The sequence below is a fragment of the Salvelinus alpinus genome, chromosome 6 (assembly GCF_045679555.1).
Source record: "Salvelinus alpinus chromosome 6, SLU_Salpinus.1, whole genome shotgun sequence".
NCBI classification, from domain to species: Eukaryota; Metazoa; Chordata; class Actinopteri; order Salmoniformes; family Salmonidae; genus Salvelinus; species Salvelinus alpinus.
The window spans coordinates 28,491,170-28,563,258 of record NC_092091.1 but is presented as its reverse complement, the minus strand read 5'-3'; the positions used below and the strand labels follow the sequence as shown (position 1 = coordinate 28,563,258).

Below are 72,089 nucleotides of genomic sequence, written 5' to 3'. Positions count from 1 at the left end.
TTGTTGTTTTTGTCGCACTGCTTTGCTTTATCTTGGCCAGGTCGCAGTTGTAAATGAGAAGTTGTTTCAACTGGCCTAACTGGTTAAATAAAGGTGAAATAAAACAATTAAAAAATAATAATAATATTGTGTGATTAATGCAGTAAAATTCAATTCTATCTCCAAACACACTTCTTTGGACCTCAGGAAGAGTAGCTGATGACTTGGCAGCAGCTAATGGGGATCCGTAATAAAAATACAAAATGTCAATATGAACCGGTCTGGTTTTCTTTGGTACTGTAGGTCTGAAAGCACAAGAATGACTTATTTTCCCATCTGATTTGCTGTTGGTTTAGAGGTGGCTAATGCCTTCATGCATCTCGTTTGACATAACTGAAAGGTATGACCAATTCACCATCATAACCCCTGTGTCTGCGTGTGCATGAGCGGTTGGATGTGGGTGTGTCCAGATACTTGTATGCGTGTTTGTGTGTTGTTGGCACAGTTTTTTTTTCTTCTTTCAGTTGGGGTTGTTTTCCACCCCTCATGTTACCCTGAGTGTTCACACTTGAGAAGGCTGCTTAATAAGGATATGCCCCCTTTTTTCCATTTTCATCTAAAATGACATACCCAAATCTAACTGCCTGTAGCTCAGGCCCTGAAGCAAGGATATGCATATTCTTGGTACCATTTGAAAGGAAACAGTTTGACCTTTGTGGAAATGTGAAAGGAATGTAGGAGAATATAACACAATAGATCTGGTAAAAGATTATACAAAGATAATACCATCATCTTTGAAATGCAAAAGAAAGGCCATAATGTATTATTCCAGCCCAGATGCAATTTAGATTTTGTCCACTAGATGGTAGCAGTGTATGTGCCAAGTTTATACTGATCCAATGAATCATTGCATTTCTGTTCAAAATGTTGTATCAAGACTGCCCAAATGTGCCTAATATGTTTATTAATAACTTTTCATGTTAAAAATGATGCACTCTCCTCAAACAATAGCATGGTATTCTTTCACTGTAATAGCTACTGTAAATTGGACGGTGCAGTTAGATTAACAAGAATTTAAGCTTTCTTCCAATATCAGATATATCTATGTCCTGGGAAATGTTCTTGTTACTTACAACCTCATGTAAATCGCATTGGCCTACGTTAGCTCAACCATCCCGTGGAAGGGACTCCAATCCCGAAGAAGTTTTAACCCTTTAGACTCATGGGAAATGGCCTGTATGGTGGATAGAGTTAGGGTTATGGTTAGGACAAAGACAAGAAGAAAGAGCACAAGAAGAACCTCAAGCGGATCCACAACCAGCTCATGAATGAAGAACACAACTTTTTTTTAACCAGGCAAGTCAGTTAAGAACAAATTATTATTTACAATGACGGCCTACACTGGCAAAACCCTAACCAGGACGACGCTCTGCCAATTTGTTCACCGCCCTATGGGACTCCTGATCACGGCCGGTTGTGATACAGCCCGGAATCTAACCTGGGTCTGTGGTGACACCTCTAGCACTGTGATGCAGTGCCTTAGACCGCTGTGCCACTTGGGAGCCGTTACTACTAGACTCCATGACTTTATCTTGACTTTGGGTCTTAGTCAAAGAAGGGGGAAGGTAGGACCTGACTGACTACATAGTGGAGTAATAGGACTACAATTTCCAATGTTCATTAACGGAAGTAACGTTAACAGGACTGAGACAGATAGGCTAGCTAAGAGATAGCTTAGCCTTAGCTGACAGCTGTGAGACCTAACCATGTACTATAACGTTCTATACTTACTTACGTTTGTGATCATTAGCCTGTGACACACTCCTACACCAGGGTGTGAAATAGGGTTGACAGCAGCTTGAAAAAATTACAAAATGTAGGAGAACAGGCTCATAGTGAGATTGTGGATGAAAGCAAAGCAAATGTTTATCCTCTTTTGACAAGATAGAAGTCTTCATTTGTAGGTTTAGGATTGTTTTGTTTATGTGTGTGGTTGCACATGGACTAGATTGACTGGTCCTCTATGTAAAAGATTCAGATTTTCAATCCTGCACTGCCATTTCATATATTTGACTATGTGTGGATGGAAGATTTATAAAACTGATATTTCTATATCTATATAATAAAATAGCAAACAAATGCAAAGATTGACACTTCTGAAGCTCTGCATGATTGCTGACAAAGAGAGAAAGAGGGAAAGAGAGAGAAGCTCACAATCCTTTGTTAGACTCTCTCTTCTCCCTTTCCCCTCACGCCTACTAAGCAGTGTGTTTACTTTGGCAGTGCAGTCATTTCACCAGAGGCTCCGTGGGGACCAAGCTCTGCTGAAGGAAGACTCCCATCAAACATGGTCTTTGATGATATCAAGATAGCTAGAGCTGTATTTGAATCAGCTATTCCATATGAAATTAAACACTACAAATGGCTTTTATTAAAGCAGATCTGCAGTCATTTTCACCAAAACAAAAAACACACAAATTCTAATGTATTGGCACGATTGGAAAGATGACACAAACTTTTCCGTTTGTAAGATGTTGTTTGTATGGAACATGTCTATGGGTGTTTGGGGCTCCATGATGTATAAGTCATGTTGTTGTTTTCAGTATTTTGGGCAGCGAAAATTGCTTTTTCTCAGAATACAATTTTTCCTCTGTGACCTCCCTTAATAAGGTAAAGATTATTTTGGAAAACAACACACCGTCATGTTCAAAGGGATTGAGCAGCTTTGTGAGGTGCATTTGATGGAGGCTGTCCATTAGCTTCTACCCATATAGTACCATGTTCACCCGCAGCGAGTTGAAGGGAAAAAAGGCGTCCTGCTCATCTGAAATCTAAATGGAAAGTCAAATGGATTTGTTCATTAGGCTTGAGCGAGAGCCCCAGATGAAGGCACAGATAATTGAGAGGGAAGATCAAAGGGTTCATGGCAGCTTGAGAAGCTCAAAGCCTCTCACTGGATTTATCTCAGAAATGGCATGGCGTTAAAGCACACTCAAGCGTGTGGATCTGGGCTATAAATGGCAGTGCCAAGGATAGTTACCAGGGGGTGAATCTCTTGTTTGAAGCTTTGGGAAGTAAAAGTACTTCATTAATTTAAGTTTAAGTCAATGTTTATTTTATTTTAGACCTGGCCATATTTGATATTCTAATAGCAAGATAAAACGTAACTATTTTGTACATTAGTACATCCAAGTCCAAGTGCTTATATGAAGTGTACCGTTGGTTTGCAATGTACAGTGTCCAAGTAGAGTGCTGTAGATGTGAGCACAGATACAAATATGTTTTTCAAAACCCTGTCTACATTCAAACAAATCAAAATCACTACACGAACTAAACTCAGCCACAAAAGAAACATCCCTTTTTCAGGACCCGTTCTTTCAAAGATAATTCGTAAACATCAAAATAACTCCACAGATCTTCATTGTAAAGGGTTCAAACACTGTTTCCCATGCTTGTTCAATGAACCATAAACAATTAATGAACATGCACCTGTGGAATGGTCGTTAAGACACTAACAGCTGACAGACGGTAGGCAATTAAGGTCACAGTTATGACAACTTAAGACACTAAAGAGGCCTTTCTACTGACTGAAAAACACCAAAAGAAAGATGCCCAGGGTCCCTGCTCATCTGTGTGAACGTACCTTAGGCATGCTGCAAGGAGGCATGAGGACTGCAGGTGTGGTCAGGGCAGTAAATTGCAATTCCCGTACTGTGAGACGCCTAAGACAGCGCTACAGGGGGACAGGACGGACAGCTGATCATCCTCGCACGTGTAACAACACCTGCACAGGGTCGGTACATCCGAACATCACACCTGCGGGACAGGTACAGGATGGCAACAACAACTGCCCGAGTTACACCAGGAACACACAATCTCTCCATCAGTGCTCAGACTGTTCACAATAGGCTGAGAAAGGCTGGACTGAGGGCTTGCAGGCCTGTTGTAAGGCAGATCCTCACCAGACATCACCGGGAACAACGTCGCCTATGGGCACAAACCCACCATCGCTGGACCAGACAGGACTGGCAAGAAGTGCTCTTCACTGACGAGTCGCGGTTTTGTCTCACCAGGGGTGATGGTCGGATTTGCGTTTTGTTCAGGGATACATTGTTCAATTTCTGTTAGTCACATGTCTGTGGAACTTGTTCAGTTTATGTCTCAGTTGTTGAATCTTGTTATGTTCATACAAATATGTTTGCTGAAAAAAAAACGCAGTTGACATTGAGAGGACGTTTCTTTTTTTTCTGAGTTTATGACTATGGTATGTATATTAAAACAGGGTTGGTTGGATGACCTGATACCCTTGACCCTTCACTTTTAAAATGTAATTTATTTATCGAAAGGTTCAGAAAAGGAACAAGGCTTACTAATTCTAGACTAATCCCCATATACAGTATATCACAAAAGTGAGTACACCCCTCACATTTTTGTAAATATTTGAGTATATCTTTTCATGTGACAACACTGAAGAAATGACACTTTGCTACAATGTAAAGTAGTGAGTGTACAGCTTGTATAACAGTGTAAATTTGCTGTCCCCTCAAAATAACTCAACACACAGCCATTAATGTCTAAACCGCTGGCAACAAAAGTGAGTACACCCCTAAGTGAAAATGTCCAAATTGGGCCCAATTAGCCATTTTCCCTCCCCGGTGTCATGTGACTCGTTAGTGTTACAAGGTCTCAGGTGTGAATGGGGAGCAGGTGTGATGAATTTGGTGTCATTGCTCTCACACTCCCTCATACTGACTGGTCACTGGAAGTTCAACATGGCACCTCATGGCAAAGAACTCTCTGAGGATCTGAAAAAAAGAATTGTTGCTCTACATAAAGATGGCCTGGGCTATAAGAAGATTGCCAAGACCCTGAAACTGAGCTGCAGCACGGTGGCCAAGACCATACAGCGGTTTAACTGGACAGGTTCCACTCAGAACAGGCCTCGCCATGGTCGACCAAAGAAGTTGAGTGCACGTGCTCAGCGTCATATCCAGAGGTTGTCTTTGGGAAATAGACGTATGAGTGCTGCCAGCATTGCTGCAGAGGTTGAAGGGGTCAGCCTGTCAGTGCTCAGACCATATGCCGTACACTGCATCAAATTGGTCTGCATGGCTGTCGTCCCAGAAGGAGCCTCTTCTAAAGATGATGCACAAGAAAGCCCGCAAACAGTTTGCAGAAAACAAGCAGACTAAGGACATGGATTACTGGAACCATGTCCTGTGGTCTGATGAGACCAAGATAAACGTATTTGGTTCAGATGGTGTCAAGCGTGTGTGGCGGCAACCAGGTGAGGAGTACAAAGACAAGTGTGTCTTGCCTACAGTCAAGCATGGTGGTGGGAGTGTCATGGTCTGGGGCTGCATGAGTGCTGCCGGCACTGGGGAGCTACAGTTCATTGAGGGAACCATGAATGCCAACATGTACTGTGACATACTGAAGCAGAGCATGATCCCCTCCCTTCGGAGACTGGGCCGCAGGGCAGTATTCCAACATGATAACGATCCCAAACACACCTCCAAGACGACCACTGCCTTGCTAAAGAAGCTGAGGGTAAAGGTGATGGACTGGCCAAGCATGTCTCCAGACCTAAACCCTATTGAGCATCTGTGGGGCATCCTCAAACGGAAGGTGGAGGAGTGCAAGGTCTCTAACATCCACCAGCTCCGTGATGTCGTCATGGAGCAGTGGAAGAGGACTCCAGTGGCAACCTGTGAAGCTCTGGTGAACTCCATGCCCAAGAGGGTTAAGGCAGTGCTGGAAAATGATGGTGGCCACACAAAATATTGACACTTTTGTTGCCAGCGGTTTAGACATTAATGGCTGTGTGTTGAGTTATTTTGAGGGGACAGCAAATTTACACTGTTATACAAGCTGTACACTCACTACTTTACATTGTAGCAAAGTGTCATTTCTTCAGTGTTGTCACATGAAAAGATATACTCAAATATTTACAAAAATGTGAGGGGTGTACTCACTTTTGTGATATACTGTATATGATGGCAAATATTTCCCATCAAATAGGCTACTTGTGCAATATTGTTACTTAATAAAGTATTGTAACAGGTACCTACAATATGTTGATCTATGGCAGCAACTATACTGAACACAAATTTAAACGCAACATGCAATAATTTCAAAGATTTTACTTACCAGTCAGTCTCTGGTGTGACCACCATTTGCGTGACACATCTCCTTCGCATAGAGTTGATCATTCTGCTGATTGTGGCCTGTGAAATGTTATCTCACTCCTCTTCAATGGCAGTGCGAAGTTGCTGGATATTGGCAGGAACTGGAACACGCTGTCATACACATCAATCCAGAGCATCCTTAACATGCTCAATAGGTGACATGTCTGGTGAGTATGTAGGCCATGGAAGAACTGGGTCATTTTCAGCTTCCAGGAAATGTGTACAGATCCCTGTGACATGGAGCTGTGCATTATCATGCTGAAACATGAGGCGAACGCGGAGGATGAATGGACGACAATGGGCCTCAGGATCTCGTCACGGTACTCTGTGCATTCAAATTGCCATCGATAAAATGCAATTGTGTTTGTTGTCCATAGCTTATGTCTGCCCATACCATAACGCCACCGCCACCATGAGGCATTCTGTTTACAACGTTGCCATCAGAAGAACGCTCACCCATTCCGACGCAATACATGTGGTCTGCTGTTGTTAGGCCGGTTGAACACACTACCAAATTCTCTAAATCAATGTTGGAGGTGGCTTATGGTAGAGAAATTAACATTATTTTATCTGGCAACAGTTCTGGTGGACATTCCTGCAGTCAGCATGCCAATTGCACGCTCCCTCAACTTCTGTGGCATTGTGTTGTGTGACAAAACTGCACATTTTGGATTGGCCTTTTATTGTCCCCAGCAAAAGGTGCACCTGTGTAATGATCATGCTGTTTAATCAGCTTCTTGATATGCCACACCTGTCAGGTGGACGGATTATCTTGGCAAAGGAGAAATTCTCACTAACAGGGATGTCAACAAATTTGTGCACAACATTTTTGAGAAATAAGCTTTTTGTGCAAATTGAATTTTTCTGGGATCTTTTATTTCAGCTCATGAAACATGGGTCCAACACTACATGTTGTGTTTATATTTTTGTTCAGTGTTTTATGTAAATTCCTAGCTGTGACCTACATTTGCTTTTGGCTGTGTGGGCTAATGGACAGCAAATGAGAACAAAACTAGGATTTACATAACAAGCAACAAAACACTCTCTAAAGACCTGCATTGGTTATTCAAGAGAAAGCATTGGCACATTTCAAGAAAATCATAATTCCTTGATCATTATCAATAACACACGGTGTCCTAAAGATAGTTCGTTTTTTATTCTAGGACATATGTGGTTAATTGAACTAGATCTATTTGAGACGGCCATTTAGTATTCTCAACCTTTTTCAAATCAGTTCTCTGCAGACACTAATGTTTAATTTTAAAAGCCTGACAAAGCTGATGTCATTTGGGAATATGCGCTTAATGATTGTCCCTGTTAAACCTACACTATTCTCTCTCTCTCCTCTCTCTCTCTCTCTCTCTCTCTCTCTCTCTCTCTCCTCTCTCCTCTCTCCTCTCTCCTCTCTCTCTCCCTGCTTCTAAGGTCTTTGTCTCAGGCAGACGCACACAGCTACTCAGCTATTCCGCTATTCCTCTTACTCCCCATTACTTTAGCGGTTTATGATGTCAAACATGTCAAACAGTATTAAGGGGGAGCTGGCCTCAGGAATTGCAAAGGTCTATGGTCCATTTCATTAGCAATAAACCATCATCATCACCATGACCTCAAGTTCTCTTAGAAGAAGGCAGACAGAAAGAACAAAAGCAGTTTAGTATAATGCCAGGATTATCTATTTTCTGACGTAAAAAACAAATGTCACAATAGAAACTGATCCAGAAATTATCCCACAGGACCCTGTACAAGGCAGAGAGGCAGGTGACTGTTATGTGAGTGGCAGAATCAGATATATGGAAATTGTTATAAGCCTTTTGGAATTAACCAGCCAATGTGAATTTGTTTGCTTTCATACAGAGCCACAAACAGGATGCAAACTGGTTTGAGCAGGTGTAAGTCACCATGGCCCTGACATGGTGACAGGAGGTAGGGTCAGCTAAGGCGAATGTGTGGTGTAGTCTTGCCAGTGGCTGCTATTATACTATATCAGGGCCCTCATTTGACGAGGGTCTTACAAAAGTGTGTTGACCACACATTATATAAAACGTATAATACTGTAATATAAGACTTGCCATTTACAGTGATATTATCGGCACAACAATGTAGAGCCATAGTGCCATTCACCAAGCAGGAAGAGACATGACTGTAACATTGATTTGACTGATATAACCACTGTGCCGTCTGCGCAAAAATGAAACTTAAAGTGAGTTGGTGTAACAATGTGTAAGATACAGTGTCTAAAAACCATAATAAATCATTTTTCATTTCGGATAACAGCAAGAACAAAACACATTACTCCACATATTGTGATTGTAGTAAATTCTCTCTCTCTCTCTCTCTCTCTCTCTCTCTCTCTCTCTCTCTCTCTCTCTCTCTCTCTCTCTCTCTCTCTCTCTCTCTCTCTCTCTCTCTCTCTCTCTCTCTCTCTCTCTCTCTCTCTCTCTCTCTCTCTCTCTCTCTCTCTCTCTCTCTCTCTCTCTCTCTCTCTCTCTCTCTCTCTCTCTCTCTCTCTCTGCCCATACTGCAGTAATTTAATAAGGTGTTGTAAACCAATTTCTGGCACTCACTGTACTGTACAGTGTGACTGTGAGAAAGCTTTGAAACTGGATGAGGGAGTGAGGCAATAAGGACCCATTCTGTGAGGTACACCACAGGAGACAAACTCTGCAATATGCAGTGGGATTATGAAACCTTTGTCAAGACAGACTTGCTGATTTAGAGGACTGAACGACGACAATAAACTCACAGATGACCTATTCTCTTTGATTCTGTGTCTTTACCTAGATCTACATGGACGCTACTACGCCGGTTTACATCCTGTGGTAAACTCAAGGGAAGATTGATGTGATTGTGATGTCCTTGTTTACACACAGACAGAATCCCATCCAAGACTCATCTTGTCAGGAGTCATGTACAGTATATCAATATTCAAGACAGAACTGGAAGACAATTTAAGGATACGGATAAGAGCATACTTTAGAAAGATATTATTATTGAGAATAATAATAGGTAAGGGTGTTAGTAGCAGGGTGTCTTGTGTATAACAGTAGAATCAACCCAAACCTAAACAAATGTCAATACTATAAAAAGGGTGCTGTAGTGTTCTGTCAAATGTGTATGGATTATCAGTCCCACATTAAACAAACCACACATTTCTGAAGGCTTTATCTCTTAGATTGGCTCGAGTGCTCTCTGGGAAAATGTGGCCTGAAGAAATATGTTTTCTTGTTACATTTTGCGTCAGTGTCACGCCCTGACTTTAGTTATATTTGTTTTCTGTTTTGTGTCTGCACCAGACAGGACTGTTTCGTTTTGTTCACTCCCTTTGTTGTTTTTTGTTGTTTCAGTGTTCAGTTTATTTATTAAATTAAAATGAACACTTACCACGCTGCGTTTTGGTCTCCTCCCTTAGACGATCGTGACAGAACTACCCACCACCAAAGGACCAAGCAGCGTAGTGTAATGGACTCCTGGACATGGGAGGAAATCCTGGACGGCAAGGGACCCTGGGCACAGACGGGAGAGTACCGCCGTCCAAAAGAGGAGCTGGAGGCAGTTGGGGGGTGGCACACGGGGAGATTGGCGGAGTCAGGTCATAGACCTGAGCCAACTCCTCGTGTTTGCCGTGGGGAGAGATTGACCGGGCAGGCACCGTGTTATGCGGTGACACGCAAGGTGTCCCCAGTGCGCACTCATAGCCCGGTGCGCTACATCGCAGCTCCTCGCATCGGCCGGGCTAGAGTGGGCATCGAGCCAGGAGGGATGGTGCCGGCTCAGCGCATCTGGCCTCCAGTGTGTCTCCTCGGCCCGGGTTATCCTGGACCAGCCCTACGCACGGTGTCCCCAGTTCGCCAGCACAGCCCAGTGCGGCCGTTTCCAGCTCCCCGCACTTGCCGGGCTACAGGGGGTATTCAGCCACGACGAGTTGAGCTCGCTCTGCGCTGGCGACCGCCGGTGCGCCTCCACGGCCCAGTGTATCCGGTGCCTCGGCCAAGGAAGAGGCCTCCTGCATGTCTCCCCAGCCTGATGAGTCCTGACCCTCCTGCATGTCTCCCCAGCCTGGTGAGTCCTGTGTCTTCTCCCAGAGCCAGGCCTCCTGTGTGTCTCTCTACTCCAGTGATGATCCATGGCACGAAGCCTCCAGTGATGATCCATGGCAAGAAGCCTCCAGTGATGATCCATGGCACGAAGCCTCCAGTGATGATCCATGGCACGAAGCCTCCAGTGATGATCCATGGCAAGAAGCCTCCAGTGATGATCCATGGCACGAAGCCTCCAGTGATGATCCATGGCACGAAGCCTCCAGTGATGATCCATGGCACGAAGCCTCCAGTGATGATCCATGGCAAGAAGCCTCCAGTGATGATCCATGGCACGAAGCCTCCAGTGAGGAGTGATGGCACGAGGCCTCCAACGAAGGCCGTCAGTCCGGAGCCTCCAGCGACGCCCTCCAGTCCGGAGCCTCCAGCGACGCCCTTCAGTCCGGAGCCTCCAGCGACGCCCTTCAGTCCGGAGCCTCCAGCGACGCCCTTCAGTCCGGAGCCGCCAGAGTCTCCCTCCTGTCCGGAACCGCCAGAGTCTCCCTCCTGTCCGGAACCGCCAGAGTCTCCCTCCTGTCCGGAACCGCCAGAGTCTCCCTCCTGTCCGGAACCGCCAGAGTCTCCCTCCTGTCCGGAGCTGCCAGAGTCTCCCTCCTGTCCGGAGCTGCCAGAGTCTCCCTCCTGTCCGGAGCTGCCAGAGTCTCCCTCCTGTCCGGAGCTGCCAGAGTCTCCCTCCTGTCCGGAGCTGCCAGAGTCTCCCTCCTGTCCGGAGCTGCCAGAGTCTCCCTCCTGTCCGGAGCTGCCAGAGTCTCCCTCCTGTCCGGAGCTGCCAGAGACGCCCCCCTGTCCGGAGTCGCCAGAGTCTCCCTCCTGTCCGGAACCGCCAGAGTCTCCCTCCTGTCCGGAACTGCCAGAGTCTCCCTCCTGTCCGGAGCTGCCAGAGTCTCCCTCTTGTCCGGAGCTGCCAGAGTCTCCCTCCTGTCCGGAGCTGCCAGAGTCTCCCTCCTGTCCGGAGCTGCCAGAGACGCCCCCCTGTCCGGAGCCGCCAGAGTCTCCCTCCTGTCCGGAACCGCCAGAGTCTCCCTCCTGTCCGGAACTGCCAGAGTCTCCCTCCTGTCCGGAGCTGCCAGAGTCTCCCTCTTGTCCGGAGCTGCCAGAGTCGCCCTCCTGTCCGGAGCTGCCAGAGACGCCCTCCTGTCCGGAGCTGCCAGAGACGCCCTCCTGTCCGGAGCTGCCAGAGTCGCCCTCCTGTTCGGGGCCAGCTGCAAGGGTCCCCAGTCCGGGGTCGGCGGCGAGGGTCCCCGCTACAGAGGCGCCACCTAAGTAGGCCAAGACTAAGGTGGAGCGGGGTCCACGTCCCGCGCCAGAGCCGCCACCGCGGATAGATGCCCACCCAGACCCTCCCCTATATCTTTAGGTTTTGCGGCCGGAGTCCGCACCTTTGGGGGGGGGGGGGGGGTACTGTCACGCCCTGACTTTAGTTATATTTGATTTCTGTTTTGTGTCTGCACCAGACAGGACTGTTTCGTTTCGTTCACTCTCTTTGTTGTTTTTTTGTTGTTTCAGTGTTCAGTTTATTTATTAAATTAAAATGAACACTTACCACGCTGCGTTTTGGTCTCCTCCCTTAGACGATCTTGACAGTCAGGCCACAGGAAGCTTGGTACATCTCAATCAATTACACCCATTCCCCATAATGAACACAAATAGTGAGCTGATGTAAAAAAAATATATATATAAAAATAACATTACTGGACTTTCTCACAGAAGAGATCTCCAGTTGTGCTGTACAATGACTAACATAAACCTTTGCATTGTGTGAATACTACACGACCCAGACACGTAACACAAAATTCAATTCCATCTGGAAAAACAAAGGCAGGAGAACCAAGTTAGTGTACTCAGTGGTTGAAAATAACACAGCTTCAGGTGTTTCTCTTGCACATTTCACTTTGTGGTTTCATATACAAAATACCTGTCCACTTTACGAGGAATAGTGCAGCTTTTTCACACTGTTCACTCTTTGGTGTTGGGAAAAGGTGGACATTGTAATAATGTGCACAGCTTCATGTGGCAATGGGGTATAATTATAATTTTCAGTGGTGGAAAAAGTACCTAATTGTCATACTTGTGTAAAAGTACAGATATGCTAATAGAAAATTAATCAAGTAAAAGTGAAAGTCACCCAGTAAAATACTACTTGAGTAAATGTCTAAAAGTATTTGGTTTTAAATATACTTAAGTATCAAAAGTAAATGTAATTGATAAAATGTACTTAAGTAACAAAAGTAAAAGTAAAAGTATAAATCATTTTTTATTCCTTTTATTAAGCAAACCAGACGTCACCATTTTCTTGTTTTTAAAATTTACGGATAGCCAGGGGCACACTCCAACACATAACTTACAAATGAAGCATTAGTGTTTAGTGAGTCCGCCAGATCAGAGGCAGAGGAGGACCAGGGATGTTCTCTTGATAAGTGTGTGAATTGGACCATTTCCTGTCCTACTAAGCGTTTAAAATGTAACGCGTACTTTTAGGTGTCAGGAAAATGTACGGAGTAAAAAATACATAATGTTCTTTAGGAATGTAGTGAAGTAAAAACAAAAGTATTCAAAAATAAAAATAGTAAAGTAAAGTATTTTACACCACTGATCATTTTACATTTTAGTCATTTAGCAGACTCTCTTATCCAGAGTGACTTACAGGAGCAATTAGGGTTAAGTGCTTTGCTCAAGGGCACCGATAGATTTTTCATCTAGTTGGCTCTGGAATTCGAATCAGCAACCTTTCGGTTACTGGTTACCTTTTGGTACTGTATATCAATATTCAATACTCTCTCTCTCCCTCTCCTTCTAGCTCTGTGGAAGTGCATCGATCCAAAGAAATGGAGAGATAACGCAATTCACAGGCCCATATTGAAGCCCCTGCTGAATATTTCTCTCTCCTTTGCTTATGATTTTATGTCTGCAGCTATAGCATTTGTCTCTCTCCCTAGCTCATGAAATCGTTGTCTCTCCATAGCTCTTCAAATCCAACATTGAGTGTTGCAGTTGGGGAGAGCTGGCTTAAAACACTGTCGGCTTAGTTGTATGACAAATTGAGAAGCAGACATTCCTATGAGTATTGCCATAAGCTTTAGTCCTCTCATGAAACACGACACATAGTCTATTTTTAGCTCATTGTGTCTTACCTTGGATGCAGCCATACTAATACCACATCCATAATTGATGCAATGGTGGAATAAAAGACAATGCCATGTCATAAATTACCTAATGTACCTTTGTTTAAAATAAGCATGCACTATTATACAGAGCAGAGGTATTCCCTCCCATACCCAATAATACCATATATGTTGTTACAAATGTGTCCTTACCATTGTTTCCCCAGTCAGCCTTCAACATTTTTTATTTCATGTTTGCTGCATGAATTGTTTGTCTGTGTCTACTGCTCTGTTGCCTTGTGCCTGTGTTGCAGCCTGGAAGAGACTGTTGACATGTGAGATACTGTCACTTCCTGTTTGATGCTCCAGTCTTACATCTCTGCAAGGGATTTTTCTATCGTAACACTTTCATCTCTACCGCACCATGAAGATAAGCAACGCCCAGTTTCTTTTCAGACCAGAATATCAACAGAAGGCAATCCTCTGAGGGAGCTTGCTGTGGCAGGCACTTTGCTTAGATCAGGAGGGGGGAGGGGACTGGGGGGGGGACTATGTTGACATGTTGGTGGAATATTTATCCACCTTGAATACAGAGTGAAAAGCCAAGGTGTCCTGTTTCTGCCAACAGAGGATCCAAGATGGTGTCGTGTCTTTGGCATCATTAAATTGAAGACTGTTATTTTATCAAATCAATTCTCTGTAAATATTATTATTACGCGATTAAACTAATCATGTAAATGTAATTAACTAGGAAGTTGGGGCACCAAGGAAAATCTTCAGATTACAAAGTTATAATTTTCCTAATATAACTCTTCAGATATTTTAATATCTGATCAATTCGTCTTTGTCACGATCGTCGTCTGGAGAAGGAGAGGAGAACCAAGGTGCAGCGTGGTAAGTGTTCATTATTCTAATTAAAATATGAAACACTTGACAAAACAACAAAAACGATAAACGAACAGTCCTGTAAGGTGAACCCACAAAACAGAAAACAACCACCTACAAACACAGGTGGGAACAGGCTACCTAAGTATGATTCTCAATCAGAGACAATGATAGACAGCTGCCTCTGATTGAGAACCATACCAGGCCAAACACATAGAAGTACAAAACAAGGACAACATAGAACACCAGACATAGAATTTCCACCCAAACTCACGCCCTGACCAACCAAAATAGAGACATAAAAAGGATCTCTACAGTCAGGGCGTGACAGTCTTCTAATTAATTAATTATTCTTAACCTCACATTAGTCTCATTCCAAATGTCATCAATTGTTGGTTATCTGCACTAACCCAGCCTTTACTATGAATCATCCATACATCAATTGTTTTAATCATTTATTTACTAACTAACTAAATAATCACAGAAATGCATAAACAAACAAACAGTAGATATGGTTACAAGGAAATGATATGGGAGATTCCCTAGTTGGCTAAGCCGATATGCCGGCTTGGTGGACAAAGGGAAGTGGGTGTAGACTGAGAAGGGCGGGAAAGACAAAATGAGTCACTACACAGTTGATAATTATATTAACTGAAATGCTAATCCTTTGCAAATGAACGCTCACTCATTTGGGAATAATTGCAATCAATATATATTTCAGCCCAGTGTGTCGTCGTGATATCTTTTGGAATCGTCAGTCCTTCTGTTGGAAAGTTCATCCGAGTGTCTCTCTGCTTCCCTGAATTCTTTCGTGGTTAGAATGGATACTTCAGAGTACCATTCAGAAATGTTCTTATCGGATAGATGTTTCGGTGGTTGTCGGTCTTCGCATCTCAGGTTGACATAATTTCTAGCTGCAGACTAGTAATTAATATCTAAGATTTGCTCTTATTCTCTAGGGATCGATAGTCTCAGAGTTTAACCATTTCCAGGTGTGTAGCCAATGCTCCACGTGGTACGGTTAGGAATTCAACAACCATTACAACCTTAGCTTATACTGAGGTTTTTGGGGTCTAAACTCAACCTGTGCCCCCTCAGCTGACTGAGGTACGCGGGATCTGAAGAGGATTTCTTCAGGTGGGTTTTTTATTTGTAACAGTAGAAAAGGGCTGTCCCATGAGCCAGATCATGTCTGTGCTCATCGGGGCAGGCCAATGACTTAGTTAAACTTTAAAGGGAATACAATTCTCTCACGTTAACGGTTTAACATAGCATTAAATCATTTCACAAATAGTTTCATCTTTACTCATTCATTTTATACAATAATTAGACGCAAACCTCATAATGGAGGCACCTGTATAAACAGAGTTATGGTAGTGTCGCTGTATTGTTTTTCATGAGGTCACAAACATGAAACAAAACGGACCGGGTCGTAGCTGGATTCTCCAACGACCGTTTACACATTCTCCAAAACATGGATATTGTTCAGTTCTCAAGTTCTGTGATATAGAAGAAGTTCCTTTGTTCTACTGTGAAACTCTCTCTCTCTAAACTGCATGGCCAGGAGGAGAGTGTCTCCTCCAGGAATTTACGACTTGAGATAACAGAACTTGGGTGTAGGAGAGAGAGCGAGAGGGATGCCACGATCTATACCCAGAAAGGGCCATGTCATGACAATGGTGATCATTGCAGTGGGTGATGTGTCACAGTGGGACACGTGCAGTGGAAGAGACATGTAAATGCCACAGCCCAAATGATGGTGTCTGCCTCCTCAACACAGACCATCCTGCCAGTTTTATCTCTGCTTGATATAAAGCAGAAAGTCCATGCTTCTTTGTTTCAACATACAGTAATGCTTACTAATGAAAGAACATCAGTAAATAAAGAATTTAAGAGTCGGATGTTGCCTTCCTTGAAGATGTTTATGAAGTGTTGCTCTCTGACAAATGTTCCAAGTGGTTTAGAGCTACAGTTCTTCCTCAGCCTGTATGCATGTTTGTCTTCTGGAATTGTTTTCAGCTATCCCTTATGCTCTGAGACAGTGTTATTGATGGGAATCCCAGTCCTTAGACCACGAATGCATGTTTATGTAACGATGTGTGCTGAGAGTCGGGAAGCAAGTGCAGGGAGGGAGTGTTTTAATAAATAAATGAAACCAACACGTGACACAAACAACACACAGACATGACCTAGGAACAGAAACAATAACGCCTAGGGAAGGATCCAAAGGGAGTGACATATATAGGGAAGGTAGGTGATGGAGTCCAGGTGAGTCTGATGATGCGCAGGTGCGCGTAACGATGGTGACAGATGTGCGCCATAACGAGCAGCCTGGTGACCTAGAGGCCGGAGAGGGAGCACACGTGACAGTTTAAAGGTCCAATACAGCTGTTTTTATCTCAATATAAAATAATTTCTGGGTAACAATGAATTACCTTACTGTGATTGTTTTAAATTAAAATGGTCAACAAGAAAAATATATAGCTTAGCAAAAAGCAATTTCTCAAGCAAAAATGTTGCTATGGCTGTTTCAGAGTGGGGAGTGGAAAATGGAAAACGATCTGTTATTGGCAGAAACGTTTGGAACTCTCTTTCTTTTTGGTCCATTAATTTACCACCTGGTGATGCCAAAACTGCAACACACCAAAACAGACAGAAATTTCAGACAGAAATTTCAGGCACTCCATTCAAACAGCTCTTAAATTAAAAGGGCATTATCATAATTTTCTCAATTTCTCAGTATTATTCCAACCTCATAGTGTGGAAATAATTTCTATATAACACTGGAAAATCACTTTGACTGAACTGGGCCTTTCATAAGTCATTTGTGAGTAATAAGTCTTTCTCTCTCTTCCACCCTCTCTCTCTAGCCCTTCTCCTCTAGTTGCCATGTTTCTTAGTCACAGGCACATGACAGTCATCTCTTTATTCTAGGAATAAAAACATCCACATCACAATATTAAATTGTGACGCCAAATGGGAGCTTAAATGCTTTCAGCAATGTTAAACTAGGCCAATGCAAATATACCATCTGGGTAGACTTAGTTTGATAAACTGAGCCACCGCTGATTGCACTCAAGGACTGATGTCTAGAACAATCTTCATGTAACTGAGCTATCATCGGTCTCACAGGGTATTTGCTGTAACGTGTTGATGCGAAAGTGTGTTGACCGGATCCTTTTAGTTGGTGTTTTTCTCAGTCGCCAAAGTTTTTGCTCTACAGTGTGAATATCATTTCTACTCTCTCTGCTTAATTTTTCTCTTAAACACATAGTAGCTTCTATTTATCGAAGGGTGTTTCTCCTGCCACCACACTAAAGAATGCAAACAGCAATTTGTCTCGATTGGCCAACCATGAAATGACCTTAATATTGCTCACTCAGCACGCTCAACACCATATAAATGGCTGTCAAATAAAGAACTCAGGGCTGAATTTGTAATTTTCTAAATTCTGTGTTTGTGTTACGTGTGTGTTTCTATGAGTTTGGCAGTGTTTTTTTTCTGTAAGGTTTATTACTCTGCTGCTGTGTATTAGATAATCGTGTTTATCCCACTTGTGTATTGTTTGAGTGTTTACTTGTGTTTGTGTGTAAGTTTTTCTCCAGTCTAGAGGCTGGTTCACCTCATTACTCACTTGTCTGGCAGAATGTTGAGCCAACCACTCTCTTCCTCTGAATTCTCATTATCTATCCCCAGCCAACCACACACTCTTTCAGTCATCATTATCCAATCCCAATCCAGAGCCACGGCGGGGAAATGACCCTCTGACCTACATGGCACTGATGTTATGCATGGAAAAACAAAGGTGATGTGAGAAATCCCTGACCTGTACCATCCCAGTCAATACTCTCACACTCACATACATACATACATACATACATACATACATACATACATACATACATACACACACACACACACACACACACACACACACACACACACACACACACACACACACACACACACACACACACACACACACACACACACACACACACACACACACACACACACACATGCATGCATACATACATACATACATACATACCAGGGTTTCCGATAGGAAATTTGGCGCTGGACATTTGACCTGCAGCATTTTAATTCACTGGACATTTCAGAAATTTACCGGACCCATATGCATTGGGTGCATGACCTGATTAGGGCGTCCACCGATTGTGCTGAGAATGACAGAAATAACTTTTAGATTATGGCAATTCATCTTAACAGAACATGCAAGTCCTGGATGCAATGACTTGCGTCCTTCTTAACAAATTCTGATGCGCACTTTGAAGATGTTAGAATAACTGTCCACATTTACTTTTCTTCAGCCAACAAGATGAGTAATGAACAGCAAAATCACTAGCTTATGTCAATCTACTATCCCCCAGAGTAGAAAAGTTGACCTATTCTATTGGTCAGCTTGTCAAGAAAGAAATAGCTTATTCCAAACAGGCTCGGGGACAGTTGTGGCATCATAGATGCCAAATTCATACAAACACTACGCTACATTAAAAAAAATAAAGCCATGAGGCTGATGCAATAGATCAAAACGTTTAGCTCAATATATTGATCAATTACTATTTCCTCACATTATAATTGCAGCAATGAGCACAAGTCAGTAGGCTACATGTAATTAGCGGGAAAACACTATTGTCAAAAGCGCACCACACATTCAAGCGGTTTCATGTGACAGAGATGAAAATATCTGTTAGAAACTTTAAGAGAGGAAACATATAAAGATGCAACAACTAGCATGGGTTGCTAATATGCCTATGATTGTGCCTTTGGCTACTTTACAATGATATTAAGTTGATTTGAAAACAAATAGAACATGAGAGAAATAGGCTCCTGGTTTCAATGGCGTTGCCTATGCAATTGAATTGCAAACGGGAATGGTGCTTCAATGAGAAATAAAAATAGTTTATTTTGTACTTAATTGTGACCGTCAAAACTGTTTTTAACACGCGATTGCATTTAAAATTGTTGCACAATGATTGGGCTTATAAAAGCCCGTTTCACTCAAGCAGCAACGAAAGAGCTGTTCAAAGAGCTGATTTTCCGCTCAAAGGCTTTGTATCTGTATGCTGTGGCGTGTGATAAATAAGATACATAACGAATATACACGTGCCAATTTAATTCCAATAAATTATGGGAAATTAACCTACAGACCGATAAGCATGACCGGTCAAATAAATTTAAATCAACTGGTACTTCCATCAATGAATAGGCTAAAAATCATTATTTCGCAATGGAATGTATTTTCTTCTCCCGGACAATTGGCAATTTTATTTATCGGCTTTAAAAAAAAAAATATCGGCCAAAAGACAGCTATTACCGGCTTATGGAAAGCCTTATACTGAATGTCCTTGATGCTTGTTTTGTTGTTTATCTTCCCCTTGTCTTATTACAAGACACCCCCTTAAATGACTTACTTGGCACACAATGACAGTTCCTGTTTATGCATTATAGTAGTGAAGCGATCCCAAAGGGGCGCACATTTTGGTTTTTGCCCTAACACTACACAGCTGATTCAAATGATCAAAGCTCAATGATGACTTGATTATTTGAATCAGCTGTGTAGTGCTAGGGCAAAAAACTAAATGTGCACCCCTTGGAGTCCCGAGGACCGAGTTTAGGAAACCCTTTAGTAATGTCAGTTTTAGACACAGCCTGAGATGGTCATGATACAGGCTGTGATGCATAATCTGGGGTAACATATTTATATATGGTTCATTCTAATAGTGGCACTGATTAGGCTACTGTCACAAAACTAAATTCTTTGCCTTCACAGCAACAAACTATACACGGAATGCTTATTATTTGATTGTCATATATGGCATGATTTACTGTACCTACCCGAAGACTGCATCTTACGTCTTTGTCAAGGCAATTATGATGTTACTGAAGCCGGTGGTACAAAAGTGTAAACATAGGCACTACATTGATCCCAGGAGAAGTAGCATTTCTATACACACTCACATGTGTATTGTTTTCCTGGAATCAGCCTTCCATGAGCACAATCTTAGTGTTTTGCTTTTTACTGTATGAATCAAGATGTATTCAGTAGGATAATTTTCCACCATACAGTTCCCCTCGTTACGAGGGACAATGCCCTCATGTGTAAGAACCGATGCTGGAGTCGAGAAGCAGGTACGGGGAGTCAAACATTTAATGAGGAACAGACAAGGAACAAGACAGAAACAGCATCAGCACACGGGAACAAAAGAACATACAAATGTTAAAGCGGAAGCGGGGAACAGAGCTGAGGGACAGACAGATATAGGGAAGGAAATAACAGGTGATTGAGTCCAGGTGAGTACAAATTATCACTGATGCGCATGACGAGGGAAGCAGGTGTGCGTAATGATGGTGGCAGGAGCGCGTAATGCTAGGGAGCCTGACATCCTCGAGCCCCAGGGGGGAAGAGCGGGAGCAGGCGGGACATGATGTTTGGTCAAGAAAATTGAAATTTATTGTTAAGAACAAAATAATAGCCATCTGAAATTAATCTGCTCACTGTTGCAGATTAATACAATAATGCTCGATGTAGGGAGCCTGGCAGTGCTGTGAAAAAGCCATGGCACACAGTTTCAGATTATATCAAGACAAGGTTATACGATAATGCTCAGGTGGAGGCAGTTTAATAATGCTGTCCAAATTTCCAGGAGCACTGTTATTTTCTAAGCAGACTACCTGATTACATTACTCCTGGACAAAAACCTGTAAAAAACCTCCCTCTTCCCAGTCATGGCCATTATCAACCTCTCACCCTTATCACACATACACAGTTGAAGTCGGAAGTTTACATACACTTAGGTTGGAAAAACTTGTTTTTCCACCGCTCCACACATTTCTAGTTAACAAACAATAGTTTTGGCAAGTCGGTTAGGACATCTACTTTCTGCATGACACAAGTAATTTTTCCAACAATTGTTTACAGACAGATTATTTGTATCACTGTATTCACTGTATCACAATTCCAGTGGGTCAGAAGTTTACATACACAAAGTCGACTGTGCCTTTAAACAGCTTGGGAAATTCCAGAAAATGATGCCATGGCTTTAGAAGTTCTGATAGGCTAATTTACATCATTTGAGTCAATTAGAGGTGTACCTGTGGATGTATTTCAAGGCCTACCTTCAAATTCAGTGCCTCTTTGCTTAACATCATGGGAAAATCAAAAGAAATCAGCCAAGACCTCAGAAAAAGAATTGTAGACCTCCACAAGTCTGGTTCATCCTTGGGAGCAATTTCCAAATGCCTGAAGGCACCACGTTCATCTGTACAAACAATAGTACGCAAGTATAAACACCATGGGACCATGCAGCCGTCATACTGCTCAGGAAGGAGACACATTCTGTCTCCTAGAGATGAACGTACTTTGGTGCGAAAAGTGCAAATCAATCCCAGAACAACAGCAAAGGACCTTGTGAAGATGCTGGAGGAAACAGGTACAATAGTATCTATATCCACAATAAAACGAGTCCTATATCGACATAACCTGAAAGGCCACTCAGCAAGGAAGAAGCCACTGCTCCAAAACCATCATAAAAAGCCAGACTACGGTTTGCAACTGCATATGGGGACAAAGATTGTACTTTTAGAGAAATGTCCTCTGGTCTGATGAAACAAAAACTGTTTGGCCATAATGACCATCGTTATGTTTGGAGGAAAAAGGGGGGGGCTTGCAAGCCGAAGATCACCATCCCAACCGTGAAGCACGGGGGTGGCAGCATCATGTTGTGGGGGTGCTTTGCTGCAGGAGGGACTGGTGCACTTCACAAAATAGATAGCATGATGAGGGAGGAAAATGATGTGGAGATATTGAAGCAACATCTCAAGACATCAGTCAGGAAGTTAAAGCTTGGTCGCAAATGGGTCTTCCAAATGGACAATGACCCCAAGCATACTTCCAAAGTTGTGGCAAAATAGCTTAAAGTCAAGGTATTGGAGTGGCCATCACAAACCTGACCTCAATCCTATAGAAAATGAGTGGGCAGAACTGAAAAAGCGTGTGCGAGCAAGGAGGCATACAAACCAGACTCAGTTACACCAGATCTGTCAGGAGGAATGGGCCAAAATTCACCCAACTTATTGTGGGAAGCTTGTGGAAGGCTACCCAAAACGTTTGACCCAAGTTAAACAATTTAATGGCCATGCTACCAAATACTAATTGAGTATATGTAAACTTCTGACTCACTGGGAATGTGATGAAAGAAATAAAAGCTGAAATTAATAATTCACTCTACTATTATTCTGACATTTCACATTCTTAAAATAAAGTGGTGATCCAAACTGGCCTAAGGCAGGGAATTTTTACTACGATTAAATGTCAGGAATTGTGAAAAACTGAGTTTAAATATATTTGGCTAAGGTGTATGTAAACTTCCGACTTCAACTGTATTTATGCACAATACTTGCCAAAGAGCATTTATAAAGAGAGATCAAAGAGATGTGGAAGACCACAGTATCTCCAATTTAATGGTGCCATTTTGAGAGAATAATAATCCCTCTACTGCCTCCAATAGACAGGGATTAAGCATACCCTTAAACAGGTTTTCTGGAGAGTCTTTGCTGGGGCCACTTTATATAGCTTTTCCCAGCTCCACTAGAGTCGAAGGGATGAAATTCCTCCGTGTGCAGTTGGATAAAAAAAAAAACAATGGGGAGGGATGGAATGTAGAGCCCCACTGTGGCTAATTGATTTGAATTCTGTTGACCATGTGTCTCCTCTACCTTGTACTGCATTGGGGGTTTAACATGGACCACATTCTATGAGAGTGGATGGCTCTCAGCCTTGTTAAGTGACAGTGGATTGAAATAATTAAAATAGAGCATCTTCAAACTAAAATGTAGCGGTGTTTCTGTGTGGCATAGTCACCTTTTTGCAGTGCTTGACTTGGACTGAAATAGGTACCGGTACTCATTTTGGTACTCGTACTCCGGTACTAAATGTTATACTCCGGTACTCATGAGCAGGAGCTCCATAATAGTTTTATGCTAATTATTCTATAAGAGAAACAGGAGCTCAAGCAGTATAACATTTTAGTGCCGGTACTCAGCTACAGTGAGCTCCTGCTCAAGTCAAGAACAGCCTTTTTGTATGATAAACTGTTCTGCCTCGAGGACTGGCGCTATTCACTATGTCCAATTATGTTCCAAGCATATTCTTATTTTTCTAGATATCAGTATTGGTTGCCAAGGCTTGCTTTCATGTGTGAAACACTCTTGCCCCAGAAATAGCATCCATCCTAGAGACACTCTCTGTACGCTACTATGTAATATTTCCACATATAGTTAGCTCAATGTCACAGAAGGCTGAGGCCCAATGGAACATTACCCTACCCCCAACAGTGCCTTTCTGATCTAGTTCCACCATTTTCCATAACATCCTCTTATTTGGCATGAATCTCAAACCTTAATGCTCCTATCTTAGGATATTGTGGGTAGAATGAAAGTAGCAGTGTAATGTACAAACCAATGATGATGTCAGCTTGTTATTGACTCTCCAAGTCTGAATGACTGAGCAAAGGATAGGGGGTGGAGTGGAATCTATCTATTGCAGTCAGTGACCAGCCAGGCAAAAGTGGGTTTACAAGCGAATGTGGGGGATGGGTGGGATCCTGCAGTCTCCTTTCCGCAGACATAATCTCCCAGTAACTGCACAGCTTTTCAATAGTTTACAATAATCTCTTCCCTGTATTCTGATGAGAACTAAATGAGAATAGCTAGGAGCAGAGGCTGCCATTATGGACAAAGTGGAACATCATGACAAAGATAATTGAGAGTAATGCTGAAATGGATACCACAATACAACCTCTGGTAGAACAGAGGGTAGAATTCACAAAAATGGTGCTGAATGCAAAGGTGCAGATGTATTAAAATGGGGAAAATACTCAATTACACATTATGTAACATGTTCTAAAATAAATGCCTCTCCATTGCTGCCAAAACCACAGTCCTGACTCCTGAGACAGACTGCATGGGGGAGTAAGAGCGAGGGAGGAGTAAGAGTGAGGGAGGAGTTGGACGATCACACACACTTCTCTCTCCCACCACCCCTCAGCACACAGGAAAAAATATTCTGTGTACAATATTTGATTTACATTGTTGTGGTGTCTTTATAAATACCTTATCTGATTTGGGATTGTATTCATAGTCTAAATGAGATGTACATATACACAACGTTTAAATATTGGGATATTTCTAACTCCCTTACACTGATGGTGAGTTGTATGTTAAAACTGTATTTAATAACCTGCAAACAAATAAAACTGGGTTATCTTTAAAAAGACAACCCATTTGTTCATGTATAATGAACATAAATGACTATAGATAAATATGGATCTCACAGGACGGTTTACATGCAAATTGTATAAATGACTACCAACTTGTAATATTTTGGTTTCAAATAAAGGGCAGCTTCTCCCTTCTACACTAACATTTTGTTTATTGTGTCTTCTCTCTGGAGGACAGTTAATTGTCTGAGTTAGATTTCTCATTTGTAAATGTTAATGAGCAGAGGTTTGGATCGATTCAGAACCAGAACGGCCCAGACTCCACCCATATTGACTGGAAGCAAAGTATACCATCTCAAGCAGTACTTGGTTGTGCTCCTGAATAATTTATTCATTTACCTACAGCAGGAGTTTCAATCTTTAATGATTTAGCTTACACTCAAATTATACCATATTGCAGTATCTGCATTACTGAGCCTTTATAAAGAAATATTACAAAAAATAATTATTTGCTAGAACCCGGTAATGCTCACATCCCTATTTCTGATGCAGAAAATGAAATGTACTTGCCCTATAAAGATAATTTCCTTCCGCTATGTACAGACAGATTTAGACACCACGGACATTTCAAATTCAAATTCTGTACCATCACACAGAATTGATAGGCAGAGATAACCTAATTTGAAAAGGAAGCAATGTCTCCCTGGCAGTGGGGGAGGAGGCTTGAGGTTGCAATGTCATCAATGGCTGGCATTGTCAGGGTTTAACGGCAATGGGTATCTCTACTAGCTATGCTGTTCAGATGGCCAATGTCATGCAACGGTGTCCTAGGGGCTACATCTATTGAGCTGGTCACTGAAACCTCATTAGTAGAAAGAGGAAAGTGGAAGTCTTTCTCTCTCTCCCTCTCACTGACACTATACGTTGGTCTCGCTCTCTCTGTCTCTCTCACACACACACACACACACACACACACACACACACACACACACACACACACACACACACACACACACACACACACACACACACACACACACACACACACACACACACACACACACACACACACACACACACACACACACACACACACACACACACACACAGTTCATGCAACACACAGATCACAACAACGGCTGCTACCAGACTCTTAGTATGATTGCTAAATACTGCACAATTTAAACACTTGCCCATCAATCCCCCCTTCCCCAAGCAGGTGTAAGTATTGGACTATAAATTGTGTCTTTGTTTATTATACTTTATGCAACATAACAGTATTTCACACATCACGATATGGCCATGGATTCCTGAAGACTATTGCTATAGTCTTCTCCTGAGATCGCAGCGAGGGGTAAGATACCTGAAAATAACAGCCTTCCTCCTGCCCCTCTTCCCCCCTCCACTGTTCACTTGTCTTTCCCTGGTGTGTTCGGTAATGGCCATTACACTGGCAGCCCTCTGCCCAGAGGAGCTTTAGACTCTACTCTGCCTCTCATCACTCCCCCGCTTTGTTTCCAGAGACTCTCTTATCCTGTCTCTACTCTCTACCCTCAGTTATCCTCTCCTCACTGGCCTATTCACCCAATAATAAAATGTGTCTTTGTAATTCCAACCTACAAAGCAAAAAATACATTTGAATATCCCCCTTACCTAAACCTGTAGGGTTTCATGTGTGACATGAAAGCTTTATTTATTTTATTTTTTTATTTTTATTTCACCTTTATTTAACCAGGTAGGCTAGTTGAGAACATGTTCTCATTTTCAACTGTGACCTGGCCAAGATAAAGCAAAGCAGTGTGACACAAACAACACAGAGTTACACATGGGATAAACAAACATACAGTCAATAACACAATAGAAAAATCTATATACAGTGTGTGCAAATGTAGTAAGATTAGGGAGGTAAGGCAATAAATAAGCCATAGTGGCGAAATAATTACAATTTAGCTTAATTGGGCTAATCATTTAAAGATGTTGATTTTCCTCATGCTTAGTATTAGGCCTACTCTCTTACCTTGCAGTATTATAATACAAAACAAAAGCATTGGTGGCAGGGATATGAAGTATTGTAATATTATTCATTTTTTCAACCAATGAGAATTATGTGAGCCGATTGTGAAACAGGAAGACCCTGTTGTTTGTACAGGTTTAACAGAGTATCCTTTTATTTTTTATAAAGTATCCTTCTTTTTTTTTTTTTTTTTTTTTTACAAGTATCCTTTCACTATCCCGACCTGGGCTCAAACTAGGGATGGGATCCTGGGCTCAAGCTAGGGATGGAATCTATTCGGTCAGGCTACTGCTGGGGTTGAGTGTAGCCAATGTGGAATCGTTAGCTAGTTAGCTGTGTGTGCACTAGTAGTGGGGATCGTGCAAGTGACATCACCTGCCCTGAAACCTAAAGTTCTGGGCAAATTGAACAGTGTCATGGTGTTGCCTGTCATTTGTTAGAGAAACAATTGATGTTTTTATTGGTCTGCCATTTTTCCTTAACCTGTCATGTTTTAGTTGGTGACAGCATTCGCTGCTTCCGGCTTTACAGTACAAACAACAGTAAACTCTGCAACACCATGTAGTCCTGTAGCAAGTATGGACCCACCAATGTCACAATCTAACAGAAATCCTGTTCTCACAGCATTACTATGACCAATGGTTAGGACTATTGATTGTTATTTATACGTTATTACAACCAGATTAATTAGACAAGGACAGGCTTCATTATTCTCAACATTGGATATTTCATTCCTATTGTGTTTTCTCTGTGGGGCTAGGGCTGGAACATCTTGTTTGTAACAGGTCAAACTCATAAAAAACAAACATTTTAGATAGATGGGAATATGATAGACAGCCATCTAGCTGCCTAGAATAGATGGTTAACGTGATAGCTAGCTAACTAAACAACATACCAGTGTGCTACATCATCCTGTCAGTCACATGCCACCTCATTTTACTGCAGTTTAGGCCTATCCATGCAGGCAATGCCTTCCGCTGGGCTGCTTCTTTGGGAAATCTGTCAACTTTAATTTCCAAAAATAGGTTTGTTCCCAGTCGTAGGAACCATGCCACCAGTGAACAAGACGATCCACATGTTTATTTTGACATGTGAAAACAACTAGACTTAGTAGCTAGCTTAACTAGCTAGCTGTTTAGCCTGACAAAACAGTTGGGTTCTGTTCAGTACAACAGAACGGTGTGCAATGTTGAATTCAACGAAAACGGTACAGTGCTGAATGACCAGTTGAAAAACATTGTGATTATGGTGGCCCAGGTGGGAGATTGCCATATGGTGTGCTGCACAAGTTTTGCGATTTCAAATGTCACACCCATATTGGTCAGGCCACACCTCTCCACACCCACCAAACGGGAGAAAAAGTACCACAGAGCCTGTTGAAGAACAGCGCACACTGTTTTGGTACGTCACGCAACGTACCAAACGTTGAATCAAACTGAACTCACCCCAGAAGTTTGAACATTCCATATGTGCAACATCACCCACTTCAGGCTAGTATTATTATGTGATAAGTTATGATTTAGATATTTGCATCTTTTTTATTTAGATTTCTGCATCTTGAGACTTCTCCAAAATAAAAATGTGTGTACTGCTCTACATGTGTATTTTATACAAATACTATTTCAACAACACTAGCTAAGTTATATAGGTACATGAAACACTATTTTATACTGCGACAGCCGTTTCAATATTTTTGTGTCCTTCATACAGTTTCTACATAACTGCAGAGAATTGCCTAGGCCTGCCTCATTTTTGCCTGGAGAGTCACCTCCTCAGTGTTTCTGTATCTGAAGCCGTTGGCTGGTTCTGAACCGTTTGGCTCTTTCTCCACAAGCAAGCAACCTTACAATGTACCCCAATTGCTTTTCAATCTAATTTTTTAAAGGATTTATCAAATGCTACACTTATGTAATCAAAACACATCGCTCATTTGGGATTTTAACTACCAAGCCGCAATCTCGGAGTAGATTTATAACGCTTTATTGTGACTATATTTTAGAAAATAGCGGTGGAGGAAGAGATTCCATATAAGGAGGACAGCAGAAAAGGCACCCGTTGTGTGATCTGGACAGTTTAAGTAAGTGTTTTCTTGGCTTTTCTCGTGATTATATGTAATATAAAATATACTACGAGACGTATTCATTGTACACTATTGTTTGTTGGTCGTTATCGTCAATTATTTCACTGTCACCAATGTTTATTTTGGTAATTTCAACAAGGTGGGGGATGGGCAGCGTCAGCGTGTGTGCGCGCGAAATAATGTGTGTGTGTGTGTATGTATGTGTGTGTGCGCGCGTGTGGTGACTAGCAGCTTGTTTCCTGTTCCTACCTACAACTTCACAGGGTTTGTAAGGTTGCTTGTTTACTAGCCAGTCTTTACATGTATGATAATCACTGCCAAGTATTTTAGATAAACCATTAGAACACTTTGACCATCTGAGCGGTTGAAAACGCAGATTTGTGGCCACAAATCTAGGTGTGATGTGCAAGGTTTGTTGTGATACATAGCTAGACACATATAAACATGCTAACGTTAACAACCATTAACTGTTGCTAACTACATAAAGGGATGTGGAAGGATGTATTTAGCCATATGTTAACTTCTATGTAATAAAGGAACAAAATCAGAGCTTATTGACAATTCAGTAATGTAACCCATGAGTGTGGGGGAGGGGAACCCAGAGTAAGCCAGACTACTCTAGCTCAACTTCCTTACAGTATAGCCTAGTTGAAATCCAGGAAATCATTAGTGAGGTTATGTAGATTTATCTAGCCAGCTACATAGGCTACACATATGATTTTCCTGCTGTATTGCTTAACCTAAGAATTTGTCTTTAATTGACATTTTGTAGGTTAAGCCTAGCTCCTGTTTAAAAATATATTGACCTGAATAGTGCAGTCTGACCACTGCTGTATTATATTATGGGAATATTCAATAAGTGAAATGATCTTTGATAATAACAATAGAACAAAGGTTATAACCCAATACTAGCCAAGTTAATTATCTGATTTACACACAATATGTATATATTCATATTTCATATAGACATGAAGTTTATTGTATTTGCTATGGAAACGTTTCGCTTAATCAATGTCTCACCCCCCTCTTATGTAGCTAGTGGTGGAGTAGCACAGTTATGTAACTGGTGCTTGACAGTAGACTGAAGGAACATGTGGGGGATGGGAAGGATGAGTGGATTTCAGTTCTACAGCAGCAGTTCTTTGTTTCATAGCTAGATTGCCAGGACAATGACAGAACAAGACATCAATATTAAATAATATGTTATTAGTTCCCATACCAACCCATATTTAATTTAAATGGCACATATTGTCAGAGATAGTCATTTACAAATTGAAATACAGTCAGAATTATGATCTTCAGGCATGGTCTTATTGTGTGTTCATGTGCTATTGGAAACTTGGGACTACTGATGAAACTCCCTGATACGCCAAGCTCCTGGAATCATCATAACTACGCATTTACAATGTCCAAAACAATTCATGTGAGCTTCCAAGTTGGACAAACTTGTGGGAAACCTGGATAGTTGTGCCCTGCGTTTTACAGTTAGGCTTGACAGTTTTCTAAGTGTCTTCTTGAACATAAGATTACACCAATAGGCTATCTGACAGTTGGTTGGCCTTATTTAGCCAAAATAATGTATTGAGCCATTGAGGGAAATCAAGTGACATCTGAGGGAGTGAGGCTTAGTATAGGCCTAATAGTAATAATGCTGACCTCTCCACACTAATCTGAAGGGGATTCAGCTTGGAAGGAATGATGAAGCCTTGTTGGGGGTTAGGATAAATCAAAAAGGTCTAATGTGTACACACAGAGAGATGTGAAGTTAACTCTTCCCTGGCTAATATAAATCAGTGCCAGGCTCTATGTTATGGACTTTTCCATTGCTCTACAGTTTGTTTTTCCTCTGGGGAGCCCAAGGATACAAACAGCAGCCCCTCTCCTCTCCCTGTTGACACTAGTCACATGGTGTGTATTGTGACCCCAGAGTCAAGTTCAACATTCTGAATGCCCCGGAGCCTAGAGCACCCAACCACTTTTAGAGTAGTGGCTCTAAAGGCATCAGCATGCTTCAGTTCGGCTGGCGGCTTGCCAAAGTCGGCAAGACGAACCGAACGAGTGTGCTCACATACTCTCTAAAAGACATTTGCTTGAAAAATTAGGAAAAAGCGGCAATAGTGTAAAAAGTTTTGAGAAGCCGTAGCCAGTTTACACTTCCTCAAAATAGTCCGAATTTATCTAACATAACTCAAGAAATCTGTTATTAATTTTATATCTAACTAAGATGTTTGGTGCAGTATTTCGCAATGAAAAATGTGCATGAAAATGAGTCGTCTCTCGTTGAATGACAACAGACTTTATTGAAGAATCCCTACTGTTGACCAATCACTGGCGAAGGGGTGTAGACTTCGGCTCCGGACATCAGTTTGCCCGTAGAAAAATGTTTGTGTGTCCGAACAGCTGAAAAAACCCTCACTGAAGTCCAAAATGGACAAAAACTTCATAAAATTCTTGTCATAATATATGCACAAACTCTTACGAACTGTTTTGGCTGAGAAGCATGCGGATGCCTTTTATCCCAAGGCATATCTTTCCTGTGCTGTAAGTAAGACGTTTTGTGACACAGTTTACAACCTACACATGCAGAATACATTTGCTGAAATTAATCTAGGCAAATTATTTACAGGTTTTAATTAAACAATTTTGTGAAAAAGATATATTTTTACATCCAGATGTTAAGTATGATTTTTACACTAAGAAACGCCCAAACTTGATTTGTTATGAATTGGCCTGGTGCCATAAGTGGTCTGTAGATATTTGTGAAAGTTAATTTATTCATTGGTTGTATCAGAAAATATTGGACACACAACATATGGACACAACTGATATTTCACTCCGTTTGCCCAAACTGTAGCCTAAACTATTTGTATAACATACATTTGAGATTCATGACTAGGCCTACATTACAGTGCACTACATTTGAAGAGTCACACAAAGCAGGGATTTAGCCAATACGTGAATCACTGAGACAGGTTTGAACAGTGCAAATGGCTAAGCCTATTACTAGGGTGTTGGCTAAGGGAAGAGTAACATTCCAAATACATCTGTCACGTGAATACTCCACTCACATTTCCCTTAATGGGTTCTAAAGATTTTCACTGGAATAGTTAAACACGCTGGGAAGAATGATTGTGTTGGTCAAGCAGAGCGATCAATGGAGGAGGAGGCAGCTTTTTTTGTGTGCACATAAAATGTAGGCCAATGTTCAAAACATTTGTTTGCAGCCAAATAGGATAAAGGCAGATTTACTTTTTTTAAGTAGCAGTAAGCTAAGAGTGACCTGCTTGGGGATAAAGGCTGTGTTTACATTGTCTGGTCTTTTAGATGGTGTACATAACTTCATGAGAAGTCTGATCTAATATGAGAAAACATGTGAAACCGATTTGTGTGTTACTGAGTTTAGGACTGTTATAAATTAGGAGTAGGCCTATATTAACTGGGTTTTCTTTTTCACAATATTAAAATAAGGTTGGCTAATGAAGTGCTAGTGGAATGGAATAAGGAAGTTCCTTATAACCTTTATTTGTTTGATTTCGGCCTAAACCTGAGCACAATGAGTCGCTTTCCATGCACGGCTATCTATTAAATCTAACTAAAGTTATCAGGGATTTGGCATGGACCATTCTCTGGTCTTGGATGGCCTAATTAAACTGTTCACTGCAGGTTTCGCTGGGGCTGTGAAAACAGCTCTGTCTCACTCTTGGTCACAAGGTGAATGATGAGCAAAGGTCTAGATTCTAGAATGAGGGAATTAGGCTATAGGCCTAGGTCAATACAATAATTCCCACATATTGTACATTGCCTTCATTGCAGAATGTAGGCTACAATAAAACATTTGAAAATACAGCAAGCTAGCAAACATGTTAAACTGCCATTTAATGACATGCTGGGTCTGTGGGATCTCGTTCTTCCAGCGCTGAGCCAAGTAGCCTGGCTAAGCATTTCCAGGATCTGTACTCCCAGTGTAATCCTAGCCTATCTTTCCCCATCTTAGAAACTCTACTATGGAATGTGATATATGCTGCAATAGCAGTGGGGGAAGGAAAGGATGAGAAGTTCCTTTGCTCTTAGGTCTTTCTCATATAGGCCATTGCTTACAACAGTGGTTGTCAAAGTGGGGGTCGTGGTTTTGGGGCGTCACGAGTGTGAAACTGAATAGGAAAAGTATATAATTTTCATCCATATTTTAATAGTCTACATGTAGCCTGCCGTTTGCATGTTAAATACCTTTGCCTATTGAGTGATTATACAGTATATATTTTTTAATCAACAGGAAATCAGCAAAAACGTTTTTGGGGATAATTTAGGAAATCTGTCCCCAAGTACAGCGGCTAAATCTAGTTGCCTACCCCTGCCCTATAGTATTGCACAAAATTGTAAAAAAAACAAAACTGTTGACTAATTACCAGTTATCAGCATAGGCGCTCAGTGGTGGGCACATATATCAGATTAGTGACCAGAAAGGACTCGCTTAAGATTCTGTGGTTTTGCCTCACAAAAACAGTGTGGGTCTACGTTTATATTATCCATATAAAATACTTTAGAAAAATCTAATACAGAGGCATATTTGCCAGAACAGTAAAAAGCTAAGTCCCAATTTCATTGATCATGTTCATATGTCAGCTAGGCCTACTTTAGATGGCTACTGGTTGTACGTCTAAAGATAGCTGCAACATCGCTGCCTTCAATATTATGGGATGAAGATGTAACATTCTGGCAAATTAATTATTGTATTTGTGAGGAAGAAAAGGGCTACCCAGTTGGCAACAAGCATTATACGGGCAGGCAGCCATTCAAAGTGATAGCGTGCAGTGCAGACAGACCATGCTTTCCCTCCGATCCTGCAACCACCGCTGCATACAGGTAGGCCATATGATTCTGCTTGCTCTGGACTCCAGAGAAGTGACATGATATCCCTAGTTTATGTTGGCTACTAACATGAATGACTTTCAGCTAAAAATGCAGGTGTAAAACGCAGTTTAGTTCTGTACCTTGCGTTTTGAAAATGCATTGCGTTTTTGGCTGTAATGACAGACTACATTTGCACAACGATTGTACGTGCATGTACGTGCGCGGGGGTCGCAAGCTTCGAACCACTGTTTTTTGGGGGTCGCGGGTCAAAAAGTTTGACAACCGCTGACTTACGACGTCTCTTAAATCTTTAATGAAAAGTGATCCCTGGTGTATAGGCTACTGTGTTGACTCTCATCAAATGGGCAAGAGGCTCTCCTTTCTTAGCACCTTTCAATCTGAAACTGTGTTACTTTGGCTAGGCTATTTGCTGATTTGGGTATCAAGGACCATCCTGCTACGGCTTAATAGTTAAAGACAAATCTGACGGCTGTAATTTAGCCAAACAAATGTTTCGCTATGATGTTGTCTGCAGAAGTAGTATGGAGAAGCAGACTTGAAGATTATAATTGATTGTCCCAACCAGCCTTACACTAAAGGTTGCGTATGATGCCAATGCAGTGGTGTAATGTACTTAAGTAATACTTTACGGTATTTTTACTTAAGTCGTTTTTTGTGGTATCTGTACTTTACTATTTATATTTGTGACAACTTTTACCTCACTACATTCCTAAAGAAAATAATGTACTTTTTACTCCGTACATTTTCCCTGACACCCAAAAGTAGTCGTTACATGTTGAGTGCTTAGCAGGACAGGAAAATGGTCCAATTCACGTACTTATCAAGAGAACACATGGGCTGCGTTTCATATTTAAAGTAGACAGCCCTCGGCCCTAAACCCTCATCCCTATGCCCCTGGGGGAATCCCCGCGGCCATATTTGTCGTCGGTCGAAGTGATTAGCATAGCAAGGGAAGTTTGCAACGTAAGCCCCTCAGCCCTCGTTTTTTAATGGAGTTTGCGAGTGTACAATTATGTTCACTTCGGGGCCTGAAACACCCCATAATTCAATTTGCGAAGATTGTACAACCGCTAAGAAATGTCCGCCAAAACTTAAAACCTCAATGTCAATATGGAGTCAACATACAAGTGTAAGTAAAAACGAATGTAAATAAGTTAGAAATTGTGCTACTAATGCACAAACACGTCTTATAAAAGTAATTCTGTTTTTGTTTGGTTAGCTTTTGGAAATTGTAGAAATAAAACATTTTCCTTCTTCAGAAGTAGCTAGGCAGGCTAACTTTAGTTAGCTAATTAATTTGCTAGCTATCATACAGTAGGTATATAATAATTATATAGTTAATATAAGTAGACATGCAATCCCTCGCCCCATGCCCTGCAAGTGTATACTCGTCAGACGTAATCAGAAGTGTCCACTTAATTTGAGGGCTGAGGGGACAGGGTGTGTATTTAAAGTGTTTAGAATTCAGCCATGGTCATCCCTACTGCCTCTGATCTGGCAGACTTACTAAACACAAATGTAAATGATGTCTGAGTGTTGGAGTGTACCCCTGGCTATCTGTACATTTTAAAAACAAGAAAATGGTGCCGTCCACTTTGCTTAATATAAGGAATTTGAAATGATTTATACTTTTCCTTTTGGTACTTAAGTATATTTAACCAATTCCATTTACTTTTGATATATTTAGAAACCAAATACTTTTACTCAAGTAGTATTTTACTGGGTGACTTTCACTTTTACTTGAGTAACTTTCTATTAAGGTATCTGTACTTTTACTCAAGTATGAATTGGGTACTTTTTCCACCACTGTGCCAATGATCCATCGCATTTGTTTTCTAACGCGTATTCATTGATTTTAATCAGCATCTCTTTTCTTCTTTGTCCTCAGACTGAAGAGGGATTACTGTCAGATATCTGAATGACACTCGGGCACATGGTAAGCACACTAACCTCCCTCTATAAACTAGCTGATGTCTGAGGTAAATCTCTAATGTTGAGTCTTTGCGTTAACAAACATTTTCATAAATGCCTGCTTGTACTATCAAAGCTGTTGCAGGTTGTTTTAATGTGAGTGAGTAATGATGGGGGCTATAGGCTATTGGTGATGAACTGCGTGCCTCATAGCAAAAGGCAGACTTGTTGCACCCACACAATGATCACTGTAACTTTAGGTCATTAGTGGGCTAAATGTGCTGCTTGAAAAACCTGCCTCTAAATGCTATAGATTAAAGGGAAACTCCACTCAAACACTATCTTTTGGTATTTTTTCCATTAGTCCACTGTTGATACAGTCCTAAAATGTTTTGCATGCCAGCAGTCAAGTTTTCAAGATATTGAACTTTTAAGAAGCAAAGTGTCACCGGTCACATCATCATGATGATGCAACTAATGAAAAAAATACCCAATATATATTTTTTGTGGATTTTCCCTTTAAAGCAGTGCTGCTTGTAAAATATATAATCTACTAGATTGGAACCACACTATCAGGAGTTTAGTTTAGTAAGTGATAGGCTGCTATCCTAGTATTGGCATTTTGCCATAGCCATCAAGTAGTGATGGGGGAAAAAATCAAAAGTTACATATCGCAATATTATTTTGGGACAATAATATATCGATATTTGACTCCAAGTATATAATTATTATTTTTTTGCTACTGTGGATAGCATTAGTTGGCGCTAGTCTGCTGTACCTGCGCCAAAACTCAGATATATTTTTTTATCCTATAGTCTGTTCTCCAGACTGATCAAAGTATCGTGATAATATCGTATTGTGAGGTGCCTGGCAATACCCAGCCCTACTATCAAAGTATCTGTAATGCCATGACACAATGTGCAAAAAAACTTTTGTTTAGGCCTTGTTACTGTTGTTTTGCTACCGTTGAAACAAGGTGATTAGTGTAACATCGGTTTGTTAAGGTCTTCAGGGATTTTTCAGGGACTTTTTCAATAAAAAAAAAAAATCATTTTCTGGATGGGATAAAAACATATAAACTAAAACCAGATATATGGTATGAATAATAGATAATGGACCTATATATATTTTTTTATAATCTTTGAAAACTATCATTCACAAAAATAAAGGGAGGCAGGGAGAATAATAATAATAAAAAAATAATTCTAGCAGTATTAATTCTCATTATGTTTGAGAAAAATGACATTGCATCATTCATGGCAAAATGCATAGAATTAGGTTTAAAACTGCAACATGGAGAAATTTCTAGAATTGCAGCAAATGAGCTTAAAATGTAACAATTTCTCAAAACCGCCAAGATGTGGGGGCTCTAATTTTTTCTCAGAAATTCAGCTGCGCCAACGGGCCAGCCGCGCCCATTTTCAAAGCCCCTGCCACACCCACCACCTAAGCCCCATTTTTATCCAGAAAAAACTCTGGTCTTACAATATCAGAAGTGCTTTCTCGAACATTGTCTTTGAACTACAGAAGGTTTTATTATGTAGCATTCAACAGAAAGCTTTAGGCTACATACCTCTCATGCTTTCACACTACAGGGGAAAAGGATTGTCTACTACTCTTCAGTGGTTTCTAAATGTCAACCTGAAGTCAGATGTACGTTGATATAAGTACAGTCAAGGGGAAGTGTGTGTGTGAGTTTATACCAAAAATAATGTTTTTTTTTATGACAATGTTGCTGCTAGGCTTATGTGTAGATTACTATCGACCAAGTTAGACGACACAATGACATTTGCTTACTGCTGCCATTGTCTCTTACTTTAGGGGCATCAATGAGAGGTGGATTGAATATGGGCTAAATTACAAAGGGATGGGCTGAATGTTATGTTGGGATGATCTTTTTAAAGCTTTGATTAAAGGGGAACTCATTACCATCTATGTTATTGCGTTGTTAACATTGTTTACTTACAATTTTGGGCCTGGAATGAATGCATCAAGCATGCTGCTTGCTAAACAGGTCTAACGATACTCTACTGTAAATATAGTGAAGATCGGTAAGTGTACGCCAGACAGACCATGGAGCATGTCTCATAACCCTTTCACATACAAAAGAGGCATTTTGTAGTGCTGCAGTATCAGTTTCCTAAAAACTGCTTAGTTTTAACCCTCCTGCTTGTCTTGCAGGTGCTGAGACTGGTGGACTGTACCCTTTCAAAACATATTTGTTGTGAAAACAGACTTACTACTGTGGTAAGTAGGGTCCTACATATTAGTTTCTCTATTGTGTTTTTGGCTAAATGCTGTGTAATTGATTTGCTCTTTTTATTGGATGTCTCTTTAATTCTCAGCTCTGAGAGCATAATGTGACAATCGTTATTGTAGTATAGCCTAGTTACTGGGGGAGGAAAAGCTCTCACGACAGCAGGCAGTGCTGCTCCGCTATGGCTCTGATTTACTGTAGTGAGTGGATAGTAGGCACAGAAGATAGAGAGTGCTGTAAGGTCACCAGGGTAGAGTGGAACCATTTTACTTGCATATGCGCCTAAGTATTCTGCTGTGCGACCTGACATTTTTATTTAGGAGCACCAGTGCATCTATAGTTGACAGAGAGAAAAGAATGAAGTCTGTACAGAATAAAAATATTCCAAAACATGTATCCTGTTTGCAACAAGGCACTGAAGTAATATTGCAACAACAAAAAATGTGCTAAGCAATTAACTTTTTGTCCTGAATACAAGGTATTGTATTGGATTTGCCTCAAACATAACACATTACTGTGTACCATTCTCCATATTTTCAAGCATAGTCAGGTCTCAACATTAACGCTTGTCCACTTACCCAAGGCAAGTTAAAAAAAAAAAAAAAAAAAAGGGTGGACAAGCAGATTGTTTATTTTATTTAACGTTTATTTAACTAGGGAAGTCAGTTAAGAACAAATTCTTATTTACAATCACAGCCAACCCTAACCCGAACGACATTGGGCGCCACCCTATGGGACTCCCAATCATGGCTGGTTATAATAAGGCCTGGAATCGAACCAGGTTCTGTAGTGACGCCTCTAGCACTGAGATGCTGTGCCTTAGACCGCTGTGCCACTCGGGAGCCCATTATAGATTTAAGTTGTCCGAATGGACAAGTAATAAAAATTCTAGCAAAAATCACAATATCAAACAATTAGGCTACTCCGATCATAATTGGATCATAATTGGATTGAAGTGTCATCTGGATGCGATGTTTTGCACACTGTCCTCCCAATCTCTGCAGAGTCTATCGGAGTGTAATTATTGTAGGCCTGCATTGACAGGCATGAGTGGTCTTTCAATCATGCAGTCGCGAGATGCGTTTTTGCAATCAAAGCGAGTCTAGCCGAGTTTGCACATTTGTTGATAATAATTGCTAATGAGTTATTTGCCCAGTTATAGCAATTTTTTGGTCAGCAATGAAAATCCTGGAAACATCATGGTGTGTGCATCAGCTACGTGTGGGCTGTTGCCAGAGGAGACAGGGCGAGAGAGACTTGCGCAGCAGGTTAAATAATGATATACAGACTAACAAGATAACCAGCCAATCTACACAATATGTTTTGAATTTGCTATCTTCCTAGTTAACTATTTAGCTATTAGCATGGATTAAAGTCATTGTCATGTCCGATGGGCTAAAATAACTTTCCACAGGCACTCGTGTATAACCAGGGTGCCCAGTTGATGAAACCAATGCTGCATACTCCGGTTGTAAAACCGTCTCTCAAGCGCTCAAAATTGGCTAAGTTCTCCTTTATTCTTTACTGTCCATGTAATTCTGACAAAATAAATAAAACAAAAATTGTATAGCCTAATTGACAAGTAACTCCTATGCAGTCAAGATCTCCCCTGAACACTGAATATATCTTAACATTTACATACATAGTGAACAAAAGTTTAAATGCAATGTGTAAAGTGTTGGTCCCATGTTTGAAGTAAAAGATCACAGAAATGTTCCAGACACACAAAAAAAAGGAATTTCTCTCAACTTCTTGGCACAAATTTGTTTATATCCCTGTTAGTAAGCATATCATCTTTGCCAAGATAATCCATCCACTTGACAGGTGTAGAATATCAAGAAGCTGATTAAACAGCATGATCGTTACACAGGTGCACTTTGTGCTGGGAACAATAAAAGGCCACTTTAAAATGTGCACACATACCACATTTTGTCACATAACTTGAGACATATGTGGTATTGTGTTTTGAGGGAGCTTGCTATTGGCATGCTGACTGCATGAATGTCCACCAGAGCTGTTGCCAGAGAATTGTTCATAAGCCGCCTCAAACGTTGTTTTAGAATTTGGCAGTACATCCAACAACCGCAGACTAATTATAATCACACAAGCCCAGGATCTCCACATCCGGCTTCTTCACCTGCAAAATAGTCTGAGGGAGTGCTGAGGTGTATTTCTGTCTTTAATAAACCTTTTTGTGGGGAGAAAACTCATTCTGATTGGTTGGGCCTAGCTCCCCAGTGGGTGGGCCTGGCTTCCAAGAGGGTGTGCCTATGCCCCTCCCAGGCCCAACCATGGCTGTGCCTTTGCCCAGTCATGTGAAATAGATTAGGATAGCTACTGGGTGTGCAGGCTTTTGCTCCAGCCCTGGTTGAACACAAGCGGATTGTAAAAAAAAAAAATCAGCTGCTCAACAGGACTTTGATAAGCTGACTCTGGTGTGTTTGAGTGGGGTTGGATAAAAAGCCTGCATACCCAGTAGCTCTCCAAATATTTTGTAAAGTAGCCTATCAGTGCAGTATTTTACTTTGTAGGGGGTTAAGTGCCTTGCTCAAGGCCACAACGGCAGGAGATATAATACATGGGATCAGAGACCAGCAGCCTTGTGAAGTGGTTCCTGACCATCATACAGCACGATTTTGAGTCAACTTTTTGGCCCATGGAGTTACAGACCTTTTTTTGTTTTTGTTGTTGGGACAAGTGACTGGAGCTTTCGGACAAGTACAAATCTGACCTACTAAAAAAGTGAATGTCAAGCCCTGATAGTGGTGACTGCATCATGTTATGGGTATGCTTGTCATTGTTTAGGACTGGGGAGTTTTTCAGTATAAAAATAAATGGAATGGAGCTAAGCACAGGCAGAATCCTAGAGGAAATGCTGGTTGTCTGCTTTTCACCAGACACTGGGAGATTGATTCACCTTTCAGCAGGACAATAACCTAAAACACAAGGCTAAATCTACACTGGAGTTGCTTACCAAGAAGACAGTGAATGTTCCTGAGTGGCCGACTTACAGTTTTGACTTAAATCTACTGGAAAATCTTATGGCAAGACCTGAAAATGGTTGTTTAGGAATGATCAACAACCAATTTGACAGAGCTTGAATAATTTTTTCAATAATAATGGGCAAATTTTTCACATTCCAGGTGTGGAAAGCTCTTTTTGAAGGCACTATACATTTTTCAACAAGGGTGCACAAAAAAGGTCAGCGTAGCGCCTTGGTGACTCTTGCATAACTCACTCAGGCAGATCAGGTTTCAGACCTCAGACCTCTCTGCACTGAAGTGGCAGGGATCCTCTGCAGAACACTGTCTTGTGATAAGCCTAATGGCTTGGTAGCATTGAATGAAAAATATTCTCTATTTTGAGAACATTATAGATTGAATAAAAAATCTCACAGGTCTACACTGGCTATTTGTATGTTGTGGTAGTGACGACTTCTTTGCCTTTACTAAATGGACCTTGAATGTGCTCCTGACATTGGGATTTATACTAGTATACTGCCCTACCAAGCAAAAAGGCAGTAACTGCTCATAGCATGGAACTGAGAAAAATGGCTTTTATTTACCTTGGTTTCACAGTAACTTTATGCAGTTACTGCTAACATGACCCCCATTTTCTCCTAAACACAATACAATAGAGGCAGGATACATCCACATGATTAAGCATGTATTTAATGTATAAAAAATGTATGACATGAACTCATTTTCGTCCAAATGAGCACTTACTGCCTTTTTGCTTGGTAGTGCAGTATATTGTTGGTCTACAATTGTTGACTTTACAATTGGAAGCAAGATGAATCGCTGTAGTTGATGAATAAGCTCTGGATCAAAAGGTGGAGAATTATGTGATTGGGTTTATTATAGTTTGTTAGGCCTGTTGATTCACTCCAACAAAAAGGCTATATCTGCTGTGAACGAAGTGCTACAGGCTCCATTTATCAGTATGCATTTATGAGGAAGTAGCCTGTAGGCTACACATGTATGAACATTTGTATGGATAATAACCGCTGTTTCCTGATGTAACAGGAAGTGTGTATTCATTCAACTTTGCAGAGCGCTAAGATAAAGTGATTAGTGAGGAGAAGATGAAAATAACATTTGCATGGCACATTGGAGTGAATAACGTAATTTCCATGTAAAATGACCCATGAGCAACATGTGAAGTTTATAGGAACATATCAAATATGGCTACAAATGAAAGGTAAGAGTCTCAATATTTTTGGCATATTAAGGCATAGATACATTGTTCAACCAATTTCCATACTAATATACAAAAATTAAGGAATAAGCAAATGCTTTTATTTCTGGTCACACAGATGGAAAAAGGGTCTTTAAAAAACATCTAATACAAAAAGTCTTAAGGTATTAGAAATACATCAAAATGCAATGTTGAATTAAAGGCACCTGCCATCTAATATCAACATTTATATTTAGTTTAGCAGGAATTTGCCTTCTGCAAGTTTAAGAAATATTGCCTAGTGTCTTGTGATTCTCTTACCACAAACTCACATAGCTTAAAGATATTTTGTAATTTCTCTCCCTCATGTGGAGGGAGGATTAGGAAAGTTCAAAGAAGTAACAAATAAAGGTAGACCTACCAATTAGTTAGTGTTTTTACTGATTACAATTTTGTTTGAATTATTAAGTGATTAAAACTTGGCACTTTGTTTTGAAATCGGTAACAATGAGTGAAAAATCAGTAGAGCACATTAGAGTACAGAATTGTCTTTGGCGGTGTACCATTTATACCATATACTGGGGTATTTTGAAGTATGGATGGTTTGGTTTTCAAAACTGTGAAACATTATAATAAAATACACATTTGGGGAGGGGGTCTGAGGATGTGACACTGCTTATAACTAACTATAAGTTAACTATCTAAGATGTGCCAAAATAAATGATCTCCATATCAAGGGTCTAGCTATGCATTTGGTTTGCTCACTTGCCACTTAGCTAGCTAGCTTGCAAGATAAAGCTTCTTGGTTACAGCAGAGGCAATCAATCCCCTCCTGGAACAAGGTCCCTGCTGCCTACATTTGTTTTGTGCAAAAAATAAATAGCATTTGGAAAGAAATAGTGCCCCTTGTGTGCACTGTTGGTAATACCATATGGTACAGTAACTATGTTAGGCCCTGATATGGCTATTATTTTTTATTATTTTATAGTATGAAGAATACAATTGAACATACCTTAATAAAATAGAAAGGATATTTTCTCAAAACGATTACAAAGTGTGCACATGCGGCTATTCTGTGTTGAGCCGTTAACAAAGAAACTGTTCTTCGGTATGCTTAATTTAGAGTTATTTATGCAACTTCAGTAGTGATACAAACTTTGGGCTATATGTTTTGATTTTTAATACATTCTAAGGCTGCATGATGGGACTCTATTGATGATTTGAAAAAAGTTGCAAGCTGCACATACCATCAGTCTCTCATTCAAAATTTGACAAGCGCTTGATAATATTCTCACCAGGCCTCGAGTTTACCGGTGGCATCCCCCTTGTGTGGCCGTAATGCCCCCTAAAAAAAGAATGCCTTTTGCGGCCAAAGTAAGTGCCCGGTGTGCCCTTGGGCTGAATATAATAATTATAATCCCCTTCTCCCGGCTGCAGTGCTCCGAAGCACCTCTCACTCACATGGCTCTCTCAGATGTAGCCAATGCCCGTCACGTGATTGAAAATCGACCAGCCTCAGAATTCTCACTTCCTGTTTGGATTTTTTCTCTGGTTTTTGCCTGCCATATGAGTTCTGTTATACTCACATACATCATTCAAACAGTTTTAGAAACTTCAGAGTGTTTTATATCCAATAGTAATAATAATATGCATATATTAGCATCTGGGACAGAGTAGGAGGCAGTTCACTCTGGGAACGCTATTCATCCAAAGTGAAAATGCTGCCCCCTATCCCTAAAAAGTTAATCAGTACAATCAAATAAGTCCCAAATGAAAGGGAAGCAGATTGTTTGACATCTGTAGCCCCATCAAATCATCCAAAGCAAGTTCAATAACTCAATGAATGCACACACTCCTATTGAATATGCATTAACCTGTATTATGAAGAGGCCTAGGCTACTTCTTGATTTACCCAGTTTGTCAATAGAGATTTACCATTCAAATAAATGCTTACCGTTATGTTGCCATGTAGTTAGAGTCAAATTGATTGTATGATTGTATAATTGATTCATTAATGCATACATTAATATATACATAAAACATTTCAAATGTAAAGTCATTGAACTCAAAAGTTGCCCAATGATTGAACAGAGCAGGAGCCATTCTGTGGCTTTGGCTAATATGCCTTCTTTTTTTTGCCATGGTATCTTTTTTGTATTGAGAATCGTGATGGTATCAAGTATCGTGAAATTAACCTGGTATCGGTATTGAAGTAAAAATTCTGATATTGTAACAACACTACAGTACAGTCCAGTAGAGTACAGTATAATGTAATGTACTTTACTTTACTGTCCTGTACTGTAGTGAACTATACTGTACTTTTCTTTACTTTACTGACCTGTACTTACTCTGCTGTGCTGTACTGAACTCTACTTTTATTTATTGTAAGGAACTATACTTTACTTTTCTGTACTATGCTGTACTGTACTGAACTCTACTTTGCTGTGCTGTACTCTACTAGACTATGCTCTACTGTGCTGTACTGTGATGTCCAAACTTGTGAAGCATAGACGTCTGTGATTGGTACAGATTTGGTCTGGTCTGGACAAACCAGTGTGTAGAATAATACCCAAACATTCAAAAGAGGACATTACATTTTTCTACCTTTGCGTACCTATTCAGGATACAGCACCGTCGTTACACAGTTGACTGGCGGCTGACAGAACGTGTTTACATGTCGTATTGGGTTCAACATGGGGATTTGTATTTGGCTGTTTAGAAGTTAAAAATTGGGGATCGTATTTTGATCATATTTCCAGAGGTTGCGTTGTGTGAAAACTAGGCTACCTATGGTCTGGTGAGTCCAGCAGTATCAGATGAATGTTGGCATGACCACTGATCCAGGAAAATAGTCTGGTGGAGAGATGGGACCTGTAAGATGGAAAAACAACATAATACTGACCAGTCTGTGACCAAGTCTATACAGGTCCAGAATCCACTTGCATAGGTTTTTAGCTCATTCGGCGAGGTTTAGTGCCTTAACAATGATTATCTTGCAGTTTTAATGGTTGCTGCGGTTGAGGTGAGGCGCGACACTCTCTCCGCTTTCGAATCATTTAACAAATCACCTTCATTTTCTAAAATGTGTCATTTCTTAGGGAGGATGTGTTCTTTTGTGAACACGGGTGCTACCATTTCCTTTCTGTGAAACTACAGCATGTGGACTGCATGCTAAGTTATGTTGTTGATAGAATCAAACCTTATTTAGGCTAGGTTATTGGTGTGGAATGCACATCATTGCTGCGTGAGCTTGCATAGAATGTCTGAGGTAGGCTGCACAATACTGAATGTGTCTGAGAAAACTAGGTCAAACTCCAATGTGCGTTCGCTCCACTCGGCCTTCAAGGAATGCAGACATTTCACACCTCCACATAGGAGGATGTCCCAGGATGACCCTATTTTTGTGACCTTAGAGCAAACCTCTGTGGAGAAGCCTTGTGACGGCATTTTCTTTGATCCCAATGCTATCTGTGTGGCAGAGATTAAAATAGGCCAGCGTCTGAGTCAGTGCTCGCACCACGGTAGTAGGTACTCACTGACAGAGAAATGCCCTTGCCAAGACATGCGATAGCGCTTCCATTTCCCACTCACTTTCAGTTGAGTTGTGTCAACTAGGTTTTACATTGAAGCCATTGCTATTTGCAAGTCCTAGGCTATACCACAGTCTATTATTAGGTCAGCATGGCAACACTTCTGCCTTTGTTTGACTTAGCCTTATTTGTTTGCTGACTTAAGCAACATTATTGTATTTGTCTGTTTAGGCGTGCATTTATACAGACTATATGATAAATCACTGCAGCAGTGATGAGTGTGTGTGTGAAAAATATGGACAAAGGAGCTCCAGCAGTGTTCATGTGTGTGAGTGTGTGTGTTCATGAGTGTGTGTGTGAAAAATATGGACAAAGGAGCTCCAGCAGTGTTCATGTGAAAAATGAGTGCACACTGAGGTTATGAGTATGAGTAGCTACCCAGAGAGTGGGATTGTAGCAGCTCATGTTGCTTTTGCTCGTTTACCCATGTCCAAGTTAACCACAAACGCAGCAGACAGGCATGCCACTACCATCTGTCACCTACGAGCACTAGAATGCCCTCCAAATTGATTGGGGATGGGATCTTGAACCTACAGTAATACCACAAGTTGGCATTACCTCAATACTTTTTGATACAAACCTGCTGTAGTGGGCCCTATTTATCTCTTAATATTGCACTTGCAAGGTCATTTTCAATACAGGTTCAAGCTGTGTTCATACATTTCCTTGAAAATTTTGTCCAGCCAGGACTTCATTGGTTCAGCTTTTAGATCAGGTTGCAGTTAGTGAAGGTTGTTTATAGCATGTCTGCCACAGGAGGTTGGTGGCACCTTAATTGGGGAGGATGGGCTCGTGGTAATGGCTGGAGCAGAGTGAGTGGAATGGTATCAAATACATCAAGCGCACGGTTTCTATGCATTTGATTACATTCACTGCGTTCCGGCCACTATTATGAGCCATGCACCCCTCAGCAGCTTCCTGTGATGTCTGTACATTGGAGGAGGTTTAGCTGAGTGACACGTTCATGTGACACAAAATGCAGTGCAGCAAATATTTCGTGTTTTTATTATGTAAAATACATATTTAATAGGTCTAACTAATCGGATTATCACTTTTTTACACCCTGAAAGATAAGTTGCCTGCGACTTTGGTTCTGACTTAGTGAGTCTAGGGGAAAATGGAAATGATGCAGGTCCTACTGTGCGAGCAGATGTGTGCTCTGCCAATATACTTTATAGCCTAGCCATTGACAACACATAGCTAGAGGACTCTTATAATGTATCAATAACAGAGGAAGTTCATTTAAACCCATTTGTACTCCCCCATACTAACATATTCCCCTTATTCACAACATTGTGAGGGATGTGTACTAAACTGTAAAAGTAGGTCAACCAAGGTTAATCTTCTGTGACACTGTCTGCTAGCATGTGGCATGTATGCCTAATAATCACAACTCATTGGTAGCCCTCCTGGAATGATCAGGCAGAAGTTCCTTCAGTCAGAAGTCTGTTAGAATTGTCAGATCGCCATACAGTAATATCTAGGGCAGGGATGGGCAACTTTGATGGGGGTGGGGGCCACAAAAATCCGAACTCATCATGAGGGCCCGCAGTGGCTCACGGGTCTGCAGTGGCTCACGGGTCTGCGTACCCACATCCATACACCCCCCAACCCCACCTTGCGAGCAAAACAGTTTAGCGGCCCTCCTCTTAACAGCGGAGAGGAGTTATAATTTCCTTCAATTCTACACATTTTGCCATTGGGCATAGAGAAAATGTTGCAGTTTTAAGAAAGTTTGTTGCAATTCTACTAGGGCTGGGAATTGCCAGAGACCTCACGAGATCGCACGATGATATTATCACAAGTTGATATTATAGGTGCCGATACGATATGTTTTGCGATTCTCACGACCATTCCATGGTCCAAACATATTGCTTACCATACAGTGTCTCTGCTGCAGAGGGACAAGAGAGAGCCATGAGAAAATTATGTTTTGATCAGTCATGGAAATAAAATAATATATAAATATAATATAAAATAATATAATAAAATAAAATAGAATTGCCTCTCTATTTAAAAAGATGGAGAATAAGCTATGAAGGAAACATACTGGCGTTTTGGTGCAGGTACAGCCATCTAGCGCAAAAATAATATCGCGATATTGTCAAAACGATACGATATAACGTCAAATAATATCCCAAATATGTAACTACCGATCCCCCCCATCGCTAAATTCGACACATTTTGCTGTGGAGTGAAGATTTTGACATTTTATAACAAATTTCACGTAATTCTACTTATTTTTCCATGGGGCAGAGAGAAAAATGTACGGTTTTACAGCAAATTTTCTGCAATTCTACACGTTGCGTGTGGAGAGACATTTTTGCTGTTTTTAATATGATATCTGAGTGAGTGATTCACAAAATCAATAGGGCCCCCCGGTCAATAATTCAACTATGATAACTACAAGTCTAAATAGCTGGCTTGACTAATTTACCAATCTAAAAAATGTTAGCTGACATGGGGTAATTGAGTGACTTAACAGAATTGACATAACAGAAAAATTGCTGATGCACAACCAAATGTTGAAATTGCACCTAGTGTATTCTACTATTCTAACTCTCAACAGTTTGGAAATTGGAACTTGATTCCACGGGCCTACAAATGGGTTGCGCGGGCCTCCAGTTTCCCTGATCTAGGGGATGTTAACCGTATAGTGCCCTTTGGGCTGGATGATATGGCCAGATTATCGTATCACAATATATTTATCAATACGGTATTGATCGTATTTTGTTTTTTTTATAATAAAAGTTATACATTTAGTAGTGCATTACCCTATGGTGGCAACAAATACATTCTGAGGGATTTCAATCGGCTTTCTCCATTTTGATTGTTTTATACTGTTCAATCAAACAGGAATAATTTTCAGCATTTTTCATCAATTTATGCATTTCCTGCACTGATTTGATATCACTTCCACTGCCACATAGGGCTGCATGATATGGACAAAAAATGTAGGTCTTATTTTTAACCGAATACTTGGAATTTAGATAAACACTTGGGTGAACTGTTTGAATCATGAAAATGTAAATGTAATTCAAATTCTGTTGTTAGAATATTATAGTGGGCTCTTTGAATACAGTGTTTGACATGACGACAAATTAAAAAGCCAGGGAGGAGTTATTGTGTCAGAGTAGGAAACAAAGTGATAGCCAGTGTTTCCAAGGGGACTCTGTAATCTTTGGCTACATTAAATATCTTCTCTTCATGTAGCTTAGCTGTATTAGCTAGCTATGTCTGACTCAGTACTTTTATTAGCTAGCTAGCTAGCGATTAGCATTAGCGGCTAACATGATTTATTTTAGCCACAACTTGTTGGAAAAGAAAAACTAAACAAATGGTGTAATTATAGAATACTTGTGGATTTATATTAAGAAGCAAATTGGAAAGCAGCATTGTCATCAACATCTTGTTGCATCTGCTGTATTGACCTTGCAGACTGAAGAGTGAACGGCAAGTGATCTCGTGGTCGAGCAACAACAACTGCTCTCCTTGAGTGACGAGGGGCAGGACTTGGTGAGAGAGGGATAGCAACGACTCAAGTAGCGGACGTTACACACTGCGGACTGGCGTATTACATTTAACAAACCAAACATTGAAATACCATTATAGAAGGTAAAGTAAAAACCCAAACAGGACTGCGCATCAATACCGGTATAAAGTAAAATACGGTATACCGATCAGCCCTAAATGCTCTTACTGTCTTTGTTGCAAAACTTGTATTGCCTTGAGAGAAAGGAAAGAGGCAGATCTTTTGAGGCACACGTATGCAAGAGCTGGGTGTTGTAAGAGTAGCTAGAATTCATACACGCCCAATAAAGTCTGTATCCCAAATCAATTGGAAAAACTTTAAGTTGGGATCACCAGTGCTCCCAATGGAACATTTTAATTTAGAGCCCTGCTGGTGTGAATAGGACTGAATGGCTCACTTCAGAGAGAAGTTCATGGTTAATTAGGGAGGTTCCTGAAAAGCCCTTGCCTTAGTAATGTTGCCAAACAAGTCTTTGACATGACTTATCAGCCATCTCAAGAGGACGAGAGTTAATCTGTTTTCCCAGCCAAGTGCATGTTTGTGTGTGTCTGTGGGTGTCTGCGTCTGTCTTTGTGGCTGTATGTGTACTTTTTAGCTCCTTGTAAAGCATTCTGAGATAAGCCTGTCTGTCTCAGTGGGGGAAACAATATAGGCTAGTGGCCAACCCTCAAAAAGGTCTTTCATTTTTTGAGATACCCCTATCCGAGGTAGAACAAAAAAGAAACATGTTTTTTCACATCTCTTATGTCTCCCATTTCTGAAATGGATGGTTGTGTAAAAATATTTTACTGCAAAAGTGGTTACCATAAAACTTTAATTAAACACAGTCTCAAATAGCCGCCTGTCCCTTTTAATAGCAGGGCAACGGCACAAATTTCAGCAAATAAACACCTGTTTCAAATAAACACAGGGTCTAAATGAATTGTTTACGATGTTGCCATTAATTGTTTACAAGGTTTGATTGATTTGTTGCGTTAAATAATTCAGTAATGACTTGAAAATCATCCGATTTTATAGCAGTTTCTAACAGTTGAGAACTGCTAGCTAACTGGCAAGCAAAAAACAGTCAACAACTTAAGGAGTACAGACCCCCAGAAATCGTCTGATCGCCCTCTAGTGGCAAAAGTAAGAGCTGCCGAAAATGCACAGTCAGAGAAGAATAGTTATTCAGTCAAGGAAAAGTAAAACAATTCTGAAATAGAGGGATACTTAGACAAAGAAACATGACACAGTGTGTTAATGATAACACAGTGGAGGAAATGAAATGTATTAAAATGCTGGAAGTGAATGCATGAGTTAAACAAATAACTATGCAAATTAGCAAAAGCTGTGTGCATTAAGGAAATAGACACCTGGCTCAAATAGAAGCCTTTCTCTAATAAGCGCCTGTTGTGATTTAACAAATAAACGCCCAGGCTATTAAAGTTTTACGGTAAATTAATATTGTGACACCCCCCCCCCTAAACTCCAAATGTGCAGAATATGCCTGGCTGGTGGGGGGGATGGGCCACATAAGCTCATGTAACCCAATATTGCAAGCTCTGATATTGCAAAAATGTGGAGTACAAGTAGTCAGATGTCTGCACCTACATACACAAACTAACAGCATTGGGATATCTCAATGCAACTTGGAAATATAGACCTGTAAACACAGAGCTACAATAGGTGGGAATATCAACTATGAATATTTATGATACATTTTAATGTTTCTGGTAGCTGATAAATAGACAACTTTCCAAGACAAATTCAGTGCTGTATGGTCCAGCCTGCCCAAAATACATAGTTAAAATGTTTATGTTGTGACTATTGTAATCCAATCTGCCCTTAGGGAAAAGGGTGGGCACAAACACATCTATAGCAGACAAAAGCACCCTGAGGATGGTCAAACTTAAACAACAAAGATGCTGTATGTCATTGTGTATGGTGGCTGGGGATTGACTGTTTGATAATGGCCTTTGTGCACCATGCTTGACCAACTCCACCTCCTCTGCAACCCATTTACTGTCCATCAAAGCCCAGGGATCATCTTCAAATATATATGTGTGTGGCGCAGTGCTACGTCCCTCGTAATGCTTCTTAGTCGTCTATGACCTACACTCGTAAGTAACCTCTAGTTGACCTGAGGTTGCCCTCACCGGTTCTGTCACTCTCCTCATCTCCAGCTGGGCCTGCACCAGACCATAATCACAGCCAACCCCCCCACAGTTAATATCAGCCAAATAATCATCCTAGCTGACTTCCAAAGTAATGTGAAGGAATATATAGGACGTGACCTGCAGGATTTTTGCCACATTCAACATAAACTCTACCCACAGGTCAATTAGGCGTTGGAAAGATCTAAGGGCAGGGGTGTTTATGACAGCCTTTTCACACTCTTCTTCACAACCAGACAACTAGGCCTAACCAATACACTACTGAAGTATCCCCAGCATCATTCAGGTTAAGATAACATTCAAATGAGTCAATGGGTCTTGCTGGCATGCAAGCTGTATCTCCTGAGTGCCTGCACCTTAATAAATACCAAACCCAACTGTTGTAGAATTGGAAATGGATCAACACACAGCTCCAATACCCCGCCAGTCATACAGGATAACCGTTAAGCTGTACAATCTGGTCAGGCTCCATAACTACATCCACCACTGGCTACTTTCTCTCCCCACCCTGTTAGGACACACTCATGTCCTGGTCACCTCAAAGACTTTGAATCAACCTTGCACACTTTGTTTCAGTGGGAAAAATAGGGAAGTGGTTAGAGCTGACAGATTGCTTTCCTGTAACTTGGTTATGCTACTATGTCACTGGCGTACCGGACATTCCCGCAGCCCCCGCAAGTCGGGTGTGCCCACGAGCTCTGGGGGTCCATGCGCCTGTCATCGATGTCAATTTGTATTCATTTTTATAAATCATTTTGACATTAATCCTCCAATAAGCCATTCATAAACCTTTTTATTTTCCATATGTTCTAGGAAGCTAAGTGTTTGTTTCTTGGGCTTCAGAAATGTGACTGAAAAAGAAAAAAGAAACTGATTGAAAGTACGAGGGGATATCAGTGAATAAATGCCATTGTCAAGGCTACGGCAGTGCCAGTGCAATGAGTAGAGTTTACTCAGGTGTTCAAAAGCTCATATCAGACCGAGAGCCTAATGCTTCTTATGTAGTTCTTTGAGTTTTAGTTAAGAAACTATGTCTTGGCAGAAGCGACAGTTACAGGGATGGTAAAAACAGCTTGATTGCCGTAGCAACATCAGGGAAACTGGGCAGAAGGGAGTTGTTTCAAATACATGAGTTCTGCAACATCTTTAATTGAGCCTCTCATTCTAATTGCCGGCCTTAACACGTTACGGAAAGAGATTAACTGTATAGGAAGCTCTGGGGACAGGTCATCTGGGTACTGGACAGCCAATAAATTGGCAGATATAAACAGATTATCATCTTTAGCAGACAACAGTACTTGACAAAAAAAAAGCTGTTTGCGATTTCTTTCATACTGGTGAACTGGCATTTGAGTTGTGTGATTGCATTATCAACAGTCCCTTATCGCTGGTACGCTACATGACCAAAAGTATGTGGACACCTGCCCGTCGAACATCTCATTCCAAAATCATGGGCATTAATGTGGAGTCTCCCCTTTGCTGCTATAACAGCCTTCCACTAGATTTTGGAACATTGCTGCGGGGACTTGCTTTCATTCAGCCACGGGCATTAGTGAGGTTGGGCACTGATGTTGGGCGATTAGGCCTGGCTCGCAGTTGGTGTTCCAATTCATCCCAAATGTGTAAGATGGGGTTGAGGTCAGGGCTTTGTGCAGGCCAGTCAAGTTCTTCCACACCGATCTCAACAAACCAATTCTGTATGGACCTCGCTTTGTACACAGGGGCATTGTCATGCTGAAATAGGAAAGGGCCTTCCCCAAACTTTTGCCACAAAGTTGGAAGCACAACATCGTCTAGAATGTCATTGTATGCTGCAGCATTAACATTTCCCTTCACTGGAACTAAGGTGCCTAGCCCGAACCATGAAAAACAGCCCCAGACCATTATTCCTCCTCCATAAAACTTTATAGTTGGCACTATGCATTGGGGCAGGTAGTGCTCTCCTGGCATCCGCCAAACCCAGATTCTTCCGTCGGATTGCCTGATGTTGAAGCATGATTCATCACTCCAGAGAATGCGTTTCCACTGCTCCATTGAGTCCAATGGTGGGAACTTTACACCACTCCAGACGACGCTTGGCATTGCGCATGGTGATCTTAGGCTTGTGTGCGACTGCTCGGCCATGGAAAGCCATTTCAAGAAGCTCCCGATGAACAGTTCTTGTGCTGACGTTGCTTCCAGGGGCAGTTTTTCGGTAATGAGTGTTGCAACCGCTGACAGACAATTTTTATGCGCTTAAGCACTCGGAAGTCCCGTTCTTTGAGCTTGTGTGGCCTACCACTTCGCGGCTGAGCAGTTGTTGCTCCTAGAAGTTTCCACTTCACAATAACAGCACTTACAGTTGACCTGGGCAGCTCTAGCAGGGCAGACATTTTATGAACTGACTTGTTGGAAAGGTGGCATCTTATGACGGTGCCACGAAAGTCACAGAGCTCTTCAGTAAGGTCATTCTACAGCCAATGTTTGTCTATGGAAATTGCATTGCTGTGTGCTCGATTTTTTTAAATTATATTTATTCATTTTTAATTTATTTTTTACACCTGTCCGCAACAGGTGTGTCTGAAGTAACTGAATCCACTAATTTGAAGGGTGTCCAAATACTTTTGTATATGTAGTGTAGGTCTTAGGAAAGACTGTCTGGGTTGGCAATACTCAGTATGGAAAATAGTCGGGCCCGCAACCTGGACCAGAGAAACTGCGTTATGCCAGTGTAATGTGTGCTTGTGTCGAAAGGCTTGTTATTATATTTTGCGGAATTGCCCATTGTTGATATGCTGTAAGTGTGTGAATGAGATTTAAACATGAAAAGCGAACACTCATTGTAAAGCTATTTTTCTTCAAGTATTCAAACGCAATAGGCATGGCAGTGCCACTCATCTTTCTAGATATACCTAGAGTCTTATGAAGCACTTTTGAAAACATAATAGCACATTCAATACATAATAAACAATGGCAACTTATATGCAGGCAAAAGTGTTTGAGTGAAATCATGTTGGCCATGTTGGATTCAGATTTAAATGTATTTACACTAAAACATTCTTTAAGGGTATGAGTGTTGTACACAATTCTGAAAAAATGCCAATCTACAAAATGCATATTTACATGTGATCTAAACATCAAATGGAATTATGGCAGCCATATTTGATTTTCAACACCATATTGGATTTGAGGCAAAGTCCATGATGGCTCTGTGGTGACCTCTGACTTAATTCCAAGAGTAGGGGCTAAAGAAACAAAATCCTTCAAGGAACCTGGGACTCAAAAAAATCTAATTCCAATGTCGGAGCTCATTTGTTTTCCATAGAGCAGATTACACTAGCCACAAGGTCAAAAAACATGTGTAACTGTATGTCTTTTTGTCAGGCAGGACAATACAGCACTGAATGAGAGCAAATTTGACTTGGAAAGTTCTCTATTAATCATTTATCTAAAATTAAAGCATACATTCATCATAAAAATTCATAGTTGACATTTCTGCCTATTGTATCTGTGTGTTTACAGGTCTATATTCCCAAGATGCATTACGATATCCTAAGGCTGTTTGTCTGTGTATGTAGGGCAGACAGCTGACTACTTGTATTCCAAATTGTAGCAATATTAGAGCTTGCAATATTGTGTTACATGAGTTTATGAGGCCCATCCACCCTCCAGCCAGGTATTATGTTTCACTTTTGTAGTTTAGGGTGTTTGCCACAATATATATCAATTTAACAACTTTTGCAGTAAAATATTTTTCAACAACTATCCATTTCTTATATGGGAGATATTATGGATGTGAAAAGGCCTAGTTGTGTCTACAAAGTGAGTCAGCTCGGCTCCATAGGCAATGTGTATGTTGTGTTCTATTCTAGACCAATGGCTGTAAAGGTGGCATAATCGAACATCATGCAGGAAGAGAGGCTGTGAAACAGTGTTGAGCAATATTCATATCAATGGTTAAAATTATAAAAGACCACGGACACCTACCATATGAAATGCCTATTACAATCACTTTGGGTTGTGTGTGTGAGTTGTAAACAATGTGACTCCTGAGAGCAAAGATGTGAAGTGCTCCATCTCTACAGCGGTGCGCTCTCGCTCTCTCAAAATAGACCAAAACCTCATCACTTAGATATGGCGATGAAAAGGGAATGAACTACGTCTCTGTTCAAGTATAAAAGCAGCTGACAAAATTGCAAACAAACCACATCCTATGACAGTTTTTGTCAATTATTATGTGCATCTGTCCAATAGGCCTACACTTCTCTGAAGAGAATTAATGATGGTCGACAAGGTAGTAAAACTTCAATAATACTATCTTCAGTAGCTGGGACTACTAAGATTGCACCTCCCCTGTAGAGTTCTGTTATGGTTATGCAATGTTTTGACATGGAAATGAGAATGTGCTCCAGTAATCTAACGGCAATATGCCTCTTCAGATCTGATGTATCTTTGGGTGAATGTACAATTCTGCATGTCTGGCTGGCAGAGATTGCTCCTTAATTGGGATTGCTCAGCACATAACATAGCCTAGTTACAGAAAGGGGCCCATATTATAATCACATGGAACCTTAAGGTTTGTGTTTTGTGCTCGATCTAGAAATGCATTTTGGCTAAGCATTGATTCGTTATTTCAGGTGTGTATATAAAATACTTCTGTGAAACACCAGTAGCACCGGTCCTGCAGTAGTTTTTCCAGAGAGAGGGATGTTTGTGCTCCTATTCTATATCTTTCTGTTGAATGAATGAACCCAGTTGAGAGTAGCAGACAGACTGTCCATGCTGTGGTCATGCTTGCTTGGTTGTCACTTCCTTGATTCTACAAGGTCCCTGACTAGACCTCTTCTGCTCCGATTCAGACTTGGCTGAGATAAACACCACTGCTGCAGTGTCGTCGGCAAAATAGGACTCATTGTCAGCCGGCTACTTTTTCCACTTCATTAATTCAACCTAGGCTTCTTTTCATTTAAAAGTATAAATTCGCTAGTCAGAAAAGTTAATATAGCCTTCTCCTGCTAGAATGAACTACATGCATCTTCTATTGATAGGACAGGCGCCTGTCAGTCACAAAGCGAGTGATGACGGGGACACACTGCTAGTTTGTCAGTCTGGTGTCTGTTTATTTTTGTGCTCTCTGGTTGGCTGCAATAAAATGTATTTTCACTGAGGAGGGAGAGCATGATGGGTCATCGTTTCCTGTGAGTTAATTTACACGTCCCATGTAATGTAAGTGGTAACGATGAGTTTATATCCACTTAATTATTGTTTTGTGGCACATTAATGTATTTTCTTTTGTGTGTTTCATAGGCCTACTATAGCCAGCCACGGATTCAGGGCGCATTGGTTATTTATTGTGCTTTGATTGACGACCAAACAGCAAGTGTTGGCTAATATATAAAAGGCATCGAACTGACTGAATAAAGTAAATATCCTATATTCCTTTGCTATTCATAAATCATACAACGTAGTTATGTCCATGGTATCGCATTGGGCCAAGTAAACCGACGATCTTGTTTTCATAGGATTCGAAGCCCATGTCGAGACTTGCCAGTAACCGCTAGTGACTCGTCAGAGTAGCCTAGTGATAGGTTGTTCGTGAACAAACTGTTCTTTAAAAAAATAACTTTTAGGTGAACGGAATCGAATCGGTGAGAGAGCTGTTCATTTGGCTCCCTAATTTGCATACTGGTAGGCAACTACTGCTTTTTGCCAATTATCTGCAGATAAATTATGAAAACATTCAATAAAGATGTTGAATTTTTTACTGCAGGAATAATAGGTAGTGGAGCGAGAGACACATTCTGTTAAAAAATATGATAAAAGAAAAAGGATTGAAGGTTATTAAACCTAAGGTCGTGTTACTTATATGGGATTATTAAATATTGATTATAGGCCTACTAATTTAATTAAATTGTTGACAATGGAGTAGTGAACTGCTGCTTTCTTTATAGCAAATACCATGATTAACACCCGCTTCATTCTTCAATCATACCTGTGGGTATGGCTGTGCGGTATACCGTATTTTACTATATACCGGTGTTTAGTCCCAGAGTCCTTAGCTTAGTGATGAGCTTCCTGGGCACTATGGTGTTGAACGCTGAGCTGTAGTCGATGAACAGCATTCTCACATAGGTGTTCCTTTTGTCCAGGTGAGAAAGGCAGTGTGGAGTGCAATTGAGATTGCGTCATCTGTGGATCTGTTGGGGCGGTATGCGAATTGGAGTGGGTCTAGGGTGTCCGGGAGGATGCTGTTGATGTGAGCCATGACCAGCCTTTCAAAGCACTTCATTGCTACTGACGTGAGTGCCATGGGGCGGTAATCATTTAGGAAGGTTACCTTCGCTTCCTTGGGCACAGGAGCTATGGTGGTCTGCTTGAAACATGTAGGTATTACAGACTCGGTCAGGGAGATGTTGAAAATGTCAGTGAAGACACTTGACAGTTGGTCCGCGCATGCTTTGAGTACACGTCCTGGTAATCCGTCTGGCACAGCGGCTTTGTGAATCTTGACCTGTTTAAAGGTTTTGTTCATTTCGGCTACCGAGAGTGTTATCACACAGTCATCCAGAACAGCTGGTGCTCTCGTGCATGCTTCAGTGTTACTTGCCTCTAAAGCGAGCAGAAAAGGCATTTAGCTCGTCTGGTAGGCTCGCGTCATTGGGCAGCTCGCATCGAATCTTAATCCTGTTTTGGCGCTTTGCTTGTTTAATGGTTTGTCTGAGGGCATAGCGGGATTTCTTTTAACTTCTTTGGTATAGGGGGAAGCATTTTCACGTTTGGATGAAAAGCGTGCCCAGAGTAAACTGCCTGCTACCCAGGCCCAGTTGCTAATATATACATATTATTAGTAGATTTGGATAGAAAACACTCTGAAGTTTCTAAAACTGTTTGAATCATGTCTGACTATAACAGAACTTATTTGGCAGGCGAAACCCCGAGGACAAACCATTCAGATATTTTCTTTTTGAGGTCACTCTATTTTCAATGGTTTTTCATTCGGAATCCAGATTTCTAAGGGATCTTCTTGCAGTTCCTATCGCTTCCACTGGATGTCAACAGTCTTTAGAAATTGGTTGAGGTTTTTCCTTTGAGAAATGAAGAAGTAGCCATGTTCAGAATGAGGCTCGAGTGAAGTGTACTGTTTGTTAGAGGCGCGTGACCTGAAAGCATGCTACACATTGTTTTCCTCCGGTATTGAACACAAATCATCCCGTCTTCAATTTTATCGATTATTTACGTTAAAAAATACCTAAAGTTGTATTACAAAAGTCGTTTCAAATATTTGGACAAAGCTTACAGGTAACTTTTGTAGTCATGTTGAGCAAGTTTGGAACCAGTGTTTTTCTGGATCAAACGCGCCAAATAAATGGACATTTTGGATATATATCGACGAAATTAATCGAACAAAAGGACCATTTGTGATGTTTATGGGACATATTGGAGTGCAAACAGAAGAAGCTCGTCAAAGGTAAGGCATGAATTATATCGTTATTTCTGCGTTTTGTGACGCGCCTGGAGGGTTGAAATATTATGGTCTGTGATTGTTTGCTTGGGTGCTATCCTCAGATAATAGCATTGTTTGCTTTCGCCGTAAAGCATTTTTGAAATCTGACACGTTGGCTGGATTCACAACAAGTGTAGCTTTAATTTGGTATATTGAATGTGTGATTTCATGAAAGTTACATTTTTATAGTAATATATTTGAATTTGGTGCTCTGCATTTTCACTGGATGTTGGCCAGTTGGGACCGTCCCACATATCCCAGAGAGGTTAAGCGTCCGGGTTAGAGTCTCGCTCCTTGAAAGCGGCAGCTCTAGCCTTTAGCTCGATGCGGATGTTGCCTGTAATCCATGGCTTCTGGTTGGGATATGTACGTACAGTCACTGTAGGGATGACGTCATCGATACATTTATTGATGAAGCCGATGACTGAAGTGGTGTATTCCCCAATGCCATTGGATAAATCACGGAACATATTCCAGTCTGTGCAAAACAGTCCTGTCGCGTAGCATCTGCGTCAGGTGATCTAGGATTTTTCCCCCCTGGTTGCACATGTGACATACTGGTAAAAATTTTGTAAAATTGATTTAAGTTTGGCTGCATTAAAGTCCCCGGCCACTAGGAGCACCACTTCTGGGTGAGCATTTTCTTCTTTGCTTATGGCCTTATAGAGTTGGTTGAGAGCGGTCTTAGTGCCAGCTTTGCTTTGTGGTGGTAAATAGACGGTTACGAATAATACAGATGAGAACTCTCTTTGTAGATAGTGTGGTCAACAGCTTATCATAAGGTTCTCCACCCCAGGCGAGCAATACCTCGAGACTTCTTTAATATTAGACATTGCGCACTAGCTGTTATTGACAAAAAGACACACACTTCCACCCCTCGTCTTACCAGAGGTAGCGTCTCTGTTCTGCAGGTGCATGGAAAATCCCGGCAGCTCTATATTGTCCATTTCTTCGTTCAGCCATGTCTCGGTGAAACATAAGATGTTACAGTTTTTAATGTCCCGTTGGTAGGATAATCTTAATAGTAGGTCATCAATGTTATTTTCTAACGATTGTCTGTTAGGAAGGAGAATGGAAGGCATTGGAAGTTTACTCGCTCGCCTCCGGCTTCTCAGAAGGATCCCCGATCTGCATCCCCCTTTCCGGCGTCTTTTCTTCACGCAAAAGGCGTGGATCTGGGCCTGTTCCAGTGAAAGCAGGATATCCTTCTCGTCGGACTCGTTAAAGGAAAAAGTTTTTCCCAGTCCGCGGTCAGTAATCGCTTTTCTGATGTCCAGAAGTTATTTTCGGTCGTAAGAGACGGTATCAGCAACATTATGTACACAATAAGTAAAAAAATAAGTTACACAAAATGCTAAAAAGAATTACAAAATTGCACAATTGGTTGGGAGAATGTAAAACGTCAGCCATCTTCTGTGTGCAGAACCTATATAATAGATGGTGTCAAAGGAAAGCCCATTAAATTGTTAGACTCCAGTCATCCAAGTTATAGACTGTTTCCTCTGCTACCGCACGGCAAGCGGTACCGGGACCAAAAGTCTCCTCAACAGCTTCTACCCCCAAGCCATTAGAATGCTGAACAATTCATAAAAATCGCCACCGGACTTTTTACATTGACCCCCCCACCCCCCATCTTGTACACTGCTGCTACTCGCTGTTTGTTTGTTACCTATGCATAGTCACTTCGCCCCCACCTACATGTACAGATTACCTTAACTAGCCTGTACTCCTGCACACTGACTCGGTACCGGTGCCCCCTGTATATAGCCTCGTTATTGTTATTTTTATTGTGTTACTTTTTATTTTGACTTTTTATTTTAGCCTACTTGGTAAATATTTTCTTATTCTTGAACTACACTGTTGGTTAAGGGCTTGTAAGTAAGCATTTCACGGTAAAGTCTACACTTGTATTCGGCGCATGTGACAAATAAAGTTTGATGTGATTTTTGCACGGACTAGTTTGGGTTTTTACTTTACCTTCTATAACGGTATTTGAATGTTTGGGTTGCTAAATGTGATACTGCGTGTGTAACGTCCATTTTTATAGTTTATTCCGCTACTTGATTCATCCCTCGCCACTCTCCATGCCGCTTAACACACAGACCTAGTCCCACCCATTGTCACTCATGGAGTGTATTTGTTGTTGCTTGACCACAAGACACTTTCGTTCAGTCTGCATGGTCAATGGAGCACATGCAACAATGTTGATGACAACAATGTTGTTTCCACTTTGATCTTAATATAAATCCACAAGCGTTCTATAATTACAATATTAGTTTGTGTTTCTTACATCTGCAAACAGCTAGTTTGTATTTTCTTAACAAGTTAAGCTAAATCGTGTTAGTTAGCTAAATAATGTTAATCGCGAGTTAGCTGGCTAGCTAACTAGCTAATAAATGTACTGATTCAGAGCAAACGTAGCTAGCTAATACAGCCTGATACCAGTACTAGTGGAGGCTTAAATCAGCATGTTGTTTGTGCAACAGTATCTTCTAAATCAAAGAGGAATAGACGAAGCATGAATATGTTGGCTATATGAATAAAGATTTAATGTAGCCAAAGCTTATAGGGTCCCCGAGGAAACACTGAACATCACTTTTGTTCCTACCCTGTCACAATAACTCGTTCATGGCATTTTCATTCGTTGTTATGTCAAACACTGTATTCAAAGTGCCCACTATTATTTATATTCTAACTATAGAATTATAATAAACATTCTATTTTCATGATTCCACAAGTTCACCAAAGTGTTTTGATCTAAATCCCAATTGCAACATTTGGTTAAAATAAGGCCTAGTATTTTTGCCCATATTGTGGCAGTGTGGAAATGATCTCAAATGAGTGCAGGAAAAGCAGAAATTGATGGAAATGCAGGAAATAATTTTAGGTTAAAGTTGAATTTAACAGTATAAAACAATCCGAATGGCAAAAGACCCATTGAAATAATTTAGAATATGTGTTGCCACCCTAGGGTCACGCACTACTCATAAAGCAAATGTAGAACTTTTCTTAATAAAAAACATAAAATACCGTCATTCTGTCAAAAATTTGAAAAATACCATTGTGATATTTTGGCCATATCGCCCAGCCCTACCTGTAGGACCATCTATGGGCACCAGACTTTGTGCACCCCCACTTTTATACAATCTGGCAGGGGTCTGAGGGTTCACCTCCTGAACATTTTTGCATTTTTAAAACCATTTTCCTGCAGTTCTATATTGTTTCTCAACAGGGAATCCATGTTTACTTGACAGAACACAACCTTTTTTCTAAGGTTTTTGTCACAAACTAAATTGAAAGACTAGTTTAAGAAAAACTAGTCTAGTTTCTTGACTAGTTTACTACCGTAAAACTTCAATTAATAGCCTGGGTGTTTATTTGCTTAAATCACTGAACACAACAGGCCCGTATTACAGACTGGCTTATATTTGAGCCAGGCGTGTCTTTCCTTAATGCACACAGCTTTTGCTCATTTTCATAGTTAATTGTTTAATTCCAGCATTCACTTCCAGCATTTTAATAATTTTCTTAATTTCCTACACTGTGTTATCATTTAAACACTGTCACATTTCTTATGTCTTTGTATGCCTAAAAAAAAATATTATAATAATTTTCCTTGACGGTATAATTATTCTCCTCTTTGACTGTGCACTTTCGCCAATAGAGGGCGATTTGGCTGATTTCTAGTGGTATTAGAATGTACCAGTAGCCACCAAAATAGAGCTCGTTCTGCAATTAATTTTCTCGGGGGCATGCCCTCCCGGTGCCCCCCAGCCCAGAACTCCCTGGCTGGCAATTATTTCTATCTGGCTGGCTACTCCATGCACTTACGGAAAACACTGCTGCTGTAATTGATGGAGCACAGCACAGCCCAGAGCAACAGCTCAGCTCCGCTCTGGAAAGAGAATCCCCTTCCTATCCCCAATTACACACATTCAGTCAGTAGTAGAACGGCTGAGATTCTGTTTAACGCAACAGCACCACTGCAGTGGGATGGCGAGAATGGGCACTGCACCTTGTTATTAGCCATACTGGAGAGACACACTAGCAGTGCTGCTGCTCCTGTCCACAGTTAGCCCCCAGCAGCAGGTTTCTGTGCACACCCTGACCCCTGACTGAGAACCGTGCCTGCTGCCCTGCCCTGCCCTGGTGCGAACTTGTGTGTGCAGCAGGGTGGAATGGTTTTTGCACACAGACAAAATGTGTTAGTGCATCTCCTGGGAGGAAGTCTCCACTCTAGCCCTGGCTTCAGTTTTTACTTAGCAGCACTTTGTTGTGTGATTTGTCTAATGTAAAAAATGTTCTGTGCTGGGTTCTGATAAAACAACTGTCTTACCTCCTCCCTTTCCTTGCAGGCCTATGTCCTGTTTGCTGACCTCATGGTGTAACCAGGTGTAAAGATGAGCATAAGCAGTGATGAGGTCAACTTTCTTGTGTACAGATACCTACAGGAGTCAGGTAGGCTCCAACGCTCAAACCACATGTCCATTCACATTCTGTAAACACTGGTAACAGACAGCTGTTGAAACAATGTTCTGTATATTCTCCTACTCATGTAATGTTCTAGTGCTATTAAAGGGTGCCTAGAAAATGTGCACTACAATAACAACCACAGAGCTATTTGAAATGTGCTATTTCCAGAGTCACCAAAGGGAGGGATCTGCTCAGTATAATGTGCTGCCTACTGACATGCTGCTCATGCTCGCCCCCGACAGGATTTTCCCACTCAGCCTTCACGTTTGGCATAGAGAGCCACATCAGCCAGTCCAACATCAATGGAGCCCTGGTGCCCCCTGCTGCCCTCATCTCCATCATACAGAAGGGCCTGCAGTACGTGGAGGCCGAAGTCAGCATTAATGAGGTGATCTCATCTCCTCCTCATTCACACAACTCATTATCACAGCATCTCATCTCAGCCGACTATCAGGGAATCTGTGGACTTTATTACCGGGAGCCTAGTATAGTGTGATCAAATGCAGAAATCAGCAATGGTTTGATCACAAATCAGAAAGAATATGTATGCGGTGCTAGGTTTCTGCTCTTCAGTTATTATGCAGTTATTAACCAATGTAGCTTTATAATGCATTGCATTATTATATTATATAATAGATGGTTCTCTAGTGATTATTTTTGAGAGTGTATTTATTATTCTTTAATTTGAGTTATAACTGATGATTTTAGCCTACCATTGCTTATAGCTACAGTAGTTATTTAGCAGTTTGCATTTGAGTATAACCAGCTTGTCTGGTGTCCCCAGGACGGCACGCTGTTCGACGGACGGCCGATCGAGTCCCTGTCGCTCATCGACGCGGTAATGCCGGATGTGGTGCAGACACGGCAGCAGGCCTACCGAGACAAGCTGGCCCAGCAGCAGGCGGCCCAAGCCCCCCCGGCCACCACCACCAACTTGACGGCCAATGCCAAGAACGGAGAGAACACGGCCAACGGCGAGGAGAACGGAGCTCACACCTTAGCTAGTGAGTCTGAGTCCTCGGCCCTGGCTTTAGTGTTTATTAACTATAACACAAAGAGAAAGGAGGGAAACAAATATTTGTAACATTGTTGAGTCAATGCCAATGCTGGATGTTTTGTTATTCAGATCTTGCACATGCTGATGAGGTGCTCTCTGTGTGCCATACAGACAACCATGTCGACATGATGGAGGTGGATGGGGATGTGGAGATTCCCCAGAACAAAGCCATGGTGCTCCGAGGTCACGAGTCAGAGGTGTTCATCTGCGCCTGGAACCCTGTCTCCGACCTGCTTGCCTCCGGGTCAGTGTCTGTCTCTCACTCTCTCAATTTTAATTTAAGGGGCTTTATTGGCATGGGAAACAGATGTTACATTGCCAAAGCACATATATATATATATTAAATATATATATTGTTGTAATGATGTGCAAATAGTTACAATTAAATCAACATAAATATAGGTTGTATTTACAATGGTGTTTGTTATTCACTGGTTGCCCTTTTCTTGTGGCAACGGGGCACAAATATTGCTGCTGTGATTGCGCACTGGTATTTCACCCAATAGATATGGGAGTTTATCAAAACTGGATTTGTTTTAGAATTCTTTGTGGGTCTGTGTAATTTGAGGGAAATATGTGTCTCTATGGTCATACATTTGGCAGGAGGTTAGGAGGTGCAGCTCAGTTTACACCTCATTTTGTGGTCAGTGTGCACATTAGCCTGTCTTTTCTTGAAAGCCAGGTCTGCTTTTGGAAGCCTTTCTCAATAGCAAGGCTATGCTCACTGAGTCTGTACATAGTCAAATATTTCCTTAATTTTTTGGTCAGTCACATTGGTCTGGTATTCCGCCACTGTGTACTCTGTTTAGGGCCAAATAGCATTCTAGTTTGCTCTGTTTAAATTTTTATTTTATTTCCAATGTGTCAAGTAATTGTCATTTTGTTTTCTCATTATTTAGTTCGTTCTAATTGTGTTGCTGTCCTGGGGGTCTGTTTGTGTTTGTGAACAGAGCCCCAGGACCAGCTAGCTTAGGGGACTCTTCTCCAGGTTCATCTCTCTGTAGGTGATGGCTTTGTTATGGAAGGTTTGGGAACCGCTTCCTTTTAGGTGGTTGTAGAATTTAACGGCTATTTTCTGGATTTTGATAATTAGCGGGTATCGGCCTAATTCTGCTCTGCATGCATTATTTGGTGTTTGTCCCATTTTGTGAATTCTTGATTGGTGAGCAGACCCCAGACCTCACAACCATAAAGAGCAATAGGCGCTCTCGCTCTCGCTCGCTCGGGCTTTCTGTGCTGCTGTATTGCATTGTACTGTGCTGACTGTCCCTCCACGGTGCAGGTCTGGGGACTCGACGGCACGGATCTGGAACCTGAGTGAGAACAGCACCAGCAGCTCCACACAGCTTGTACTGAGGCACTGCATACGCGAGGGAGGTCAGGACGTCCCCAGCAACAAAGATGTCACATCATTAGACTGGAACGTGAGTCAAGGGTCCACACTCACTCATAACTTAACACAACCCCTCAAATTCCATAACTTTATTTCCACTTCTCCTTTTCTGAATGTTAGGAGTCACTTGAAACTGCTTTAATGTTTCAAAGCTTTGACCTTGCTACTGTTTTGCTCTGTATGTTATTTATCCTTGCAAGGGAAAGTTTCAATGAGCAGGATTATGTTCCTATGCTGATGTGCTGAACAATATGTATTTGCTTTAAAACCTTTTTATTTATACAATTTATCTCTTTCCACCTGACAGAGTGAGGGTACGTTACTAGCAACCGGCTCATATGATGGATTTGCCAGGATATGGACAAAGGATGGTGAGTTGCCACTTTTTACTGCTTTTTCAACTCACCATATTGTCAGTTTCCGAAACACTCGCCTCTCTAATATAAATGATTTGAACCCTAGGTAACCTTGCAAGTACCCTGGGTCAACACAAAGGTCCCATTTTTGCATTAAAATGGAACAAGAAAGGAAACTTTATTCTTAGTGCCGGAGTAGATAAGGTAAGAACCCAAACAGGCTTTTATTTTTGTTATGAGCTCAAGACTTGAAATACTATCATGACTCATTAACCTCTTCTGGTAGTCAGGACTAAAAGAACCTTGTTATTCTTAGACGTGTTCTAATTTAATGTTTTTCTTTGTGTGTATGTGTGTGTGTGTTTCTCCCTGTAGACTACAATCATATGGGATGCTCACACAGGAGAAGCAAAGCAGCAGTTCCCGTTCCATTCAGGTGCACTGAATTATCCATTGGCTTCTTTCCTCTTAATTAACCCTTATTAGACATGTATCAGTACATACTTACGTGACTATAAACAGTAAGGGTATTTTTGTGCCGAATCATTCCTAGTTTCTGTCAAGCACAGACAAAAGACGTAGAGTTCTATGTTGTTTATTCATTGCGTTTTCTTCCGCTCTTCCTCTTGTTGTGACTCAACAGCACCTGCTCTGGATGTGGACTGGCAGAGCAACAACACGTTTGCCTCCTGCAGTACAGACATGTGCATCCACGTGTGTAAGCTTGGCCAAGACAGGCCTATCAAGACATTCCAAGGACACACAGTGAGTCAGCCCCCATCACCCCACAGTGTAGCACTGCTCCTGCAGACATTATGGAAGTGCCATTTTCTATGTGTCAGAGACTTTGCCCTTTCTCTGTCTGCGCTGATAACTCTGTTCCCCTCCGTTCCAGAATGAAGTGAATGCAATCAAATGGGATCCAACCGGTAACCTGCTAGCCTCTTGCTCAGATGACATGACGCTGAAGGTAAGATAGGAATGAAAACCAGCTGTCTAGCTACATCTTGTATTGTCAGAGTTTTTGATTACTGTCCCTGTTAAATAAATTATATAAATAAATACACGTGCACTGTGTAATGTTGTGCTCTGGATTATGTACCAGAAATTCAAATAATTTATGTGTTGTTTATATCACTCTATCATTTTTCTTAGTTTCAATTGTGATGAATACCACTCGACAAATTGTCGACCTGAAAAATAAACCAAGTATAAAACCAACCAAACATTCTTATCTTTCTGAACATTCAGCTTTTTTGCATGATCATCACATGTAAAACATTATTTTGTCATTTTACCATGCTAGATCTGGAGTATGAAACAGGACACGTGCGTTCATGATCTGCAAGCTCACAGCAAAGAGATCTACACTATCAAATGGAGCCCCACCGGTCCTGGAACCAACAACCCCAATGCCAATCTGATGCTTGCCAGGTACTGAAACAGAAGCACTGCTGCGCCCTCTGTGTCGGCATTCATTTTTTGGGATGTGCGAGCAGCATTACTGACATAACAGCGGTGTGGCCCTGTTCGAGGGTAATGGACTGATGACCACACTGTTTCTGGGCCAGTCACAGTCTTTGTGCCCTGAACAGAAACTCTGAATTGCAAGAGTTTGTGTCTTGCTGTATTGGGGCTTTGTTTGAAGTGAGCTATGACTATGAGCCAAGTATTTGCTTCTGGGGAGGCAGATAGATGACAGTTTTTCCTGTGTTCCTTGCAGCGCGTCCTTTGATTCGACGGTGCGGCTGTGGGATGTGGACCGAGGCATCTGCATCCACACGTTAACCAAACACCAGGAGCCTGTCTACAGTGTGGCCTTCAGCCCAGACGGCAGGCATCTGGCCAGCGGCTCCTTCGACAAGTGTGTTCACATCTGGAACACGCAGGTACAGTCTGACACCATCAATCCCCTGGCTATCCGTCCCCTGACACTGTCCCGCTGTCCAGCTTGCATGTAGCGGGGAACTGTTAGTGATATTACCTATTAGCTATTTTGTTACTTAGGTCGGTGGTAGTGCTTATTTTGGAGACTTTAATTAGGCTTTCGAATGGATTTAAATCTAAGCAAGCTATGGCTGATTTTTAATGGAATATCTACATAGGCGTACAGAGGCCCATTATCAGCAACCATCACTCCTGTGTTCCAATGGCACGTTGTGTTAGCTAATCGAAGTTTATAATTTAAAAGGCTAATTGATCATTAGAAAACACTTTTGCAATTATGTTAGCACAGCTGAAAACTGTAGTGATTGTTGTGGTTGTTGATCTAACGTCTTCTCTTCCCTTTCCACAGACTGGCGCTTTAGTCCATAGTTACAGGGGGACAGGGGGGATCTTTGAAGTTTGCTGGAATGCAGCAGGTGACAAAGTGGGAGCAAGTGCATCAGATGGATCTGTGCGTACTAATGTTTTGAGCATTTTCATATACTTTGTTTTTTAAAATGTTTTCTATTGTGTTGTCGCCAAAATAAAAATGTAGCACTCTGAGATGTATATCTCAAATAATAATATACTAAAACTACAATTTCTTGTTTTTCAGGTTTGTGTATTAGATCTGCGGAAATAACACTGCTTGTTGGAAGCCATGGACCGACAATGAATGTGTACATAGCCAAAATGACTGTCCCTGCCCCATGCACTGCTAGTCCCGCTTAAACCATGGCTGGCCACTACAGACCAGAAACAAGCACCCCGACACAGCAGATTCAGGAGCAAGGACACGCTCTGTGCAGCAAGTCGTTAGAACCAGAGACATTAAAGGGACACAGACAAAAAAATGTAAATTAAGAAAAGAAAAAAGCAGATCTGTATATGTACCAACATTTGGAAGCTATTTTGCTTTTTGATCTTTAAACCATGCTCATCAAGACAAAAAAATATGTTTTAACTTTATTGGTAGTTCAGTCTCTGTGCGCTGACATATCGGCTTTCCAATCCTGCGGCCGGCAGTTAGGTTTTTAACAAAATCATTTATATTATTTCAATGTTTAAGTTTATATTTTTTGGGGTCACAAGTGGAGGAGTCATCTTTTTATACACACTCACAAAACTGTTATTTGAAAAAAATCATATTTGGTAGTGTACGCTTTGTGGTTCAAAACAATATCGGGACTTGAAGAAAAATGTCATTTTTTCAATTGTAGTTTTTACTGTTGACATCTAAATGCAGTAGTTTTTTTATTTATTTTTTCTAAAGAATACATTGTTTCTCCTGACCATAATATGAGTACAAATTAACATGGGCGCACATGAAAGAAGAGGCATTATACATCTAGATGCTTTAAAACCATGTTTATGGTTGGTTTGTGCACCATCGATTTCGCTAGAGAAACATTCCATGATTCCCTCCTGGACAAAGCTGTACTGCTGTAGCTATCATGTGGAAACACATCAGGTATTGGATCGGTTAAAGAAGAGAAGCAGACAAATCAGTACCTAATGACTCTCTCCCCCCCCCCCCCCCCCTCTAGTGTGAAGGATTGGAACTGTGATGTACACTGGACCTTTCACAACAGTGTTACCACTGGGGAAACACGGAGGCCCCTTTTACAACATATAGCAAAAAGGGAAGACTTGCTTTAAGTTTTGTATTCTTCTAATGACTACTTAGCTGATAATGTGTTTCTCTCACTGATTATTTTCAAGTACATTTCATATTGCTGATTTATCATATTTGTGTCACAACAAAACTTCCATTAGGGTTTTACTCAAAATGGTTTACATTTTTATAAGACAAAGTTTTTTTTTATTCCTCTAGATTATTTCCCAAACTAGATATTGACAGTGGTTATTTGGATCACAAATAAGCAATGCTGTTTTCAGTGGAAAAATGTAATCTTAAAGCAAGTCTGGGTGTTGGGCCAAGAATCAGAAATCACGTGGAGTAACATACACATATACATTATTTTTGTGCTGCATTTTTTAAAAAAAGTAGTTAAAAAGTGAACTGAATTTGAAGCAGTCATGCAACACTGTGTGGTATAATTGTACATTTGTGTAAATGTATCTTTTCAAATCATTGTGAGCAGAGAAGTCCCCTACTGGTCAGTAAGCAATCGACAGTTACAGTGGCTTGCGAAAGTATTCACACCCCTTGGCATTTTTCCTATTTTGTTGCCTCACAACCTGGAATTAAAATATATTTTTTGGGGGGGTTTGGATAATTTGATTTACACAACATGCCTACCACTTTGAAGATGCAAAATATTTTTTCTTGTAAAACAAACAAGAAGACAAAAAAACTAAACTTGAGCGTTCATAACTATTAACCCCCCCCCCCCCCCCCAAAGTCAATACTTTGTAGTGCCACCTTTTGCAGCAATTACAGCTGCAAGTATTTTGGGGTATGTCTCTATAAGCTTGGCACATCTAGCCATGGGGATTTTTGCCTATTCTTCAAGGCAAAACCGCTCCAGCTCCTTCAAGTTGGATGGGTTCCGCTGGTGTACAGCAATCTTTAAGTCATACCACATATTCTCAATTGGATTGAGGTCTGGGCTTTGACTAGGCCATTCCAAGACATTTAAATGTTTCCCCTTAAACCACTCGAGTGTTGCTTTAGCAGTATGCTTAGGGTCATTGTCCTGCTGGAAGGTGAACCTCTGTCCCAGTCTCAAATCTTTTGAAGACTGAAACAGGTTTCCCTCAAGAATTTCCCTGTATTTGGCACCCACCATCATTCCTTCAATTCTGACCAGTTTCCCAGTCTCTGCCGATGGTAAAACACAGCATGATCCCATGCTTCACTGTGGGGATGATGTTCCCGGAGTGATGAGAGGTGTTGGGTTTGTGCCAGACATAGCGTTTTCCTTGATGGGCAAAAAGCTCAATTTTAGTCTCATCTGACTAGAGTACCTTCTTCCATATGTTTGGGGAGTCTCGCACATGCCTTTTGGCGAACACTTAATTTTTTTTCTTTAAGCAATGGCCACTCTTCTGTAAAGCCTAGCTCTGTGGAGTGTACGGCTTAAAGTGGTCCTATGGACAGATACTTCAATCGCCGCTGTGGAGCTTTGCAGCTCCTTCAGGGTTTTCTTTGGTCTCTTTGTTGCCTCTGATTAATGCCCTCCTTGCCTGGTCTGTGAGTTTTGGTGGGCGGCCCTCTCTTGGAAGGTTTGTTGTGGTGCCATATTCTTTCCAGTTTTTAATATTGGATTTAATGGTGCTCTGTGGGATGTTCAAAGTTTGTGATATTTTTTTATAACCCAACCCTGATCTGTACTTCTCCACAACTTTGTCCCTGACCTGTTTGAAGAGTTCCTTGGTCTTCATAGTGCCGCTTGCTTAGTGGTGTTGCAGACTCTTTGGACTTTCAGAACATGTGTATATATACTGAGATTGTGACAGATCATGTGACACTTAGATTGCACACAGGTGGACTTTATTTCACTAATTCTGAAGGTAATTGGTTGCACCAGATCTTATTTATGGGCTTCATAGCAAAGAGGGTGAATGCATATGCACGCACCACTTTTCAGTTTTTTTTTTATATATATATCTTTTTTCATTTCACTTCACCAATTTGGACTATTTGTGTATGTCCATTACATGAAATCCAAATAAATATCTATTTAAATGACAGGTTGTATTGCAACAAATAAGAAAAATGCCAAGGGGGATGAATACTTTTGCAAGGCACTAAGTCATTTTGGATTGACTTTTTAACAATTTCATTTGAAGTGGGACAAATCTGAATATTCACCAATTTCTAGATATCCGGTTAAATGTAGTGTTTTTAAAACAAAGCAAGCCATTCTAATTTTAACGATTGCAGAGTGAGGTTTTGCTTTGATGGAACTGTGAGGATCCAGAAGCAACTGCGATGGCCAGGATTCCTTGTCACCCTTGTTTAAGCCTTATATCTTATCGGTTTATTTTTTAAGGATATTGCTAGACATAGGGCCGGATGCATGGGCCCATATGAAGCCTACTCCTGGTCTCATAAAGCACTTTCAATGGAAACATTGAGGATGTTTTAGTCTTCGAGTAGGTTTAATCAGGGTCTGCAATTGTCCCATAAATTAGCATTTTATACAAAGTGTAGACCTTTTAAATCTGTATAAACCGTCTACTCTAAGTAGATTGCACCATCTGGACACTATTTATTATACAGTCCATGACAGTGGAAAGGTATTTGAGGTTTTCTTTTATGATAAATCTGCTGTCTTAGTGTCTGCTTTGCCCTTCATTTTCACTACCTGAATTCTAATCATATTTTTATGATGTGTATGTCCCCTGGACATTTTGTA

General features: G+C 41.1%; 1 protein-coding gene across 3 annotated transcripts; it reads left to right on the top strand.

The window, feature by feature from the left end:
* The first annotated feature begins 28,318 nt into the window (after nucleotides 1–28,318).
* LOC139578480 (F-box-like/WD repeat-containing protein TBL1XR1) lies at nucleotides 28,319–68,718 on the top strand. 3 transcript variants are annotated; one of them, XM_071406141.1, is made up of 17 exons: nucleotides 28,319–28,582; nucleotides 35,346–35,393; nucleotides 37,550–37,615; nucleotides 62,915–63,017; nucleotides 63,275–63,420; nucleotides 63,817–64,036; nucleotides 64,201–64,333; nucleotides 65,372–65,513; nucleotides 65,790–65,853; nucleotides 65,945–66,042; nucleotides 66,214–66,274; nucleotides 66,482–66,603; nucleotides 66,734–66,808; nucleotides 67,145–67,272; nucleotides 67,562–67,727; nucleotides 68,135–68,236; nucleotides 68,381–68,718. In XM_071406141.1, exons 4-17 carry the CDS (start codon nucleotides 62,960–62,962, stop codon nucleotides 68,405–68,407), a joined length of 1,542 nt encoding a protein of 513 aa, XP_071262242.1. In that variant the 5' UTR covers nucleotides 28,319–28,582; nucleotides 35,346–35,393; nucleotides 37,550–37,615; nucleotides 62,915–62,959; the 3' UTR covers nucleotides 68,408–68,718. The 3 variants fall into 3 exon arrangements, with proteins under 3 accessions (XP_071262242.1, XP_071262240.1, XP_071262241.1); XM_071406139.1 differs by having other exon boundaries at nucleotides 64,159–64,333; XM_071406140.1 differs by lacking the exon at nucleotides 37,550–37,615 and having other exon boundaries at nucleotides 28,443–28,582; nucleotides 64,159–64,333.
* The last annotated feature ends 3,371 nt before the right edge of the window (nucleotides 68,719–72,089 follow it).

What these genes read in the sequence shown, in the direction of transcription:
- LOC139578480 (XM_071406139.1), top strand. Translation starts at nt 62,960, where the DNA reads ATGAGCATAAGCAGTGATGAGGTCAACTTTCTTGTGTACAGATACCTA. An exon ending in CAGGATATGGACAAAGGATG is followed by an intron (nt 65,854 to 65,944) that starts GTGAGTTGCCAC and finishes TTTGAACCCTAG; the next exon opens with GTAACCTTGCAAGTACCCTG. An exon ending in GCAGTTCCCGTTCCATTCAG is followed by an intron (nt 66,275 to 66,481) that starts GTGCACTGAATT and finishes GTGACTCAACAG; the next exon opens with CACCTGCTCTGGATGTGGAC.